General features: G+C 45.8%; 1 protein-coding gene across 1 annotated transcript; it reads left to right on the top strand.

Moving 5' to 3' along the window:
* The first annotated feature begins 24,630 nt into the window (after positions 1-24,630).
* Positions 24,631-47,133, top strand: LOC126986871 (early growth response protein 1-B-like). The gene is made up of 2 exons (XM_050843337.1): positions 24,631-25,431; positions 42,653-47,133. Exons 1-2 carry the CDS (start codon positions 25,197-25,199, stop codon positions 44,350-44,352), a joined length of 1,935 nt encoding a protein of 644 aa, XP_050699294.1. The 5' UTR covers positions 24,631-25,196; the 3' UTR covers positions 44,353-47,133.
* The last annotated feature ends 24,710 nt before the right edge of the window (positions 47,134-71,843 follow it).

Here is a 71,843-nt window from a genome sequence, read left to right as displayed (position 1 = left end):
CTGGAAGAAAAGAGATAAAGGAGTGGAGGAAAAGTGAAGAAAACAAGAAGAAATCAAAGGAAAGAAACAAGGAAAGCGAAAAGAAACAAAAGAAAAAAGAAAGATAAAAGAAAGCTTTCATAGAACACGTAACAAGAAAAAGAGGGAGTAAAAAAATAGAAAAGAAGGAAAAGGGGAAAGAAAGATACGACAGAAGTGAGTTAGAAGAGATAGAGTGAGAGAGAGAGAAAAAAAAGCCACTCAAGAACGTTACAAAAAAAAGAGAGTGTGAAGAAGAAATAAAATAGGAAGAAAGAGGAAAAAAAGACTTGTAAGAAAAAAAATAAATAAAGAAAGAGATAAAGAAAAAAAACACTCTGAACATTACATAAAAAAGTGAGAAGGAAGGAAGGAACGAAAATAGAAGTGAAACAGCTGGGAATGAAAAAAAGTAGAGAGAGGGAGGAAAGATAGATAGAAAAAAAAGGGAGAGAGAGAGAGACACACTCACACACCCACACACCCGTAGACGAAAAAAAAAAAAAGTTAGCGAGTCTGAAGATAGAAAAAAAAGACACGCACACACACATAGACGGAAAAAAAAAGGGGTTAGCGAGTCTGAAGATAGAAAAAAAAGACACGCACACACACACGTAGACGAAAAAAAAAAAAGAAGTTAGCGAGTCTGAAGATAGAAAAAAAAAGACACGCACACACACACACAGCCGAAAAAAAAAAAGAAGTTAGCGAGTCTGAAGATAGAAAAAAAAAGACACGCACACACACAGCCGAAAAAAAAGAAGTTAGCGAGTCTGAAGATAGAAAAAAAAAGACACGCACACACACACGTAGACGAAAAAAAAAAATAAGTTAGCGAGTCTGAAGATAGAAAAAAAAGACACGCACACACACACATAGCCGAAAAAAAAAAAGAAGTGAGATTAAGAAAAAGTCTCGATCTCGCATCGCAAGGTGTCGAGTCGGTGTAACAGACTGTAAAAAGAAAGAGAAAAAAAAAGACCTGTATAAAGAAACACCTGTTGGTCATCGCTCTTCTCTGCACCCCCTCCACCTTCCTCATCCCCCCCCCCCTCTACCTACCCCCTCCTTGCTGCCACCCCTTCCCCCCTCCTTCCTCCTTCCTCTACCTCCCTTCCCTTGCTCCTCACCCCCCTCCCCCCTCTCCCTCCTCGTCCCCATGGATATTGAAATGCTGTGGGGTGGACGCCAGTGTTCAGTAAGTCAGAGAGAGAGAGAGAGAGAGAGAGAGAGAGAGCACGTGACTTTAGCGATGTTATCCTGCGAACCCAAAACATACTTATTGCTGTTTCTCTTCGTTCTTTCCTCCTCCTCTTCCTTCTCCTCCTCCTCCTCTTCCTCCTCCTCCTCCTCCTCCTTCTCCTCCTCTCAGATAATTTTTCCTCATCAAACCCTTTTCTTCTCTCCTTTTGTTAACTTTTGTCTTTTCCATCTACCTTTTTTTTTTTGCTATATTCCTTTTCCATCTCCCTCTTAATTGCCTCATCTTTTTTTCCTATTTTTCCCTTTTTTTTTTTTAGTTTCATCTTTTCACCATCCCTTAAATTTTTCCTTTTCTTTCTGTTTTTCTCTTTCGTCCCTTTCTAGTTCCATCTTCCGATTTTCCCTTCTTTTCCCTGATTTTCCTTTGCGTCTCTTCCTTTTTCTCTTTCTCCCACTTTTATTTTCGTTTTTTTTCTTTTCCTATCCTTTCTTATCTGTATCTGACCTTGCTCTTTTTTTTCCTTGCTTTTCTCCTTTCCTTTCCTTTCCTTTTTTTCCTTCTCTAATTTCTTCCAACTTTTTCCTGTTATTCTTTTCTCTGTTTTTTTCCTCCCCACCTCTCTCTCTCTCTCTCTCTCTCTCTCTCTCTCTCTCTCTCTCTCTCTCTCTCTCTCTCTCTCTCTCTCTCTCTCTCTCTCTCTCTCTCTCTCTCTCTCTCTCTCTCTGAACTTTTCCTTATTTTCCCTGTTATTCATCTCCTCTTCCTTTTTCCCGCTAAATTTTCCTTCCTCCTGTTGTTTTCCTTCTCTTTCTTTACTTAACCTTCTCAGCAATTTCCCTCTTTTCTGGTCATTTCCTTTCCATTCTTATCTTTTCCTTCTTTCTTTCCTTCTTTTACCTGTTATTCTCCATTTCTTTTCCTCCATTTCTTTCTACTTTTACACCTTATTTCCTGTTCCTTCTCCTCCATCTTTTTCTTCTACCCTTGCTATCTTTTTTTACATCTATTTCTCCTTTTCTATCTTTCTTATTCCTCCTCTTTATTGCAGTTTCTTGTCGTTCTTTCCTTCTTCTTTCTGAGTTTCTTTCTTTACCCTCATTTGCTTTCTTCTCTTTCATGTCTCTCTTTTATCCTTCATCTCTATTTTCTTATTCTATACTTCTATTTTTTTTACGTCTAACTTATATATATCATTATCTATTCCTCTCCCTTCTTTATTATCTAGTTCTCTCTTCTTCACCTTTCCTCATTTTCTTCTTATTTTCCTTCCCTGTCATACATTTCTATTTTATCCATCTATGGTTTTTACGTCTTAACACCTGTCATCATTTTTGCCTCTTCCTTCTATATCATTTATTTCCATTCATCTTTTCACCTCTGCATTTTCTACTTCTTATCTTTCTTTCTCACATATCTTCTTCATTCATCTATTTTTTCTACTCTTTACATTTATCTATCCTCATTTCTCACTCTCCCTTCTTTATCACATCTTTCCACTATCTTCTTCATCTCCCTCCATTTTCTTCATATCCTCTTTCTCTATCATACATTTCTTTTTTCATCCATCTACAGTTTTTACCTCTTAACGTCTACTATATATCACCATCATCTTTCCCTCTTCCTTCTTTATCATCTCTTTCCACTATCTTCTTCATCTCCCTCCATTCTCTTCACATCCTCTTTCTCTATCATACATTTCTTTTTTCATCCATCTACAGTTTATACCTCTTAACATCTACTATATATCACCATCATCTTTCCCTCTTCCTTCTTTATCATCTCTTTCTACTATCTTCTTCATCTCCCTCCATTCTCTTCATATCCTCTTTCTCTGTCATACATTTCTCTTTCATCCATCTACAGTTTTTACCTCTTAACGTTTACTATATATCACCATCATCTTTCCCTCTTCCTTCTTTATCATCTCTTTCTACTATCTTCTTCATCTCCCTCCATTCTCTTTCTCTGTCATACATTTCTCTTTCATCCATCTACAGTTTTTACCTTTTAACATCTTCTATATATCATCATCATCTTTCCCTCTTCCTTCTTTATCATCTCTTTCTACTCCTCTCCTTACCTCCCGTCATTCTCTTCCTATCATCTTTCCTTCTCGTACAGTCTTTCCCAGTTCCCTTCCTCCCACTCTCTTCCCCTCACTCTTACCCTTTGCACACTTCGCTATCCCTATCTTGCCTCCCCTTCTCCCCTTCACCACCTCCCTACCACAGCCTCCCCAACCTCTTCATCTCATCCCTTGCTCTTTACATTCTGATCTCTTCCTCCCCTGCCATCCCCTACCCTCCCTTTGCACAGTGACCTCCCTACTTTGCCTCCTACCCCGTTTACCTTACCCCCTACCCTTGCCTGCCTATCTCCTTCTTACCCCTGCTCCTCCCCTGCCATCCCTTCCCCTTCCTCTTAGCTGTTACCCTTTGCACAGTGAGCTCCCCTACTCTGCCTCCTACTCCGTTAATTTACCCCCTACCCTTGCCTGCCTATCTTACCCCTGCTCCTCCCCTGCTCCATTCCCCTTCTTCTTAGCCTTACCCTTTGCACAGTGACCTCCCTCTTGCCTTGTCTTCTTCCCCGCCTCTTTACCCCTACCACCTCCCCTGTAGCCCCCCCTTCCCCCACTGCCTTTCTTAACCTCGTGAAATTACGTAACCCACATGTTTTCGCCTCCTCACTTTATATTTTCTTATTTGTTCACCTCTCTCCTTCCTCTTCCCCTCACAAGCCATTCTTTTCATTTACTGTAATCGCACCTCGCCCCTCATCGCTTCATCACCCCCCCCCCTCCCCCGCCACAGCCATCATCCATATCATTTAGTATCCTTTCTCCTCCTCTTTTCCCCTCTACACACACTACCCCTTCCCCTCACAATCGCGTCCCCTCGTATTCACCAGACAGATTTCTCCCCTTGGCTTCAACTCCCCACCCCCCCCTCCAAAAAAAATAAATAAATAAATAAAAAATAAAACACCTCCCTCTGTCCCCCACTGTCAAGCGTCCCCGCCACCAGCAAGGTCACTTGATACTCCACACAGCACAAACATGTACAAACAAAGTTAATATCTAACAATATTATTTTAGCATTACCAGAGAAATATGTGAAAAAAACTAGAAAAAAAGACTAAAGCACTACAGCTTGTTCCCAAACTCCTACTGGTTCTATTATTACGATTACCACTATTATCACTACTGCTACTACTACTACCACTGCAACTACTACCACTGCAACTACTACTACTACTACTACAAGATATTATTAATATTAATAATAATATTATAATAATAATTAATAATAGTAATAATAATAATAATAATAATAATAATAATAATAATAATAATAATAATAATAATAATAATGATTTTAATAATAATAATGATAATACTAATAATCATCATCATCATCATCATCATCATCATCCTCACCATAATTACCATTACAAACAATATAATTCTTTTTATTGCCATTATGATTATTATCGTTGGTATCAGTATACAAATATTAATTGGTATTATAGACTATATGAATAATATTATAACCATTATCATTATTATTATTATTATTATCATTATTATTATTATTATTATTCTTATTGTGTGTGTGTGTATTATTATTATTATTATCATTATCATAATGATAACGATAATGAAAAAAAATGCTAATAATGATGAATGATATGATAACAATAAATGTATCAACAACAGTAATATTGGTAACAAAAAGGAAAAGAGTGAGTAACGCCAATAAGCGGTGACATAATCGGGGACTCACACAACACATAGCCGCCGCACACACACACTTAAGCGGTCATACAGCAGTTCGGAGAGGCGCGCGGGAGTGTTCCTGCGTGCATGTGTAAACGAGAGGATTACTTTTCCTCCAAGGCGACGGTGACATCACCACAACAAACAGTGACGTCATGGATGGCGTCATGGGTGATTCTCTAACCGCGGGGCAGGACGCTGGACAGAGGAAGCCCAGGGGGGTGAAAGATGATGATGAGCGGAAACGGAAAGATGGGGCTGGGAGGGCAGGGGGGTGTTACTGTCATAAACGGATATAATAACTACGCCATGTGTGTGTGTGTGTGTGTGTGTGTGTGTGTGTGTGTGTGTGTGTGTGTGTGTGTGTTGAAACTGTTATAGCTGTCTGCCTCTTTCTGTCTGTTTCTGTCCGTTATTTTTCTCAATTCTGAATCTAATTTCTCTCTCTCTCTCTCTCTCTCTCTCTCTCTCTCTCTCTCTCTCTCTCTCTCTCTCTCTCTCTCTCTCTCTCTCTCTCTCTCTCTCTCTCTCTCTCTCTCTCTCTCTCTCTTCTGTCTATAAACAATCGTAAAACCTTAAACAGAGAGAGAGAGAGAATCGATTATAACTGACCGCATTTCCTGTGTGTTTGTTTATTTGTGTGTCTCCATTACATCACCTGAATCTTGTGTGTGTGTGTGTGTGTGTGTGTGTGTGTGTGTGTGTGTGTGTGTGTGTGTGTGTGTGTGTAAACAAAAGCCATGTGAATTAAAAAAAAGGTTTACTCTCTCTCTCTCTCTCTCTCTCTCTCTCTCTCTCTCTCTCTCTCTCTCTCTCTCTCTCTCTCTCTCTCTCTCTCTCTCTCTATCTATCTATCTATCTATCTATCTATCTATCTACCTGTCTCTCTGTCTCTATGTATCTATCTATATATCTCTATTTATCTATCTGTCAATCTATCTATCTATCTATAGCAATACCTAACCTAACTACAATATAATGATACTTACACTAAACTATCATGATTCTGTTTGTGTCAATGCTAAGGAAAAAAAATTATAAGTCTTCGTAACTCACTATTGACATTCTTCGTTATTTCTTGCCATTGTCGGATTCTTTCGTGTTATTTTGAAGGAGTGACGTGACGTGACTAAGCATTGTGCAGTGTGTGACTCTCTCTGCTCTTCCCTTCCCTTCCCTTCCCTTCCCTTTCCTTTCCTTCACTTCCTTGGGTTTCACGGCAAAAGTCCCTCGTAATTATACAAACTCATTCTTTGCATCCGTATCCGCATCTGCTTCACCCTTTTCCTTCGTCCTTTTTTTATATTTTTTCTACTTCTCTTTCTCCTCCTCGTTTGTCTCCTCCTCCTTCGCCTTCTCCGGATGTTTGTCCCTATCCTTCTACATATCTATCTCCATCTCCTTCTTCGTCTTCTTTTTCTCTTCCTCTTCCTCCTCCTCCTCCTCCTCCTCCTCCTCCTCCTCCTAAAGTAATAATTCACAGTCCTTTTTTTTTCGTTGTTTATTTTGGGTTAAGTTTTAGGGAAAGACCTTTGAGATTATTTTTTCGTGTTTTTGTTTCTCTCTCTCTCTCTCTCTCTCTCTCTCTCTCTCTCTCTCTCTCTCTCTCTCTCTCTCTCTCTCTCTCTCTCTCTCTCTCTCTCTCTCTCTCTCTCTCTCTCTCTCTCTCTCTCTCTCTCTCTCTCTCTCTCTCTCTCTCTCTCTCTCTCTCTCTCTCTCTCTCTCTCTCTCTCTCTCTCTCATCCTGGTCGTGGGAGAGGAGAGAAGAAAGGGAGATGAAAGACGTGAGAGAAGGAAACGGGGTAAAGAAGGTGATGTCACTTCATGAGAGAGAGAGAGAGAGTTGTCTGTAATTTCCGGAATAGTATTGTAATGAAGCTTAATTCTAGAACGAAAATTACATCACAGTGAAGCGTTATGGAAGTGATGATGTAACTCCCTAAATAATATCGTACTGAAAACAACAAAATCTACTAAACCGACAAGAACATGAAATCGAGGAAAAAATAGCGTAATTAAACCACCATGACGAAACCAAGAGAGGAAATAAATCACAACTTTTTTTTTTTTTTTTTTTTTACAGCAAAGGAGACAGCACAAGGGCAGATAAAAAGGAAACAATAAAAAAAAGCCCGCTACTCGCTGCTCCTGTAAAGAATCCAAAGAGGCGGCCGAAAGAGCAGTCAATTACGTGAGAAAGTAAAGCAAACAAAGTAAACGAAGCTACAGAGAAACAAATGAAATCTCAAAACAACAATAACAACAATATGAAATGAAGGAAAAAAAAAAAACGAAACTAAGCCGCCAATACGTAACCAATGAAATTAAATAGAAGTTACATGAAAAGAATAGAATAATAAAAAAAATATCTGACCAGGTTTTGGGAAAATAGAATTGTAAAGAAATATGAAATGAAAAATGAAAATAATAATGATGATGATGATGATGATGATGATGATAAAAAACGAAGTGGGGGTCATTAGGAGAAGGGGAAAAAGAGGGCTTAAAAAGATCGCGGCAACATAAATGATCAAGTGGCGAAGAGAAACGAAAATTAGGAAAAAAAAACTATGCAAAAAGGAATGAAAAAATAAAGGGTAGAAAATCAAGACAAAAGAGGAATAGTGAAAACAGAACACAGTGTAGAAAGAAAGTAGAGGGAGAAGAAAGAAAATGGTAAAGCTATATATCCAAGTTCCCCGAAAAGCAGTAGAAGAGGAAGAAGAGATGGAAGAAAAGAAACCAGGAAGAAAAGGAGGAGTAAAGAAAGGAGGATAAGGATAAGAAGAGGGAGAACATAGAAGAAAATTTGACACAAAGCAGGAAGAAGGAAAAAAGTAGAAGACTGAAAGGAGAAAGACGGAGAGGAAGAGAAGGAGGAAGAGGAGAAGTAGGAGGAGGAGGAGAAAGAGGAGGAGAAAGAGCAAGAGTAGGAGAAGGAGGAAAAGGAGGAGAAACATGGAAACAAGGAAATGCAGGCAACAGAAAACCTATTGGCTCATTACGAGGTTGCCCGCTTTGGTGATTTTATTTGCTCGACAGTCGCTTGGGGCCTGGGAAGCAGATGAAAGCACCTCGATATTCAGTTTACTCATGACGCAACGAAATGACGGTCGATTAGATTTTTTGAAGGAGTTGATAGTATTCTCATTTACTACATCTGACGGAATATTGTTCAGTGGCGGATGACTCGGTTTGAAAAGAAACTCCTTCCAATGTCTGTGTTACATCGACTCGACTGAATGGGTAAACCGTTATTTCTAGTTCTTGAGTTGGTTTGCAGTTCAAAGAATTTGGAATAATCGACGTTATTGAACTTTTTCAGGTACTTGAAGACTGAAACCATATCCCCTCGTAGGCGTCTTTTCTCCAATGTAAAGAGATTGAGTCGCTTGATTCATTCCTCGTACGGTTGGGCCCTTAAGGTTGGAATCATCTTCGTGGCGCGTCGTTGAATTCTTTCCAGTAAATCAATGTCCTTTCTGTAATTTGGAGACCAGAACTGTACTGCATACTCGAGGTGCGGTCTTACCATGGAATTATACAAGGATGGCATCAAGTCTGGCGTTTGTGTCAAGGAGAAGTAAAAGAAGGAGGAATAGGAGGAGGAGGAGGAGGAGGAGGAGGAGGAGGAGGAGGAGGAGGAGGCGAAGGAGGAGGAGGAGGAGAACAAGGAGGAGGAGGAGGAGTAACAGTTAGAGAGAAGAGCGTAGGAGGAGAAGAGAAGAGAGGACCAGCTTATTGAAGGAGAAAAGAAGAAGCAGGAGGACGAGGAGGAGTAGGAGGAGGGGGAGGAGGAGGTGGAGGAGGAGGTGGAAGAGGAGAAACAGTTAGAAAGAAGAGCGTAGGAGAACAAGTGAACACCTTATTGGAGGAAGAAAGAAGGACTTGAGAGAGAGAGAGAGAGAGAGAGGGGAAGACGGAAGAGATCAAATTTGCGTGGGATTTTGACCTGTAATATTTTTTCATTTTTGCTTGTTGTGCTACAAGAGAGAGAGAGAGTGTGTGTGTGTGTGTGTGTGTGTGTGTGTGTGTGTGTGTGTGTGTGTGTGTGTGTGTGTGTGTGTGTGTGTTTGGCGACAAGAAGAGTCCTTGATGCAGTGTGTGGGGGGTCAGGTTGAATCAGGAAGAGGAGTTAACGACGTTTAATATATGGATGCAAACATACACACACACACACACACACACACACACACACACACACACTGGAAACACTGAAAGGGTGATGAAGCATGTACGTCCACACATCTGTTTATATAATGTTTACAAAAGAAAAAAAACATTTAAACAAAAATAAAAAAGCAAGTAAACAAGCGCTAATTAACTTAGACCCACACACACACACACACACACACACACACACACACACACACACACACACACACCCACACACACACACACACACACACACATGTAGGTGTTCCAGACAGGCCAGAGGACACCCCACCTCGCTGTCTTTAAGAAGGACATTGAACCCTCTACACCCACGTGCCCTGTGTGTGTGTGTGTGTGTGTGTGTGTGTGCATGTGTGTGTGTTTTTTTGTCTTTCTTTTCTGTGTTTTGACCTTTTCAGTGTTGGGTTTTTGTGTGTGTGTTTGATTTGTTTGACGGTAACTGAATGCCTTAACACCTATTTGATTCCTTTACGATCTCTCTCTCTCTCTCTCTCTCTCTCTCTCTCTCTCTCTCTCTCTCTCTCTCTCTCTCTCTCTCTCTCTCTCTCTCTCTCTCTCTCTCTCTCTCTCTCTCTCTCTCTCTCTCTCTCTCTCTCTCTCTCTCTCTCTCTCTCTTCTTTGTATATGTATGTGTGTATGTATAAATATATGTATGTGTGTAAGTTTGTATGTACGACGGTATTCGTGTATGGGTAAATGTGTGGATGTGTGTATCATATCTGCTTGTCTGTCTGTCTGTCTGTGTCTGTCTGTCTGTATCTGTTTGTCTGTCTGTCTATATGTAAGTAACCATCAAGGAAGTCATTTCCATAAAGTGTAGGTATCAAAGTGAACGATCATGACTTTTTGCCGAGGTGCTGTGTGTGTGTGTGTGTGTGTGTGTGTGTGTGTGTGTGTGTGTGTGTGTGTGTGTGTGTGTTTATTTTTTTTTGTGTGTGTGTATGTGTGTGTCTGTGTGTGCGCGCGTGTGTGACCCTTACCTGTGTTCACCCGTGGGAGAGGCGGAAGAAGGCACCCGGCAAGGACGATCCAGTAATGACCAGGTGTAGGAGTCTGCGTGCACACACCTGGCCAACGGGAGAAGAAGGAAGGCAGAAGAAGGAAGAAGAAAGGGAACGTGTGAATATGAGTACAGAAATGGGGAAGGGGAAAAAGAAATAGGAAGAAAAAAATGGAGTTGTATGATAATAAGTGAATGAAAGAGAAGGGGAATGGAAAAGGGCGACATAAATAAGAAAGGGGGAGGTAGAGAAATGAAGAAAGAAATGGAAGGATGGAAGGGAAAGGAATAAATAATGGATTAATATGAAAATAGATAAAGGAAACAGTGAGGAGAAAGAGCAAAGGGAATACAAAGAAAAAAGAAGATAGGAAAATGGGAAAAAAGAGGAAATAAAGGGAGTGGCTTGGATAAGGTGAAGAGGGAAAAGGAACGTAAATGGGAAGAGGAAAACGAAGGGTAAAGAAGAAAGGGAAACTCAAGAAGGAATGTGAAGAGGAAGGGGAGAGGAATATAAAAAAAGTGAAGGGTAGCGAACATTCGGGGTTGTTTAGGTTGACAAGAGGATAAAAAAAATAAAAAAAAATTGGTGAGGGGGACACTGAAGGTAAAAAGGAAGGTAAGGTGAAGGGAACTGATTAAGAGATCAAGACAAGGTAGAAGGGAAGGTGAGCACGGTAGTAGTTAGCGGTTAATTAGAGGACAGGTAAAGGTGTGGAATGAAAGATCAAGCGATAAGAGGTAAAGGGAGGTAGTTGGAGGTAAAGAGGAGGAGGAGAAGAAAGAGGAGCTGTGTACAAAGATCAAGCAATAGGAGGTAAAGAGGAGGTAGTTGGAGGTAAAGAGGAGGTTGTAGAAGAAAGAGGAGGTCTGTACAAAGGGTAAAAGGGAGAACGAAGATAATGATATACTGCATTTAAGGAGTAATTAGAAAAGGGAAAGTTGACTGTGATTGAAGGTAAGGGGGGAGGAATTAAAGGAAGGTATAAGGTATAAGGATGAGGTAGAGGAGAATGGTAACTGGGAAGCTTGAGAGTATGGAGAGAGGAAGAGGATAGAGAGGCAATGATAGAGATGAGGGAAAGACAGAGAAGGGAAGGGGGAGGTCACTGTGTAAAGGGCATGGAGGTAGGAAACATGGAGGGGAGGGTATGGCAGCGGGGAGAATGGGTAAGAGAAAGGGGGATAGGGAGGCAGTGGTAGGGATGGGGGGGAAGGGGGAGGTCACTGTGCAAAGGGTAACCGTTAAGAGGAAGGGGAGGAGAGGCAAGGGAGGAGAAGGTCAGTATGCAAAGAGGAAGGGGTTGGGGAGGCTGTGGCAGGGGGGGAAGGTCGAGGAAGAGAGAGAGGAAGGGGGATAACAAGGAGATGGGGGCGGGGTAGGGGGGAGGTCACAACAAAGGGTAAGATGATAGGGGAGAAAGGCAGGGAAGGGGAGGTCAGGGGAAGGGGAGGATGAGGCCAGGAAAGGGGAGGGATGTAGGAAGGGGATGGAAGTCAGGGGAAGAGGAAAGGGAGGTAGGAAGGAGAAGGGGGGTTAGCGAGGTAAGAGGAAGGAGATGGGGGGGATGCAGGGTAAAGGGAGGTCAGTAGAAGGGGGGAATGGGAGGGGGTGGGGGAAAGGGTAAGGGGTAGGGGTAGGGGGATATAACAGGGACGATATGTGGTCAGGGGGTGGAGGAGAGGTCAGTGGAAGGAGGGGAAGGGGAGGGGAGGAAGGGGGGAGGGGTGAAGGGGGAGGAAGGCGAACCTGGGCAGACGGAGTGGCGGCGACCTGGTGGTGGTGGTGGTGGTGGTGGTGGTGCGGGGAGAGGGGGGGGGGGGGGCAAGTCACCTGGACGCGGGGTACGAGAGGCGGGGCACATCTGAGTACACGCCTTCACCTGACATGCCATCTCTCTCTCTCTCTCTCTCTCTCTCTCTCTCTCTCTCTCTCTCTCTCTCTCTCTCTCTCTCTCTCTCTCTCTCTCTCTCTCTCTCTCTCTCTCTCTCTCTCTCTCTCTCTCTCTCTCTCTCTCTCTCTCTCTCTCTCTCTCTCTCTCTCTCTCTCTCTCTCTCTCTCTCTCTCTCTCTCTCTCTCTCTCTCTCTCTCTCTCTCTCTCTCTCTCTCTCTCTCTCTCTCTCTCTCTATCTCTCTCTCTCTCTCTCTCTCTCTCTCTCTCTCTCTCTCTCTCTCTCTCTCTCTCTCTCTCTCTCTCTCTCTCTCTCTCTCTCTCTCTCTCTCTCTCTCTCTCGCTTCTTTCTCTTCTTTTTTCTTTCCGTATCTTTTTCTTCATTATTTTTTTTTATTCTTCTTCCTTCGCTTCTCTGTTATTATATTTCTCTCTTTCTCTTTTCCTTTTCTCTTCTGTTTTCCTTTTCTCTTTCCTTCTCTTCTTTTTTCCATGTTTATCTCTTTTATCTTGCTTCGTCTTCCTTTGAGTCTCCCCTTTCTCTTTTCCTTTGATTCTCCTTTCTTCTCTTCTCCTTCCTCTTCTTATTCATTTTCCTTTCCCCCATTTTCTACTTTTCCTTTGTTTTCATCTTCGTTTTCCTCCACTTTCTTCGAGTATATGATTCTTCTCTTTCTCTTTCTCCCTGTAGTTATTTCTCTTCCTTTCTCCTCCTCCTCCTCCTCCTCCTCCTCCTCCTTATCCTCTTTCACCATGTCATCTTTTTTTTCTCTCTCCTTTCTCCTTGTCCTCCTTTCTCTCTCTGTCCCAGCTTTTGATATTGTTGTTGTTGATTTCTTCTCCTCCTCCTCCTCCTTCTCCTCCTCCTCCTCGATTCTCTTCTCTATTTTCCTCTCCTTGCTCTCATTCTTCTCTATCTTCTCCTTCTATTTAGTATATTTTCTTCCTTCTTACCTCTTCTCTTCCTGTTTACTCATTCTCATTTCCTCGTCTATACCTTTTATTCTCATCTCCGTTCCTCCTCCTCCTCCTCCTCCTTATTATCATCATCATCACTGAAAGCATGCAGTCTCGCAATGAGCCAATAGGTTTTCTGCTGCCTGCTTGTCCATGTTTCCTCCTCCCCCTCCTCAGTCTTCCCCTGTCTTTTTCCTTCCTCCTTCTCCTCCTCCTCTTCAGTCTTGCTCTGTATTCCTTCCTCTTTCTCCGCCTCCTCCTTCTTCTTCTTCTCTTAATAGACAGATTGGTCTTCTGGTGTCTGTTCTTCCTATGTATTCCTATGTATTTCTCCTCCTCTTCAATCTTGCTCTGTCTTCCTTCCTCTTTCTCCTCCTCCTCCTTCTTCTTCTTCTCCTCCTCTTCCTCCTCCTCCTCCTCCTCCTTCTCCTTCTCTTCAATCTTCCCCTGCCTTCCTTCCCCTTTCTCCTCCTCTTCCTCTTCAATCTTCCCCTAGTCTTCCTTCCTCTTCCTTCTCCTCCCTTTTCACGACCTTTCAATATGCACTCGGTCAATAAATTTTCTCTTTAACTTTATTTCTCCTCTTCTCCCTTCCTAATCCTCCTCCTCCTTCTCTGCCTCTTCCTCTTCAATCTTCCCCTTGTCTTCCTTACTCTTTCTCCTCCTCCCCTTCCCATGACCTTTCAAAATGCACTGTCAATAAATTTTCAACTCTTTCCTCTTCCTCTTTCTCCTCCTCCTCCTCCACCTCCTCCTCCCTCAATAGACTTTCACTCCTTACTCGGTCAATTCTTCCGCGTCTCAATATTCTGCTTTCTCTATTACCGGCCAGGTGTCAAGAGGTGTCCCGCCCACACACACATACACACACCTGGATAACCTGTGCCACTAATTGATTCCAGGTGTTTAATCGTTCGCGGCGGTCCTTATTTGGGGCTCACCTGTCCTATATGGCTCGTTAACCTGTTCGTCTTCGTTTAACACATATTACACCTGTCAGGGTGATGGTGATGAGGTTGTCCAGGTGTGGGGGGGCTAGGGTGAGAGGGGAATGTAGGGTATGTGTGAGATAGATAGATAGATAGATAGAGAACATGGATAAGAGAGAAAGGGAAGCGAACGCACGAATGAGAGATGAAAAGGAATGAAGGAAGAGAAAAAGAGAAAGAAAGAAAGAAAAGCGTAAGAGGAAAATGAAAAGAAGGAAGAAAAAACAGAGAAAGAGAAATTTGCAGGGTACATAAATATACATAGAAACCACAGAAACACCGTTAAACATCAAGTCATCATCACCATCATCATCAGGCAACATCCCTCATCGTCCGCCCCCCCCTCCCCCCAAAAAAAAGCACCACAAAACAGCCAACATCGGAACATCTAATCACTCACTACCTTGCTTTAATATCCCGGCAAAAGCAGCAAGCGATCGTAGTGGTCGTGGTGATGGTGTTACTGGTGGTGGTGGTGATGGTGGTGGTGGAGGTCGTGGTGGTGATGATGTTGGTGTTGGTGGTGGTCATGGTGGTGGTGGTGGAGGTCGTGGTGGTGATAGTCATGTTTGTCTCGAAGTGAATTCATCGTGTCGCAATGCCGCCCCGCCTATAAGGAAGGAAGAGAGCTGATACATTATACACTTACGGGGTTGCTAAAGAGGTATTTGGCGCTGGTCCTCTCCTCACCTGTCCACACCTTGTTTTTTCCTCGTTTTTTTTCCCTCGTTGATATTTGTTAAGCTTTTGAGGCGTATTGTAAAAGCAGTATATCAGAGAGAGAGAGAGAGAGAGAGAGAGACCTAAAGACAGACAGATAGAGACAGACAGACAGTCAGAGAAACAGACACACACACACACACACACACACACACACACACACACACACACACACACACACACACACACACACAGACAAACCCACACAAACAGACAGACACACAGACACACATACCGACAGACGGCCATCCAGCACACCTAGTGAAGGAAGAATCGTCACAATCTAATCAGACTACACCTGTTCACAGACTCCGGCGTATCAGGTAACATTGTCTAATCACCCCGAGTGCTCGTCATTCACTAAAGGTTATCGTCTTATCTCCACGCTATCTCTTTCATTTTTAGAGGGAGGAAGAGTGGCGCTGGGAGAGGGAGAGGAAACGGGCACTCGAGGCAACGTGAAATGCGTTGAGCGTGGTTAATTAAGTCGTGGTGGAATGTGGAGTCACAGGTGAAGGTGTTTGGGGAGCAGGATGCGACGAGACGTGCTTCTCTTATCAACACCAAGAAAAATATTATCAACAACAGCAAGAACTAAAAGAACAATATTACCAACAGCAGCAGGAGCATCATTATTAACATAAGAGTTAACCAGCATCTTCACTTTTTCATCCCTCACGCTGGTAAACTCTGGAACAATCTCCCTTCATCTGTATTTCCTCCTGCCTACGACTTGAACTCTTTCAAAAGGAGGGTATGCGGACACCTCTCCTCCCGAAATTGACCTCTCTTTCGGCCACCTCTTTTGATTTTTTTTTTTAGGAGCAGCGAGTACCGGGCTTTTTTTTTTTATTATTGTTTCCTTTTTTTGTGCCCTTGAGCTACATGTCTCCTTTATTGTAAAAAAAAAAAAAAAAATTATTATGAATCACATTAAGAGCAAAAAGAACAGTATTACCAACAGCACCAAGAACAATATTACCAACACCAAAACAATGTTGAGGACACCAAAAAAGAGTATTATTAACACCAACAACAGCAGTAAATAAAACATCAGTAACAACTTAAAAAAACACTAAATTCACTAATACAATAAATAAAACGCGACGAAGAACTAAAAAAACCCAACATCAATAGTAGTAATATAAAAAAAACAGAAACATGATCATCAACAACAACATAAACAACAGCAATTACTACTACTACTTCTACAACAACAACAACAACAACAACAACAACAACAACAACTACTACTACTACTACTACTACTACTACTACTACTACTACTACTACTACTACTACTACTACTACCACCACCACCACCACCACCATCCCCACCACAATCCCCCCTCACCACCCCTTCCCCACCTCACCGCTATTATTACCACTATAAGGTCATTCATATATATTACCGATAACTAAAGATAAACTGTACCGCGGAAGTGCTTATCTCTCCTATCTTGTTGTTTGTGAAGGATGCGAGGGAGATATCATTCACCAGCGCCCGAGTTCCTGTATATCAGTCAGGGAATGAGATAATCGGCCATGATATCAGCCAGTCGCGTCACTTTTGTTTTTGGGGTTACTCTCAGCGTCCAGGGAAGAGCAACAACAACAACAACAACAACTACTACTACTACTACTACTACTACTACTACTACTGTTGCCGCGCCGAGTACCGCACGTCAAAAAGCGCCAAGTAGCACACCACCACCACCACCACCAAATCTTTCTTGTGGTGTACAGTAATAAATCGGACCACACGCACACACACACACACACACACACACACACACACACACACACACACACACATACACACAGTACCGTCCTCCCTCCGAATAACTTTCCCATTGGTTCTCGTCCTCGCCTCCGCCTCCCCATTGGCCGCCTCACCTGTCGCTTTTACCTGAGCCGCCCAATCAGCGCCCGCCATCCTTGGGGAGCAAAAAAAAGAGGTGAGATGGGCGGGGAGTTAACACTATCTCCCTCCCCTTCACCATGCCCCCTTCTCTTTATCTCCCCCTTCACTTCACCCTCCCACTCCCCCCCCTTCCTCCTCCTCCCCCTTTCCTCTTTTTCATCCTCTTTTTTCCTTTCTCAGTTAATTTTTCTTTATATTTTATCACTTTTTCACCGTTTGTTTTTTTTCCCTTCTACGTTTTTCTTCTCTCCCTCTTTCTTCTCCTCCTCCTCCTCCTTCTCCCTTACCTTCTGTGTCCTCTCCCTTCTCTCCCTTTCTCCTCCCTCATCCTTCACCCCTCACCTTTTCCCTTCTCCCCACGTCCCTCTTCTCTTCCTCCCCTATTTGTCACTTTCTTCCCCCCCCCCTCTTTATTCCCCATTCTTATGACCTTTGACCTTATCATTTCTAGTGTTATTTATTTATTTATTTATTCCTCTCCTCTTCCTGTTTTTTCCTACTCTTCTTTTCCTCCCTCCTACCACTTTTTTCCTCTTTTTTTTCCATTTTCCTCTTTTTCCACCGCACTTTTCTCCGTTCTGTTCCTTCTTTCCTTCTTCTCTTCTTTCTTTCTCTCTTTTTCCTTCATCTCCTTTCTTTCTTTTTCATTTTTCACATTTTCTTACTTCATTTTCGTTCTCTTTTCCCTTTCTTTTCCTCACATTTTTCCTCCCTATTTTCCCCTTTTTTTCTTTTCTTCTTTTCTTATCTATTTTTTTTAACTTTTTCTTTTCATTTCCTTTCCTCGTTCTATTGCTGTCACTCTCCCCCTTCACCTCTCTCTCTCTCTCTCTCTCTCTCTCTCTCTCTCTCTCTCTCTCTCTCTCTCTCTCTCTCTCTCTCTCTCTCTCTCTCTCTCTCTCTCTCTCTCTCTCTCTCTCTCTCTCTCTCTCTCTCTCTCTCTCTCTCTCTCTCTCTCTCTCTCTCTCTCTCTCTCCTCTTTATCTCATCCATCATCTTTACGTCCATCTTTTTCTCCCTCTACTTTCTTCCACACTCCACTCCTCCCTTCTCTTCTCTCCACCCTTTGTACTTTCTCTCCACACGTGTCTCCACCCCTTTTTCCACCTCCTTTCTTTCTCTCGCTCTTCGCTACCACTTCTGTCTCTTTCTCTCTCTCTTACTTTCTCTTCTGTCTTCTCTTCCTCTCTCCCTTCTGCCTCTGTTTCTTTGTCTTCAATTTTGTTTCTCTTCATCGTTCTTCTCTTACCTTTCTCTTCATTTTCTTCTTTCTATCATCTCTCTTAATTTTGTAGCTATATTTTTCCTCCTTATTAGCTCCATGGTCCAATTGTTTTCTTCTACAGTAAAGGAAACAGCTCAAAGGCGAAAATAAATACATCAAAAGCCCGCTAATCACTGCTCCTTTAATGAGAGTAGAAATGAGAGGCCAAAAGAGCGGTTGATTTCGGACAGAGAGGCGTCTTGACACTCCCCTATTGAAAGAAGTCGTCTCGCTCAGATGTTTACCTCGATTACCTGTGCTTCTAAATGATTCAGGTGTTGTCTCTCTATTCAGGTGTCTCTTGTATGTTTATCCTTCTCCTCCTCTTCCTTCGCCCCTTCTGTGTTTCGAAGTCAAGATGTGTGTGATGCAGTAATCGTATTTTGGTTATATTTTTTCTTCAGCTCATCTCTTTCCTTCCTTCTTTCTTTCCTCCTTCCACACCTGTTTTCCCCTTCTCTTCATCCTCCTCAGTTCTCCCTATTCTCCTTATTCTTCCTTCTCCCTTTTTGTCTCTCACACTCCTTGCAATCTCTTTAATTCATCTCTCTTATTTTTTTCCCCTATCAATCTTCCCTCTCACTCTTTCTCTTTCTCTCCTCTCTTCTCTACCTACACTCCCGTTTCTCCTTCTGTCTCTCTTCCCCCCTTCCTCTTCCCCTCCCCACTCCCTTCCCTCCCTCTCCCCCCCTCTCCCTCTCCCCTCCCTTGCTCCCTTCCTTGACCCCAATGTTTATAATGTATACGAGGGCGGCCGAAAGACGACCTGCAAAAACCATACTTGGCCCTCCCGTACATCTGCCCCGCACACCTGGGTACGCGGGGCGGTGCGGGGCTGGGCGGGGCAGGGAGGGGGTTGAAAGTGGGTGGGAGGGGGTTGGGATGGGGGGTAGTGTGTGTGGGGGTGGAGGTGGAGGGCAGGTGTTTGATGTGGGTGGGGGATGGGAAAGGGCAGGAGGAGTGCGGAGGTGGGCTGTGGGGGGGTTGGGAAGGGGGGGGTTGTGAAAGACTGGGTATGAAGAAGGGAGAGGGCGGGGAGGGTGGTTGGAAGGGGGGGGTGGGAGGGAGTTGAAGGGGTCAGGGAGAGGGGTGACTGCGTGTGTGGGGTGGGTGGTGAAAGACTGGGAGGGGGAAGGGAGGAGGGGGTGATTGAAGATGGTGGGGAGTGGGGAAGGAGGAGGAAGGGGTGGGGAGATGTAGTAGGTGGGGGGTTAAGGGAGTGGAATAGGGCAGGGAGGGGTATTGGGGTAGGTGTTTAAGGAAGGGAAGGGTGGGGGTGTTTGTGTAGGGGAGGGGGGGAAAGATGAAAGGAATGGGGAGTCAAAAGTAATGGTGGGGAAATGAACTGAAGGGGAGAGAATGGCAGGTGGGGGGAGAAGAGGGGAAAGGAGTGGGGAATGGAGGGGAGGGGACGAATATGGAGGGGAGGGGAAGGTGAAGTGCTTTATGGTTGAGGAAGGGAGGGGGGTCGTAAAAGCAAGGGAAGGGGAGGAGGAAGGGAGGTAAATAATGGGAGGGGAAACGGGAAGGGGAAGAATGAGGAAGATAAAGGAAAGGAAGGAGTTGGAATGGAAGGAGGAGGAGAGGGGAAATAAAGTAAAAGTATGGTTGAGGAAGGGGAGGGGTAGTAAAAGAAAGGGAAGGGGAAGAGAAAGGAAGGTAAATAATAGGAGGGGAAACGGGAAGGGGGATGGAAAGGAGAGGATGGTTGGAATGGAAAGAGGAGGTGAGGGGAGAGAAAGCAAAAGGGATGGGAAGCTAAGGGAAGGAATGGAAAGTAAGGGGAGAGGGGAAAACTTGAAGAAGAGATGAAGGGAAATTAAGGTAAGGAAAGGGAAGGAAAGAAAAGAAAACGAAGGGATGGGAGGAAAGGGTAAGGGAAAGTAAGGCAGGGGGAGAGAAAGAGGAAGAAAAGTAAATGAAAAGGGAGGAGAGGAGAAGGGAAGGAGAAGAGAAATAAGAGGGAAAGGAAAAGAAGAAACAAGATTGGAATGAAAAGGAGAGGAAGAAAAATAAGGGCGGAGAAAAGGAAGAAATAAAAAGACTGATGGGAAGGGGAAGGGAGAGGAAATGGGATGGGAAGGAAAAGGAGGGGACGAAAAATGGAGAAAATAGGAAGAGGGAAGTAAGGGGGAGGGAGAGGAGAGGAGAAAATTTGGAAAAGAAGACAACGAGAAATGAAATAGGAGGATGAAGGAAGGGAAGGGGAAGGGAAGTAGAGGGGAGAGGGGACGAGAGATGAAAAGCAGACAAGAAGGAAGAGGAGGGGAAGGGAGAGGAGAGGAAACAATTTGGAAAAGAAGACAACAAAAAATGGAGTAAATAGGAGGATGAAGGAAGGGAAGGGGAAGGGAAGTAGAGGGGAGAGGGAACGAGAGATGAAAAGCAGATGAGAAGAAGAGAGGGAAGGAGAGGAGACAATTTGGAAAAGAAGACAACGAAAAATGGAGTAAATAGGAGGATGAAGGAAGGGTAGAGGAAGGGAAGTAGAGGGGAGAGGGAACGAGAGATGTAAAGCAGACAAGAAGACGGAAGAGAAGGGGAAGGGAGAGGGGAAGATGGGAAGGGGAGGAGAGCAGGAAGGAGGAAGAGGGAAGAAAGGCCTTGCTCTGAACATTTAAATCACAGGAGGAGACACAAAGATGCACCTGACAAGAAGACTCATTAAGGTCACGTTTTGGGGTGGGCGACTGTGTGTGTGTAGGGGGAGGGAAGGGGGGGGGAGAGGGGAGGGTGTAGATGTATGGTTGGTGGTGTGTAGGTATGTAGGGGGACTTTGCTGCTGTTGTTGTTGTTGTTGTTGTTGTTGTTGTTGTTGTTTGGTGCTGATTGTATACTAATGTCATTCTTGGTCATATTTTTAGTCATACTGATTTTAGGATTGTTATCATCTTTACTACTACTACTACTACTACTACTACTACTACTACTACTGCAATTTATCTACCATTATTATCACCATTATTATTCTCTCTCTCTCTCTCTCTCTCTCTCTCTCTCTCTCTCTCTCTCTCTCTCTCTCTCTCTCTCTCTCTCTCTCTCTCTCTCTCTCTCTCTCTCTCTCTCTCTCTCTCTCTCTCTCTCTCTCTCTCTTATTTATGTCCCTACCTTCATTAAGTCGACATTCCGCCCTGCAAACATTAACTCTTCGACTTCCTATATTACTTCCTCGTACACACACACACACACACACACACACACACACACACACACACACACACACGCACACACACACACAAGCACACCAACTTCATAAACGTATATATATTTTTAGTTCCTTCCTTTTTTCCATGTTTTTTTCATATATATATTTTTTTTCAGATCAGTTGTTGAGTAGGTTTCAATGGACGTAGTGGGGTCTATTTTTAAAAGGCCGCGTTGAGTATTTTTAAAAGGACGCGTTTGATATTTTTAAAAGTTTGGTTCGGATAATTTGGTTTGAATCGTCTATTTAAAAAGTGGAAGATATAAGATTGATGATAAAAAAAGTTATTAATGGGAACCTAAGAATAACGTGGCTGAGAGAGAGAGAGATTTGTGACACATTTTCTTTCCATCTCCTCCTCCTCCACCTCCTTCTCCTCCTCCTCCTCCTCCTCCTCCTCCTCCTCCTGCTCCCCAGACCCACACTACGTTACGGTTGACAGGAGGAAGAGGGAGGGAGGGAGGGGAGGAGAAAGGGGGGGGGGGTGTACATGGATGGGATGATAGGTTGATGAGCGGCGCAGCATCTCACCTGTTGTCTCACCTGGGTACTGACATGATGCTTGTACAGGTAGCTCAGGTAACTCTCTCTCTCTCTCTCTCTCTCTCTCTCTCTCTCTCTCTCTCTCTCTCTCTCTCTCTCTCTCTCTCTCTCTCTCTCTCTCTCTCTCTCTCTCTCTCTTGCCTTGTTATTCTATTTTCTTTTCTTCCTTCTTTTTCTATATTATTTTTCTTTAATTCTTAATTTCCTAACATTATTCTTTTTTTTTCATTTCTTACTCGATTTTGTTCATTTTGGTTACTTTTTTTTTCTCTTCGTTAATTTCAGTTTATTTTTCTTTCTTTAAGTTTATTGTTTTTGAGTGTCTATTAATTTTCTCTTTATTTCTTATTCTTTCTGTTTTGCATATTTTTCTCTCTCCTTTTACACGTCCTCACTATCCTCCTCCTCCTCTTCGTCTATTCCCTTCTTTCTCCCTTGTTTATTTTCCTTCCTTTTTGCAGTCGTTTATTTTGTTTTGTCTTTCCCTTCCTTCTTCCTCCTTCTCTTAATTCCCTTCATTTCGTTTCTTCCCTCTTCTTTATTTACCTTCACTTCTCCTCCTCCTTTTCCCTTCCTGCTCTCTTTTATCGCACCTTCCTTGTTCCTCCTCTTCTTTATTCCCTTCGTTTATTCCCCTTTCCTCTCCTCCTTTGTTTTTCTCTCTCTCCTTATCTCCTCTTCTTCCCTCTCTGCATTATTTTTATCATATTCCTCTTATTCCTTCTCTTTCTATTTTTTTCTCTTCTTATCCCCTCTCCTTCCCTCCTTCCTACATCATTTTATCACGTTTCTCTTATTCCTTCTCTTTCTGTTTTTTTTCCATTCATATTCTTTCTTTTATTTTCCCGTATTTGCTTTTTTTTTTGCTTTTTTCTGTCTACTTTCTTCCTTTTTTTCTTGCCTTTTCTTAACTACTTATTCCTTCTCTTCCTCTTCCTTTTTTTCTCTCGTTTAGTTTCTCTTCTCTCCCCATCTCTGTTCTCTCTTCTCTCCGTCCCTCCTCTCTTCTTGTTTTTCTTTTACCCCTAATTCTGGTTAATTTTTGCATTCTCTCCCTTATCCTTATCCTTATTTTCTCTCTCTCTCTCTCTCTCTCTCTCTCTCTCTCTCTCTCTCTCTCTCTCTCTCTCTCTCTCTCTCTCTCTCTCTCTCTCTCTCTCTCTCATCATTTTATTTGTTTTACACCTTATTTTCTGTCGTAAGATCTTGTTTGTTTGTTTCTTTTTTGTTTGTTTGTTGGATTTTCTTTTCATGTCTTCCCTCATTCATCGGTTGCCGGATTGTTTTTCTCCTTCCGTGTTTCTTTCCTTTCTTATTCCGCCATTCATTCACTCATTTCTTGGGATACTCTTAAATGTTTATCTCTGTGATCGGCCGTGCGTCGGGGCTAGTGCCGGGAGACATTTCGCGGGGAAGGGAGAGGAAGGGAAGGGAGGAAAGAAGAATGAAGGAAGACAGGAAAAAATAGGGTAGGAAGGAAGGAAGTGAAGAAAGGAAGGAGGAAAAGAGAGGAAATAAGGAATGAAGGAAGAAAGGAAGGAAAGAAAGATGGATGGAACGAAAGAAATAAGAAAGGAAGGAAAGAAGGAAGGAAAAAGGAAGAAAGGGGGAGAGGAGCGGCCTTGTATTCCTATTGCTTGGGTCGTTGCCTTGGGTCTTGGGCTGGGTCATCGTTACTCTGTCAGTGTTGTTGTTTGTGTTCCCAGTGTTGTAATTATGTTGTTCCTCTCCTGATATTATTGATGTTCCTGTTACCGTTATGCTGTTAGGGTATTAAGAACATCATTACTCTGTCAGTGTTGTTGTTTGTGTTCCCAGTGTTGTAATTATGTTGTTCCTCTCCTGATATAATTGATGTTCATGTTACCGTTATGCTGTTAGGGTATTAAGAACATCATTTATATTAGTTATTTGTAGATCATTATTATGGCGCCTCTATAAACACTTATCTGCACCATAATCAAGAAAACCTACCGAAGCCGTGGGCGAAACGTTAAAAAAAATTATGAATTGTCAGCAATATACTTATCATGTGTGTGTGTGTGTGTGTGTGTGTGTGTGTGTGTGTGTGTGTGTGTGTGTGTGTGTGTGATACTGTTGCTTGAGGATTTTTTTCCTGGCGTCTTAAATGTCGGCTCGGTGACTCCCGTGGTATTATTACGCCATTGTGAGGAAGGAGGCGCCGCGGGCAAGGTGAACAGAAATATGCTTGACATTTTGCTTCGTCCCGTTCCCTTAAAGGCGTCATTACGCTGCACATTACCGGTGCTTTACGTTGCTCTGATTATTGTTGTCCAAAACTTGTTGCCGCCACCCACCCCTTCCCTCCCTTGCCGGGACTGTATCGGCGGGGCACACGCGACAACTGACCGCTGTGAGAATAACATGTATGACAGTGCCTATGATGGCAACAAAACTGTTACATCACTGGGTAGCTTGCAGTAGGGGATTATCTCTCTCTCTCTCTCTCTCTCTCTCTCTCTCTCTCTCTCTCTCTCTCTCTCTCTCTCTCTACCTGGCCGCCCCGTCGTGCGGCGCGGCGTCCCTCCTGCAGGCGGAGCAATGTTCTCGCTGTCAACGTTGCCGCACGCGGCTCGTGAGCACAAGACCTCTCGTGGGAACCAATGGCGGGGGAGGAACGTTTGCGGTGGGCGGAGGAAGAGTGGCGGGGTGGAAAGCGGGCACCCACGTGGCTCGTAAACACGCCCACCTGTGGGTCACGTGACTTGGTCAGGTATAAGGTGAGGGAGCAGTAGCCGCCGCGCCAGTGTTCCTCAGGGTCAGCCCACCGCCCACCGGGGACCATGTCGCCACGCCTGGCCAGGGCCGGCCCGTCTCCAGGCACCGTCTACTGCCGCTGCAGGTGAGCCCCGGCCCCCCCCCACCGTGCTGAGCTGCGGCGCTAAGCTCCTCTCCTCTCAAAGTAACGCGTCCGTGACGTCACACCCTCGGCCACGCTCGGTTCTGACTCGGTTACCAAATATGGTGTGGAGGCGGCGCCGCGGTGTGACGTAGCGTGCACACGGGCGGCTGTGGAGCTCGGCCTGCACGTGCGGCCCTAATGTGTTGCCGCCGCCGTGCCGGTCTGTGCTGCTGCTCAAGCTCCCGCCCGTTGTGTGCTGCCGTGCAAAATAAAGCCCTCGCGGTGCAGGGACGGGGCTGCGCACCGCCGCTTTGAATAACTTGCGACTTATCGACTTCTCTACCACTGAGTACGGAGAAGAGAGAGCATGACGTACACGGTGACGTCACGAGCTGCGCGCTGATTGGCTGGGGCTGATGCTCGAGTCCCATTCATAAAACTGGTGGGCCACACGCGCGGTGTGTTCAGTGAGTATCGTGGCAGTGTCGGGGAAGGAGGTGCTAGCCGCTCGCCGCCTTGGCTCCACTGGAAGACTTGTGGTCGCTGGGGGCCCGGCGTTGCCTCTCGCGCTTACCTTCCTACACCATATCAGGTTCGGGGGAGCCGCACCCCCAGCCTGAAGACTCTAGAGAATCCAGTGAAGAAGACCTTAACTTTTCCACCATGATTATGGACGGTATTGACCCGATGTCGGCTGCTGCCATAGCAGAACACTCTGCCATGTCGTTCAGTTTGGTGAGCTTTGACACGTTCGACAAGGGCGGGGATTGCCTGCAGTCTGCGTCCGTGTTTGATCGGCCGTCGGAGGACCTCAACACGCCCGTCACCACCTCGGAGATGCCCACCTTCTTCCACACGGTGGAGCCCCTCGAGGAGCCCGAGCCGCCGCCCATCACAGGTAAGATGCTGCCGCCCGCCACGCCCACCACGCCCGCTTTCACCCTGTTGTTGTGGTGCCCCTCGTGCCCCCTCCCAGTGCCTAGTGCCCGCTGCCCCCGCGGCCCGAACACACGTGCCCTCCCCTCCCATGACCCGTGAGTGATGGTGTGCTGTGATGGTGCCGGTGACACACACACACACACACACACACACAGACTCAGGGACACCAGAAACACGTACCCACCCTCCTTGACAGTGACACACACACACACACACACACACACACACACACACACACACACACATCCCTCACACACACATACACACACACGCACACACTTTGCAAGTCTATGGGAAATCAGTGAAAACATCCAACCACGCTGGCACACACACACACACACACACACACACACACACACACACACACACACACACACACACACACACACTCCCGCCCCTTATCGCCTTATCGCAGGTTCCGGTCTCAGCGTATCAGTGGAAGGAAGTTGTCGTGTGTTATCAGGCGGTCACGTCTTTTTTGGGACGCAGACGGAAGGAACGAGTTGAGCAATGTGTGTGTGTGTGTGTGTGTGTGTGTGTGTGTAAGATAGTCAAGCATATACTCCCTCAGCCACCTGTGATTGTGTGTACCTAGAGGTGAGAGAGAGAGAGAGAGAGAGAGAGAGAGAGAGAGAGAGAGAGAGAGAGAGAGAGAGTAAACAGCATACCTTTACCCAGCAAGACTGAGGATTAAACAGTGTATGTCAGTCACTATTTCCGGCCTATACTCTCTCTCTCTCTCTCTCTCTCTCTCTCTCTCTCTCTCTCTCTCTCTCTCTCTCTCTCTCTCTCTCTCTCTCTCTCACTTGGCAGCCACTCTCCTCTGCCTGCCAGCGCCCCCCGCCCCCCTCTTGCCGGGCTAAATCGGAACATGTAGAAAGCATTGAAATAGCAACTTTAGATCATTGGAGTTTGCGAGCGAAGTCTTGGCAGGGTAGGCGTTGAAGGCTTGCCAGATCTTTTACTTGCTTCCTGGATTCTCTCTCTCTCTCTCTCTCTCTCTCTCTCTCTCTCTCTCTCTCTCTCTCTCTCTCTCTCTCTCTCTCTCTCTCTCTCTCTCATTTGTTTGTTTCTTGGTGTGTGTGTGTGTGTGTGTTCCCTTCCACATATCCCCTTCAACAGACCCTGACCTAGAGAGACTTCAAGGGGGAAGGAAGGGAGAGAGGGAGAAGAGGGAGGCGAGGGTGAATATCTAGGAAAGGAAGGAAGTGAAGGTTGTTGCAGTGTCTCTCTCTCTCTCTCTCTCTCTCTCTCTCTCTCTCTCTCTCTCTCTCTCTCTCTCTCTCTCTCTCTCTCTCTCTCTCTCTCTCTCTCTCTCTCTCTCTCTCTCCTGCGTCTGGCACTACTAGACACACACACACACACACACACACACACACGGTATACACAGCTGAGACACATCACCAGAACATATATTACTCTCTCTCTCTCTCTCTCTCTCTCTCTCTCTCTCTCTCTCTCTCTCTCTCTCTCTCTCTGGCGTATGTTTTGTCAAGCCTCCTCCCTTTCTTTGTTGCCTAGATGTTTTTCCTTCCTTCCCTCCGTCCCTCCGTCCCTCCTTCCCGATGCAGTGCCACTCTCCTTCTGCCATTGACCCTCCTCCTCCTCTTCCTCCTCCTCCTCCTTTAGAATGATAATGAGAGGGCATGGGCATCAGAGAGAGAGAGAGAGAGGGAGTGTGACAGAGAGATAGGGAGGTGTGGTTGAGGGTGGAGGGGGAGAGAAAGGTGTGTAATCAGGACTAATTAAAACCTGCACGAAACACCTGAAGAAGAGTAAAACAATAAGAGAGAAATAAAAAAGATGGAGCAGAGATTTGGGGGTTGCCGGCTCAGCTTCTTTCTCCCTTCTAGACAACCATGACGTAATGTGATGTAGCTCAATGATGTCATCCTCTCTCCTCCTCCTCCTCCTCCTCCGTCTCCGGCTAAGCAATCTCCTCCCCTAGCGAACACTGGCAACTATCCCTTCTCTCCCTCGTGTATAGTTGCCATAACAACATTCTTTGATTCTTCTTCCTTTCCCATTTGTGTCTGGAGGAATGTTTGGTTTTGTTTCTTTGGTCTATTATTTGATCTTGTTGTTGTTATTGTTTTATGAGTTGTGCGGTAATTGCTACTCTGCGGTACGGGGTTAATTAGCGGTCATTATTTCTTTTGTGTTATCCTGAAGCAAATGGACCGGAAAATTTTTGACCTGATCCGTTCGTGATGTCATATGTAGGTGTGGACGTGATGGTATGTGTGTATGTGTACGTGAGGGTGTGTGTGTGTGTGTGTGTGTGTGAGTGTACGTGACTGTGTGTGTGTGTGTGTGTGTGTGTGTGTGTGTGTGTGTGTGTGTGTGTTCTGCAGTATTATCATCATTGGCAGGTTTAGTAACAAGGTGGCTGAACGAGGTGCCATCATGAGAGAGAGAGAGAGAGAGAGAGAGAGAGAGCCCAAACAGAACCAAAGCAAAAAAAAAAACAAACACAGACTCAACCCCCCTCAGGCAACACTTTATTAGAGAGAGAGAGAGAGAGAGAGAGAGAGAGAGAGAGAGAGAGAGAGAGAGAGAGACAACAAAAAAAACAAAAAAAAAAAAACAAAAAAACACAAACTCAAACCCCCCTCAACCAAAACTATATTAGAGAGAGAGAGAGAGAGAGACCCCAAACAAAACCAAATCAAAACAAAAAACAAACACTCAAACCCCCTTCAGGCAACACTTTATTAGGCGGTGAACAGCCCTCACTTTAATAATACAAAAAAGTAACACCCAAAAAACAGCACCCAAACTTGTAAGGGTCAACCGGAGAGGCAAGCGAGTTCCCCAGACCTGTTCCTCTGCCCACACGTCCAACCCCTACCCCTCACCCCACCCCCCCTTCGCCCCTCTTCAGGTAAACGTCACAGCTCATCAGTATTCCTCACGCCTTTGCCAGGTAGTGTAAGGCGCCCAAAAGTGACGTACACCTCCATTTTGGGCGATGACGTAGCATGACATAGGGTGACGTCGTGAGAGGAGGTTGCCCGCTACTCGCCTCTGGTTCTCCTCTCGTTTTCTTCATGTTCCCGGGGGGCCTGATCTGTTTTGAGGGTTTTTATCAATCCTACATCTCACTTACCGGGTTTTTGTTGCTTAGTGGGTTCAAGAAGGTAGTGGTTAGGTTTAGGGAGGGCCAGAAGGGTGAGATTAGGGCTGTGCTTGTGTGTACGTGCGTGTGTGAGTGATTGTGTGCGTGGAAGCCTGTGGCAGCTCTAGTGTTTGGCTGGTGAGGCTGCTCTGGCAAGTGTCCAACCCGCCTCGGAGACAGAAGTGACGTCATGTGGTACTTCGCTCCCTCCGCCTCCTCTTCTCGTGTTTACATTGCCGCCCCCCCACCCGACGGAGGCGCTGCTGGGGGTATCGGCGGGCGGGGGGGAGAGTTTCGTCCTTGCCCTTGCTGCTGGGGGCGGGTGGGGGCGGTGAGGGGTTGTGGGGGGCGGGGAGGAGGGGTTTAGCTGTCACGTGTGGGGTTCCTCGTGCCCTACCGGCGTGAGGGAATGTTTGGGTGGTTCCTTACGTGTTGCTCACCCCCCCCCCCTTACCTTAGTTACCCCCTTTACCCTCTCACCCTCACCCCCTTACTCTACCTCCTCCCTGCCTCTCTACTCCCGATGCTCTTATTCCTTAACCTTAAATTGAGCTTGTACTCCTCCGTATCCTTCCTCTTACGTCCTTTTTGTTTTAATTCTACGTCCTTTGCTTCTGTTTTCTTTTATCTTTACTTGGTCTTGATTTTCTTGCTCTTCGTCCCTCCCCCTCCTCCTCCTCCTCCTCTTCCTCCTCCGCCTTTTCCTCCTTTCGTATCCTTCCTCTTACGTGTTTTTTTTCCCTCCACGTCCTTTGCTTCTCTGTTTTCTTTTATCTATACTTGCTCTTGATTTTCTCTTTCTTTTCTTCGTCCCTTCCCCTCCTCCTCCTCCTCCTCTCCTCTTCACTTCAAAGGGAGTTTAGTTCGTTCATTTGTTTCTAATTTAATCTGCCACCTTTTCTCTTTTCTCGTCCTCATCGCCCTCCTCCCTCTCCCTCCTACCCCCCCTCCTGGTGCCAGGCTAACGAAGCACACCTGTGGCTCGCCAGGTAAAGGTTACAGGTATAATGAGGGTTAGAAACACACACACACACACACACACACACACACACACACACACACACACACACACACACACACATCAGTACAGTTGCACCTCTCTCTCTCTCTCTCTCTCTCTCTCTCTCTCTCTCTCTCTCTCTCTCTCTCTCTCTCTCTCTCTCTCTCTCTCACACACACACACACACACACACACACACACACACACACACACACACATCAGTACGGTTGCACCTCTCTCTCTCTCTCTCTCTCTCTCTCTCTCTCTCTCTCTCTCTCTCTCTCTCTCTCTCTCTCTCTCTCTCTCTCTCTCTCTCTCACACACACACACACACACACACACACACACGCACACATGCCAGCGGACGTCATACTTCTCACATACCAAGTGTACAAATTACTTTAATTGCTACGTACCGACACACACACACACACACACACACACCAGTACATTTGCACGCAACACACACACACACACACACACACACACACACACACACACACACACACACACACATCTACACATAAACCAATTTCCTTACATCAATTAATAGATCTATTCCTACCTGGCCTCCACTTATGGTAATTGGAGAGTATTTGAATGAAAAATTATCCAGGGGGCCGCACGTCACCTGAGCTACTGAGAGGGGAGGGAGCGAGGGAAGGGGGCAGGTATTAAGAGTTTATTTTGGGGGGCTATCACGCAAGTCGCTCTATCTATGACGTATATGCGACGTCTCGCCCCCCTCCCCCTCCTTCCCCCTCTTCTTTCCCCTCTCCTCTCCTTCCTTCCTCCCCCTACACAGCCATTACATATTGACGTGTCTCACAGTCATTATTATCGTTGCTTAGAAATTAATCTTGAAGTTGACGTGTGTGTGTGTGTGTGTGTGTGTGTGCGTGCTTGGACATCCGGCAACTTGTCACGATTTTCATGTTTTTTTTTTGTGGTTTGGGAAGTTGAGGAATGAAGAGGAGGAAAAGGAGGAGGAGGAGGAATGAAAGAGGAGGAGGAGAAGAAGGAGGAAAAGAGAAAGAAAAATTAAGGAAAGGTCACTGTGAACACCTTTCGACACCAACGTCACCACAACCACCACCACCAACAACAGCAAATACCAAAAAAAAAAAAAAAAAAAAACCGCATTCACTTACAAAACAAACAAACAAAAAAAGAAAGCAACAGATAACCGAAATACACACACACACACACACACACACACACACACACACACACACACACACACACACACACACACACACACAGGTAAGCTTCGGTGCTCGTGTCCGCTGTCCGCAGGTGTGCCCCCGATGCCTGCCTCTAATTAACCTGCCTAACGTGGCCACCTCCGCATGAATGGCGTACGGGGGGGGGAGGGGGGGAGGGGCATGGGGTAGGGAAGGAATGGAAGGAATAGTAGTAGTAGTAGTAGTAGTAGTAGTAGTAGTAGTAGTAGTAGTAGTAGTAGTCCTAACGTAAGAATATGAATGAAGAGTAAATGAAGGAGGAAGAGGAGGAGGAGGAAGGTAAAGAAGGAAGATTAGGAGTTTTAGTTGACAGAAATGAAAGGGGGAGTAGATTACGAAGCAGAGAAAGGAGGAAGAGGAGAAGAAGAGGAAGCAATGATTTTAATATGAATGAAAAAAAAAGCAGAAAAGTAAATGGAGAGAAAAAAAGAAAAAGGAGAAAGGAGAAAGAGGAGGAGAACTTAATGATTTTAATATGAATGAAGGGAAGAAAAAAACATGTTGTTAAGGAGGAGGAGGAGGAGGAGGAGGAGGTTGTTGTTGTTGAAGAAGCGGCGGTAAAGCAAAAGAAAGGTCAAAGAAGAAGTAATAGGAGGAGGAGGAGGAGGAGGAGGAGGAGGAGTATTTATGCCAGGCGGGAAGGAGATGAAAAAGTAGAGAAAGGAGCAGTGAAGGACGGATCAATTTCATTTGTTTTCTTTTACGCATATTTCTCCATTTCCCGTCATTTCCTTTTTCCTCCTTGCTCTTCCTCCCTCCTCCTCCTCCTCCTTCCTTCCCTCAACTCCCCCGTTTCCTCCGTCTCCATCTTCCTTTCCTCCTTTCCTTCCTGTTAATTTTCTCTCACTTTGTCTCGAGTATTGCATGAGAGAGAGAGAGAGAGAGAGAGAGAGAGTGAGAAGCGGAGAGATTCAGAACTTAACAAGGTATAGTTTAAGATGAGGGAGGGAGGGAGGGAGGAGGAGGGGGAGAGGGAGAAGGGGAAGCCAGACTGTAAGGCGGTTGAATGAAGGGGTGAGGGGAAGAGGAAGGGGAGGAGGAGGGGAGGAAGTGACACTGCTAAAGAGAGGCACGTGGGGAGGATAAGAGGAGGAGGAGGAGGAGGAGGAGGAGGAGGAGGTTGCTATGGGAGATGGTGACACTCTTTTGGGAGATGAATGGCAGTGAGTGAATGTATGGCACTGTGGGGAAGGGAAGGGAAGGGGAGGAAGGGGGATAAAGGGAAGGGGGAGAGTGTGAGGTTTTCAGAGAGAGAGAGAGAGAGAGAGGGGGGGGTAGCTCTCTCTGTGCCCCTCGTATAGTTATTATGTCGCTTCCTGCCTCCCCACCCTGGCGAGGCACCACCTGCGAGGCACGAGGCTGGCTGGCACACTCTCTCTCTCTCTCTCTCTCTCTCTCTCTCTCTCTCTCTCTCTCTCTCTCTCTCTCTCTCTCTCTCTCTTACCTGCATTTACCTGATCGCATCCTCTTTAACTGATCCTTTTTTGTTAACTCTTTTATTATAGTCACGAATCTTTATCTGTCTTTATCTATTGCTATCTTCATCTGTTGTTCTCTGTCTATCTTTATCTATCATTTTCTATTGTGATCTTTATTTCTATCTGTCTGTCTCCATCAATTTGCTATCTCTTTATCATTACCAATCTCTCTATTGCTTTGTTTATCTTTTGTTGCCTTTGTTTTTTTTGTCTCTATCTTTATTTATTTATCTATTGCTATCTTGATCCCTCGCTATCAGTCTATCTTTATCAAACTGTCTTTATGTACTGGGCGTGACCTTTGGTGTGCCTACGACCTATTGTGTGTGATGAGTGTGTGTGTGTGTGTGAGAGAGAGAGAGAGAGAGAGAGAGAGAGAGAGAGAGAGAGAGAGAGAGAGAGACAGAGAGATTGAACGATTGAATGTCTGTTGCAGCCATCCCTGACCTGACCTAACATGACCTACAAAATGTTTACCTATGACCTACGCGGCGGCGGTGGGGGGGAGGAGGGGGCCAGAGAGAGAGAGAGAGAGAGAGAGAGAGAGAGAGAGAGAGAGAGAGAACACGCTCGATGTAACTTAATTAAAATGAAAAAAGTGAATAAGCCTTGTGAATATTAGAAAATAACACACACACACACACACACACACACACACACACACACACACACACACACACACACACACACACACACACACACACACACACACATGCAAAGGCACCGGCTGTCACGACTACATGATGTGTGTGCGTGACAACATAATACGTACATACAGAAGTGCACATGCGGAGAAAACAGACACAAAATGTTCTCAATGGATGGAAGGATGAACGGGAGGGAGGAAGGGAGGGAGGGGAGGAGGGAGGGAGGAAGGGAGGAAGTATCGACCAGCCTCACCAGCCTCTTAGCGCCTGCGTCAACTCTCTCCCTCCTTCCCTCCCTCCTTCCCTCCTTCCCTCCCTGGTCAACTCCATTCATGCCTGCCTCAGCCTGCAACTTTAGTCTCTCTCTCTCTCTCTCTCTCTCTCTCTCTCTCTCTCTCTTAATTACATAAAATTCCCAAATAAAGAGAATGGCCTCTTACACATTAATGCTGACGGACCTGCTGGCACAAGTACGGTATACATATACACACACACACACACACACACACACACACACACATACATAAACCTACATTCATACATACATGTTTACACACTAACATTTGTATACACGGTCATTAGCTGATGCTAATGTATGTAAGTTTTTATGTATTTATACGTGTGTATGTATGTATAAATGTATGTATGTATGTATTTATTTATGTATGTATTTATGTATGAATGTATGTATGTATGTATAAATGTGTGGATCCACATACACCACATAGCCACATACCTAGTACATTTGTTCAGACATACATACATTTCAATACTAGCACATGCATACATACATACATATATTCCTATTTGTATACATAGTCATATCTAAATACATACATACACACATATTTGAGTACATGCGTACATTCATGCTTGTAAGCATACATGCAAACAGACAAGCATATATATATATATATATATATATATATATATATATATATATATATATATATATATATATATATATATATATATATATATATATATATATATATATATATATATATATATATACACGTGCGCAAGTACTTATACATATACGTACATTTATAACAATTGCTTCTCATAAACATAAATTTACATATGAATTAGTATTCATTTTCTCTCTCTCTCTCTCTCTCTCTCTCTCTCTCTCTCTCTCTCTCTCTCTCTCTCTCTCTCTCTCTCAGACAATTGCTAGTAGTGGTTCTAAAATACCCCAGGACTGCCCAGGGGGAGCTAGTGACGTCACGACCCTTGCCTCCCCTCACCCCCCCGTCCCGGTGCAAGTGCCGCCCCTCCTGGTGCCAGAGAGGGAGTGCAGCCCCCGCCCCCTCTAGCGTCAGGGTGCCAGAGTTTTAAATCATTGACGCTATATTGGGCTTTGGATGACGTCATGTGGTATTAGAGAGAGAGAGAGAGAGAGAGAGAGAGAGAGAGAGAGAGAGATTATAAATGGTCAGGGTGTTTTAAAATGGACGCGACGTAAATAGAGGAATAGACTAAAAATAGACAGGTAATAAGAGTAATGGACCTGCTCACGTTGCTTTATTACCGACAGTGTGCGTGCGTGTGTGTGTGTGTGTGTGTGTGTGTGTGTGTGTGTGTGTGTTGTCGATAATACATGCATACTTAATCTACGTGACGCATGACACTAGACACACACACACACACACACACACACACACACACACCTGAACGTTCGTCTTGGTAATTGCTTTATTTATATGTTCCTGTTCTTGTTGCTGTGTAGGTGTTGTTATTATCGTTATTACTGTCAGCCCTGTTATTATCATTGTTATTATCGCCCTCATCATCATTGTTATTTCTCTTATTTCAATTTTCGTTCGCTAGAAAAAAAATACATTCAAGGGATTACACAAAGAGTCGCCTGGTTAAAAATACAACTCCTGTGTATTAATGTTTAAGATTCACACACATTTTTATTTATCATCTCATTATTTTTAGCTCATGTTTATTTTCAATTTCCTTTGATCTCTGTATTGACAAGCGCTATCCTATTTATAACTGCATTGTAGCGTCGCTCCTTCATCACAAGGCTTTCTCTCTTTTCTTCTTTTTTTTCTTGCATTTCTATCATCTTGCAGTCAACGTCAGAGGGCGGCCTGCAGTAACTTTGCGATAAGAGCGATAAAAACCACGATAACAGCTGCGTTGATTCCTTTGGTGTATCTAGCAGCGTTCCTCTTGGTCCTGGTACTGATGGAATGCCTTTGACCCTTTTCTTATGTGCCTGTTGTTTTGACTCCTCACACTGCAATTGTTTTTCCGAAGCTGATATCCCGAAGTGTTCTCGCCGGGGGGTTTGTTGTGTTGTCTCAGGCTACACCGCTTTTGTTTTCTCTTTCTTAACCTTTAGTTTTTACATAGTGTCATATATATTTTGCTCTCTTCACTTAGCTTCAATTTCTACATAGGTTCAGATTCCCTTTTTTCTCTCTCTACTTAGCTTCAGTTTTTACATAGGTTCAGATTCCCTTTTTCTGTCTCTTTCGTAACCTTTAGTTTTTACATAGTTTCACATATCTTTTGCTTTCTTTACTTAGCTTCAGTTTCTACATAGGTTCAGATTCATTTTGCTCTTTTTATTTAGGTTCAATTTTTACTTGGTGTCATATCCTTTTATTTGGTTATCCTCTTTATCTAGCTTGTTTTTCCATCGTGTCATATCCCTTTTTATCTCTATTCAGTTAGGTCCAGTTGTTGCAAAGTGTCAGAACCCTTTTGCTCTTTATTTTGCTGCAGTTTTTACACAGTGTCGGATCCCCTTTCCTTCTTGCAGACTCTAGTTCAAACACAGACTAATAAATTGCAACCTCTAGTCTCCTCACCCTAACAACAGTGTCACTCTAAACTTGAAGACGTCATATTATTAACTCATTCCACAGAAGCACACTCGTTCGTCCCTTCTGTTTTTAGCGCCGCGCTCTTGTTATCCCGTCGACTTGGTTCCCTGAGAGTACACAGAGAGACCTTCTTTTACGCTGTGCTGCCTTAGACTCCTTCAGTACATACGCAGACGTCACTGAGGGGGGAGAGGGTGGAGGGGAAGGGTTGTTGGATCAATCCTTGGCCATCATTACCAGTGTGTGTGTGTGTGTGTGTGTGTGTGTGTGTTCTCCCTCTCGTTCCTGTCCTCATCCTTCAGGCCCTCCCCGCGTGTGTATGTGTATGTGTGTGTCCTCCCTTCCCTTCCCGCCCCCATCCCTCACCCCCTTCCCCCGTTTTTTGCCTTGGTAGTGATGAGATAGTCAGCTGTGGAGTGACGTCACCAACTCTGCTCCGCTAGTCACCAGAGACACTCGAGACACCATCACCAGTACCGCCTCCCTGTCCCTACCCACGACCTTGGCTTCACCTCCTTCACCCCGCACCTTGCACCCTCACCTCACCCCTGCACCCCTTCACCAACACCTTCACAAGAGGATCTGAGGCTTTAGAATAACCTTAAAGTCGGTTCCGGTGTGCGTGAAGGCGTGTTTTGGTGTTTGGACGAGTGTTTGTGGGGCTCCCGGAGTGTTTGTTTTCGTCTGGCGTCCCGCTGGGCTAGGGTCCCGCGCGCCATCTTCCGTGACGGGGCTCGACATCCGGGTCACACGCCAGCCAGCCAGCCAGCCAGAGGGTCCCGCTTACGGTGCCACGGATTTCAAATGTCACATGCAAATTAGGATTATCTGTGCTCCTCCTCTTGTTCCTCCTCCTCCTCCTCCTCCCCTTCTCCTCTTCCTCTTCCTTCTGCTCGTCTTCCTGTTGTTTATCTTCCTCATGCTCCTGCCCCTCCTCCTCCTCCTCCTCCTCCTCCTCTTCCTTATTCAGCTGTTGCTTCTGTTATTCTCGTTCCTTCACTCATTTTCTTGTCCTCCTTATCTGTTTCTCTGTTTATTTATATATCATCTTTCTAGCTTTCTCTCTCTCTCTCTCTCTCTCTCTCTCTCTCTCTCTCTCTCTCTCTCCAACGTTGTAGTGCGAGAATGGAATAAGCTTCCACCATCAGTGGTCCAGTGTAACGCGATTGACTCCTTCAAAAATAAGCTCGACCGTCACTTCCTTCAACTTAATATCAACTAGAGTAGAAATGCATCGTTTTGGAGCCTTCTGATTAATGTAAAATCACTTAGGTTTAAGGACAGACCACCTAGTCTGGACCATGGGGTCTGTGTGGTCTGATTTTCTATGTAAATCTATGTAAATCTCTCTCTCTCTCTCTCTCTCTCTCTCTCTCTCTCTCTCTCTCTCTCTCTCTCTCTCTCTCTCTCTCTCTCTCTCTCTCTCTCTCTCTCTCTCTCACACGCACACACACACACACACACACAAAGAGACCAGAAGAAAAAAGTCACGTGGGATGATCATTGACAGTCCTCCTCCTCCTCCTTCTCCTCCTCCTCCTCCCTGTAGTATATATTAATAACCATCTTCCTGGTACAGTTTCCATCCGAGCACTGTCAAGATGAGGAGTTATTGTTGTTGTTGTTGTTGTTGTTGTTGTCGGCGATCGTGGTGGTGGTGAAAGTTACAAGGAAAAGTGGGATGTTATTTTTTTGTTGTTGTTGTTCTCTTCACAAATAAAGTTAGACCAGATATTGAGTACACACACACACTCACACACACACACACACACACACACACACACACACACACACACACACACACACACACACACACACACACACACACACACACACACACACACACACACACACACACACACACACACACACACACACTTCTGCTGCATGAAAGTTTGTAAAAAGAAAAAGAAAATAAGTGTAAAGTTTGCGGTGAGAAAAAAATGTAAAAATAATCTCTTGTGGAAATTAGAATTAACGTAACTTTTGGACATAACACGGTACTCGTTTTTTTTAATTGTCAAAGTCTGGGAAAGATGAAAGGCAGAGAGAGAGAGAGAGAGAGAGAGAGAGAGAGAGAGAGAGAGAGAAGATATGTGTTTATAACAAAAATATGTTCTCTCCTCCTCTTCCTCCTTCTCCTCCTTCCTTCCACATTCACTACCTCCCACCGCACTACCGCAGCCACCCCCATCTCCTCCTCCTTCTCCTCCTCCTCCTCCTCCTCCTCTTCCTCTTGCACCCTTGAAAGCTATTTTTGGACCTAAAGTTGCAATGATTCCAGGGAAAGATCAGAAGCGTTCCTCTCTTGGGGGAGGAAGAGGAGGAGGAGGAGGAGGAGGAGGAGGAGGATGAGGAGGAGAAAGAAGAGGAGGAGGAGGCATAATGAAGGGGAGAAATAGGAAAACTGAGAATGGTAGGATGTAACATTGAAATAAAAAGTGAAGAAAATGTAAATAAAGAGAAGAGAAAGAGGAATAAAGATGGAAGAAGAATGCCGTATACGATAATGAAGACAGATGATGGAGATAAAGAAAACGATAATATGGGAAGATTTATTGCGGTTTAAAACATGAGAAAGTGAATGAGGAGAAGGAGGAGGAGGAGGAGGAGAAAATATATAAAGAATGTGACTTATGACTCCTAAGAAAGAAAAGTAGAGAAAATATTTTACTAGGAACCAAAAAAAAAAAAAAAAGGAATGACAAAAAGGGTAAGAAAATAGAAGTGAAAAAAAAAAGAATAGAGAAGCCAAGAAAATTAACCATATCGTCAACCACACACACACACACACACACACACACACACACACACACACACACACACACACACATCATTCGTACATTCACATTTTTTTTTCAGCCACTCAACTAGTCGGTAACTCTCATGCCCTTCCTCACTCACTCACTCACTCACTCACTCCGCCAGCCCATCAGCAAAACATATGGCCATTCATTCAGTCAGCCACTCCGCCAAATAGTTCACTCTCCTCGTCATTCATTCTTGCTTTCATTCACTCATTCACTCATTCATTCATTCTCTCTCTTTTCTTCTTTCATTCATTCTCATTCATTCATTCATTCGTTCAGTGATTCCTTCCTTCCTTCTTTTCTTTCACTCAGTTATTCATTCATTCAGACTCATTCATTCATCCAAACTCTCATTCATTCCTTCATTCATTCATTCAAACTCTCATTCATTCATCCATTCAAACTCTCATTCATGCATTCATCCAAACTCTCATTCATTCATTCAAGCTCTCATTCATTCCTTCATTCATTCAAGCTCTCATTCATTCCTTCATTCATTCAAACTCTCATTCCTTCCTTCATTCATTCAAACTCTCATTCATTCATTCATTCATTCATTCAAACTCTCATTCATTCCTTCATTCATTCAAACTCTCATTCCTTCCTTCATTCATTCAAGCTCTCATTCATTCCTTCATTCCTTCAAACTCTCATTCATTCATTCTGCCACTCATATTCCATCCCATCCATTAGTAAACTTCTTCCTCCGGTTACCATCCACCCGTTCATTCAGCTCATCACTCCACACGCAAACCACCCACCCCTAAAAATCCACCCATCCACCCACGCATCCACCCAACCCAGCATCCATGAACTACCAACCCACTAACCCACTCAACCACCCAGCCATCCACTTCACCCACCCACCCAAGCATCCACACACTAGTAACATCCACTCACCCAACATCCACTCCCCCGCCCCGCCACCCACTCCCCCGCCGCCTTTGAGCCCCCTTCACAGCGTTACTACCTAATGACATGCGACCACGTGCCTCCGCGGTCAGGCTGAGACAATGAACATGATGGGCTGAATGGCCTCAAGTGTGGAGGAGACGGCGGAGGCACGGAGGGAGGGAGGGAGGAAAGGAGGGAGGGAATAAAGGAGGCGTCTTACGGAAATGCGAAAATTAAGATACGAGAGGAAGAAAGGGAGAGAAAAAGTATAATCCAGTCCTTGTTTTTATCTGTACTACTTGTCCTTGTCCTTCCCTTCTTCCTCCTCCTCCTCCTTCTTCTTCTTCTTCTTCTTCTTCTTTTCCTCCTCCTCCTCCCCCCTCGAGGCTAGCAACACACGAGGCTCCCTGTTATTATTATCATCATTATTTAAACAAGTGAAACGCTCGGGTGCGCCACGACGGGTACAGATATAAAGGAAAGATAAACAAATGAAGGTGATGAAATAAGTAAGATTGGAATGATTGCCGGAACGAGAAAGACGGCGACGAAAAAGAATAACGCTGGTGAGAATAATGAAAACAAACAGTGGTGATGATAATGACGATGATGATGGTGATGATAACAAGGATAATAACAACAAAGCGACAATTCCACTCGTCAAGTTCGACATTCCTAGACAAGCGCTTAAATGAGGCGTGGCGCTGAGCCGGGAGAGAGAGAGAGAGAGAGAGAGAGAGACTTCAGGCGACAACCACTTTCAGGGACACATGCAAATCGTGGTGTCTGGGCGTGTGTGTGTGTGTGTGTGTGTGTGTGTGCTTTAGGTGAAGTGGCAGCCCCCATGTGCTTGATTCTTTACACCTCAGACAACCACCACCACCACCACCACCTCCACCACCACCATACACAACAATCAACATAACACATGGACAAGTACCCCTCCCCCCCTCCCTCCCCCTCTCCCTCCCCCCTCCCTCTCCGCCCTCAACTCCCCACTCCCCTACATCATCCCTTATCTTTCCCCTGTCCACCTCTCACCACCTCCCTTCCCTCTCCCCATCTCCCCACCCCTGCCTGCCCCTGCCATCTTTCACTCTGTCACTCTCACTCCACGCACTAAAACCTAATCTTACGCCATGTTTTCCGTTGGTGAGACAGACAGACAGAGAGACCTGGACATAAAAACAGCAGGAGGGGAACACGAAGAAGATTCCTCCACGTTGTCGCGTCATAAAAGGGAAATAAAAGTAGAAGGGAAACACGGAAGGAATCTCTCACGTCTGCGTTTTGTAAAGTGAAAAGAGGAGAGAAAAAAAAAGAGGGAGGGGTAAAAGAGAAAAGAAGAAAGGGAGAGGGAGAGAAAAGTAGAGGAAAGGGAACAAAAGAGGAAAGAGGAGTAAACAGAGGAAAGGGAAAAAAGGAGGAAGGAAAGGAGAATAAAACAGGTGCTTGGGGCACTCGAGAGACTGCATGGCTTGTCGTGTGTCGGACTTAATCACACACACACACACACACACACACACACACACACACACACACACACACACACACACACACACACACACACACACACACACACACACACACACACACACACACATACTTACCTTTCACCTGAGTGGGTCATACCTGCGCCGGAAAAGCCAATGACACAATCTTTCCTTCCCAGCTCCTGACCTCATCCCCGACCTCCCCCTAAACGTCTGGAGGCACAACCGTCACCCCATTACTTGCACCTCTTCACCCCCGGTCACCCAAACCCCCGGCGTGACTCTCCTTCCTCCCATGTGGCACCCTTTACCTCCCCTGATCATTTCTTTCACCCCCTTTTTCATTCCTCTTTTCTCCCCATTTTATTATTTTTAGGGCACTCTTTCCTCTCCCCTCTAATCATTCTTCATATCTTTTTTTATTCCTCTTTTTTTCTTCTTTTTCCACTTCTCTTCTATCCACCACTTCTACTTCACTTCACTCTTCTTCCATTCACCGCCTTCGCAAGTACACCAGGTCACCTAAGATCTCCTCTATCTCTTCTTTACTCCTCTTCTCCCATTCACCATCCCCACCTAGAAGAACCCAGTCCCCCACTGTCTCCTCTAGCATCCCCTCCCCTCTCCCTCCTCCCCCGAGCACCCCGCCACACCCGGTGCCACGCCAGACACAACTAGAGGAGGAGTTTGACGCGGACTGTAAAACTTGATGATGTCGAAAAATGAGAAGGATAAGCATGACCGTCGCGCGATGCTTTGTGCTCCCTTGCGCTCACTCCCGCACGCCCCGGCACACGGCAGACTCGCCCTTGTGCCCTGCGTGTCAAGGGTGTCTGTCCCCCGCTGCGTCCTGGGCACAGCGGGGTGGAAAGCGTCTGAAGGCTGGCGAGGAAGGTGCTGGGGAGAGCGGCGGAGAGGGCGAGGCAGCGGCGTGGAAGAGGTGCCAGGGTGGGGGAGGAAGGGCAGGGTGCAGACATACCATGAGGGTGGCTGGGTGCTTACTGTGAGGGTGAGGGCAAGAGGGGAGATGGGGAAAGGGGGAGAGGGGGGAGGTTGGTATAGAGGTAGGGTAAAGGAGGGGGAAGGGGCGTCGGTTGAGGCAAGGGAGCTTGCCAACACGTGGACTGGTTAATCCAATTGAAAGCGGTAATAAAATATGGTTTGGAGCAACAGGATAATCACACGTTTCCACCACACACCACGATCAGGCTGGCGGCGCAGCGCCACCTGATCAACGCGGGGCGGCCGTCGGGCAGGCCATTGTAAACAGAGCCGCGCCGTGTTGGCTTGTGGTGATTAGATGACAGGCAAGCACCGCGGCCCCGGGCGTCGGCCAGGGCACGGCGTCGGGGCGGAGGTCATGGCGGCGAGGAGGAAAGAAAGAGAAAATGTCTGAATGCAGTCATGCACGACAACGGTGCCTGTCATTCATGGCTGCCATGCTGGCCTCTCATGCCCTCCTCCCCCTCCCTCCCCGCCCTGCCCTGTCCCCCGCTCGGTTGTTTTGGGGAGGGTATCAAAAAGCCACGTGCGCCACAAGGTGCACCAGCTGTGGGGTGCCCCCCCCCCCGCAGCGTGTTGCTATGATTACATGTGTGCCGCCTTGTGAAGTGTCGCCTCGTGTCTCATGTTGTGTTTCTTGTGTTGCAGCGTCGGTGGGGAGCGTGGAGGAGCAGCCCAGCCCGGCGAGTGTGGCGGACCCGTCCTCCCCCGCCGCCCTCCCGCAGCAGGTCACCCACCACCACCTCCACCCCACCCCGGCCTCCACCCCGGTGCAGCACGAGGCCGTCAAACAAGAGATTCAGGAGGTCGCCGCCAGCCCCAGAATACCTTCTCCCGTGGGACTGGGTAGCCCCTGCCAGTCCCCGGGGGAGAGTGTAGGCGGCGACGCAACCATGTTCCCCCACCAGGCTGCCGCGCCCGCTCCGCCCGCTTCGGCGACGAGCAGCGGCGCGCAGGCGGGCGAGGGCCAGAAGCTGCAGTACCGCGGCTCCTTCACCACGGGGCCGCCCTCGACGGGCCTCGGAGGGCCGCAGGTTACTACGCCCTCGCCCACCACCCTCAACGCCTGGCTGTTCCCCAACCCCCCGCACGAGAAGACCGTCTTCACGCCCTTCCTTGGCTTCCTGCCGCAGCCGGTGAGCAGCAGCCAGCAGGTGCTGCCTGACCCCCCCGTCACCCTGGCGCCCTCCTTCTCCGGCTATGACGACCGGCTGCCGGCCATCAACATCTCCACCGCGGACCTGCTGCCGCCCTTCGATGCACAGCCGGCGGCGGCGCTGAAGCAGCCGCTTACGTACCCTCCGTGTTCCTCGACGGCCGTCGTCACCTCGACGTCGGTGGTTGCCGGACAGCTGCAGCAGCCCCCTCAGCTGTCCCTCCCGGGTGCGCCGCAGCAGCCCCCTCCGCCACAGCCGCCTCAGCCACAGCAGCAGCAGCAGGCGCAACAGCAGGCACAACAAGTACAGCAACAAGCACAACAACAAGCACAACAACAACAGCAGCAACAACAGCAGCAACAGCAACAACAGCTGGCCGGAGTGGGCCAGGCGGGGGCGTCTCAGGTGGACTTCGGGCGGGGCGGCATGGTGGGCAGCACCAAGTTCCAGTACCCGACACAGTTCACGCAAGTGTTCAGCGTCGGGGGCGTGGCGGAGCCTGTCGCGGGGCCCTCGGGCGTTGTGGTGCCCAAGCAGGAACCGGTGTACTCCGACGCCGCCAACCTGGCCGAGTACAACCAGTCTACCAGCAAGGGCCACGAAATCCTGACGCAGGTGTACCAGTCCACGCAGGTGCCTCTCAAGCTGATCCCCGTCAAGCCGCGCAAGTACCCCAATCGGCCCAGCAAGACGCCGGTGCACGAGCGGCCCTACGCCTGCCCCGTCGAGAACTGCGACCGTCGGTTCTCTCGTTCCGACGAGCTGACTCGACATATCCGTATCCACACTGGTCAGAAGCCCTTCCAGTGTCGGATATGTATGCGGTCTTTCTCGCGCTCCGACCACCTCACCACACACATTCGCACACACACGGGCGAGAAGCCCTTCTGCTGCGACATCTGCTCCCGGAAGTTCGCACGCTCCGACGAGAAGAAGCGGCACGCCAAGGTGCACCTCAAGCAGAAACTAAAAAAAGTGAGTGGCAGTTCGCCCGGAGCAGCGCCGCCACCGCCGAGCAGCAGCAGCACCGCCCAGCCTCCGCAGCACCCACCCCAGCACCTGCAGCAGCAGCAGCAGCAGCCCCAGCCGCAGGCGCAGCAGTCAACACAGCAGCAGCAGCAGCAACAACAACAGCAGCAGCAGCAGCAGCAGCAGCAGCACGTGGTGGGCGCGGTGGTGACGACGGTGTGAACAGCTCGCCACACATTCTCACCTCATAAGACATTTTTTACAAGCTTTAACTAAGCTTTATGGGCGGGTCGTGGCGGCGGGCATGGCGGGCGTGGTTGGCCTCCCCCCGCGCCCCCTGTAACTCCTTCATTAACCAGTAACCCGTCGGCCGCCCGTGAGCCCCGCCCCACCCATCCACTATATTTGTATATTGAAGTGTGGGTGAGCGTGGGTATGGACTCCCCGCCCCCCCTGACCCAGCGGCCCAACCTTGACCCCGGTGCCCCGTGACCCCCTGTGCCACTCTTGCCGTGCCATATCCTCACCTGTGTCAAGTGTCAGTGCCATCCCCCCCTCCCCCCCGGAGCAGCGGGGCCCGTGCAGCACGGGTCTCCTCGCCCACGCCCCGACCAGGCGAAGGCGTCCTGGGCCCGGCAGCAGAAGAGACAACACTGAGTCGTCGCCTCCGCCGCCAGGGATCGGTGGCATCGCCGGCGGGAACGCCTGGGACTGGTCACGGCCTTTGACGTCCCTGATCTGGCTGTGAGGTCATTGGTCAAGCTGCATGTGACGTCACTGACCCGGCTGTGCTCCTCACTCGTTATTTTCTAATATTCGGATGCCGTGTGGTGTTAGGATGTGATTTGTGTTCCTCGTCTTTACTGTGTCTTTAGCTGTCAACTTTAATTTATATTTTTCTACGTGAGAGTAAACGTGCGAAAGCTAGAGAATTACTGTTCTACTGAGTCCCTGAGCTGGCTATTGCCTTCTCTGTCTCTCTGTCTGTCTGTCTCTCTCTCTATCTATCTATCTATCTATCTCTCCCCCCGGGGTCCTCTTCTCTCACTTGTCCTCTTTCCCCCTCTCGGTCGCGGGTGGCCCCCTGGCTGTTACTGCCTCCCCATGGTGGACGCCTCCCCCGGGGTTGTAGCCCGGCGGGTGGGGGGTCCCCGGGGATGGAAGCCCCACAGGGCAATGGTTGGTGCCTTTGGAGGGACGCTCCTCAGGGTGACACTCCCCCAGGTGGTATCCGCCCCGGCAGTGCCCCGTGACAGGCGTGACCGCCGGAGCACTGGCCGCCAGGACCTCACCGCCACGGCGATCGCTGCCGTGGCGGCGGCGGCCTCGTGGCGGCGGTGCTCTGGCCAGCGTCTCCTTCACGGCCCTGCGAGTGGAGCCCCTGAGAGGAAGGCCCCAGGGAGAGGTCCCAGGGCGGCCCCCAGAGGGAGGTCCTCACGCCCGTCGTGTCGACGGTCCAGGGTGGCGCAAAGATGGTGACGAGCCTGCCTGCAGCATCCCGCTCCTGCCCCTCCCGGCCCCGCCCCGCCCCGCCCCACCCCGCCCCGCCCCGCCCCCTCAGGCCGCTATATTCCCAATACTCGCCAAAGATCTCATTTAAGCATTTCCTCGTAACCAAGTCCCTGATGGCAGCCTCCCCGGGCCGGGGGGTGCCGGGGACCCGCCGCGGGGCTCGTTGCCAATCTTTGGACTTAACGGTACAAAATCGCCTTATGACTCTATATGCCTGTGAGTTCTTGATTCTGTGTACAAATTTCCGTGGGTGTGACGCGAGGCTGTCGGAGAGAGTAACTCCTTGTCCAGGGAAGCCGTGTGGACCCCGTGTTGTGGCATCTGGCAATCGGTCATCTTTGTTGTTGTTGTTGTTGTTGTTCTTGTTGTTGTTGTCTTTCTGCAGGGAACGTTTTTCCAGTGTGTATATTCAACTTTTAAGCGTTTAAATGCCTATTAATCAGATTTTTTAATTGTGAACCTCGAGGTCTGTGTATCCTCTCCGTTCCTCGATATCAAGCACAAATAAAATACATATAGAAATATAAATAAAAAAATATATATATCTAATCATTTAAGTATATATAGAAAAAAATATAAATCATTGCCACATCTCACGCATTAATTTTTGTCATTGGTCGCAGCTGAACATCACCATCATCACCATCATCATCATCACCACCACCACCACCACTATCACCATCACCATCACCATCACCTTCACCATCACCATCCCATCACCATCACCACCACCACACACTAAGCCTGCAATATAGTGTTTCATTGGACAATCTATGTTTCAATGTTCACCTGTGTATAGGAAGAAAGAAAGGTCTATAAATATACTACAAACTACAAACAAAACAAAAAAATCACCAAAAAAACATAACCAGTGTCATTGTCATTTTCGTCAGTGATATGTGAGAGAAAGTGAGAATCCGCCTCAACAGTGACGAGACGGTGAACGTGATAAAGAGAGAGAGATACAACCATAGACTCCAGAACCGTTGCCAGCGTGTGTTTTCGTGCCCTTTTATTCTGTACCCTGAGCGAGTGACGTGAATGTGATCCTTCCCTCTAGTGGCCGAACCCTCTTCACGCAGCCGGACGGGGGATCCAACACGACGTAAAGGGAATCCGATCCTCTGTGCAGATCCTAATTAAAGAGAATCCAATCCTTTATACCACCCTAAAAAACAGATTCAGATCGTATTATTCAGACTTGTATTTGTTGTTTTTGGACCTTAATTCTCGAGTGACTCCAAACTTTTTTATGAATGGTCTTCGATCCCTTTCCCCTCCCCCCCTCCGGCTTGCCCAAGAGGGTCCGCGCCGCCCTTATATATATTACATACGTATAAACAAAAAAGGTTGTCAGAACTTAAAAAAAGAAGCATCGTGAAATATTGTTAATTGAGAGAATGTTATTTATTTACCAAAAAATTTTAAATGTTATAAAGTGTGTATAATATCCGTGTAAAATACTAATATAATTTTATGCTGAAATATGAACTCTTTGTTTGTCCTTCCCTGAGAGAGAGAGAGAGAGAAGAGAAGCGAAGAAAATAAAGAAAATAAAGGAAATAAAGGAAAAAGGAAAGGAAATAGAAGGAACAGAAAACAAACAGAGCAAGAAAGGAAAAGAGAAAAAAAAAAGATTAAAAGAGAAGAAACAAAATAGAATAAAACAAAGATAAGAAAAAACATGAAACATAACAGAAGGGAGAAAAAGGAGAGAAGAAACGGAGCCAATCTTTCAACGCAATAACAACAAGTGATCCAAAACAGAGCAACAATTCTTCCTCTTTTTCTCCTCTTTCCCTCCCTTTCACGCTTAAAAACCTCCCTTCTGCCTGTCCTTCCTGACCCTTCATCTCTACCTTCCTCTCTCTCATCTTCCTTTCACGCTTAAAAACCTCCCTTCTACCTACCCTTCCTGACCCTCCATCTCTACCTTCCTCTCTCTCATCTCCCTTTCACTCTTAAAAATCTCCCTTCTACCTGCCCTTCCTAGCCCTCCATCTCTACCTTCCTCTCTCTCATCCTCCATCTCTACCTTCCTCTCTCTCATCTTCCTTTCACGCTTAAAAACCTCCCTTCTGCTTACCTTACCTTACCTGCTCCACTCCTTTCAATTCCTATCCTCCAGCATCCTCCCTTCCTCTTTCTATCACCTCCCTGTCACGCTTAAAAACCTCCCTTCTACCCGCCCTTCCTAACCCTCCATCTCTACCCGCTCCACTCCTTTCAATTTCTATCCTCCAGCACCTTTCCCTTTCTCTTTCTCACCTCCCTCTCATGCTTAAAAACCTCTCCTCGCTGCCCTTCCTTACCCTTCATCTCTATCTGTTCCACTTCTTTCAACTCCTATCCTCCAGCATCCTCACTTCCTCTCTCTCATCTCTCTTTCACTCTTAAAAACCTCCCTTCTCCCTGCCCTTCCTAACCCTTCATCTCTACCTGTTCCATTCCTTTCAATTCCTATTTTCCAGCATCCTCACTTCCTCTCTCTCATCTCCCTTTCACGCTTAAAAACCTCCTTCTCCCTGCCCTTCCTTACCCCCATCTCTACCTGTTCCATTCCTTTCAATTCCTATCTTCCAGCATCCTCCCTTCCTCTCTCTCATCTCCCTTTCACGCTTAAAAACCTCCTTCTCCCTGCCCTTCCTTACCCTCCATCTCTACCTGTTCCACTCCTTTCAATTTCTATCCTCCAGCATCCTCCCTTCCTCTCTCTCATCTCCCTTTCACGCTTAAAAACCTCCCTTCTCCCTGCCCTTCCTTACCCTCCATCTCTACCTGTTCCACTCCTTTCAATTCCTATCCTCCAGCATCCTCCCTTCCTCTCTCTCACCTCCCTTTCACGCTTAAAAACCTCCCTTCTCCTTGCCCTTCTGTACCCTCCATCTCTACCTGTTCCACTCCTTTCAATTCCTATCCTCCAGCATCCTCGCTTCCTCTTTCTCTCACCTCCCTTTCATGCTTAAAAACCTCTCCTCGCTGCCCATCCTTACCCTCCATCTCTACCTGTTCCACTCCTTTCAATTCCTATCCTCCAGCATCCTCGCTTCCTCTCTCTCATCTCTCTTTCATGCTTAAAAACCTCCCTTCTCCTTGCCCTTCCTTACCCTCCATCTCTACCTTTTACACTTCTTTCAATTCCTATCCTCCAGCATCCTCCCTTCCTCTCTCTCTTACCTCTCTTTCAAGCTCAAAAACCTCCCTTCCTCCTTTCCTTCAGTACCTTACCTTCCATTTATCTTACTCCCTCCTTTTAGCATTCCCCTTTTTCCTTCCTCTTGCCTTCATTTCACTTTTAAATTCCTCCCTTTTCCCTACCCTTTGTTTTTTTTTACAGCAAGGGAGGCAGCTTATGGACAAAAAACAAAAAAAACAACAAAAAAGCCCGCTACCCGCTGCCCCGAAAAAAGAAAGCAGAATAAGAGGCCACAAGAGAGGTCACTTTCGGGAGAGGGGTCACGATACTCACCTCCAGAAAGAGTTTAAGTCGTAGGCGATTGGAAATGCAGACCTCCTCCCTACTCCCTTCCATCGTGCCTCCCTCCCATTCTTAAAACCTCCCTCCTCCCTTCTTCCTTTCCTTACACTGTTTAACTCCCTCCCTTTCATTCCTAAAAGCTCCTCTCTTCTCCCTTTCTTACCCTTCCTCCCTCCTTCCCTCCTCCCTTCCATCGTGCCCTCCTCTCATTCTTAAAAACCTCCCTCCTCCCTTCTCCCTTTCCTTACACCGTTTAACTCCCTCCCTTTCATTCCTAAAAGCTCCTCTCTTCTCCCTTTCTTACCCTTCCTCCCTTCCATCGTGCCTCCCTCCCATTCTTAAAAATCTCCTTTGTCCCTTCTTCCTTTCCTTACACTGTTTAACTCCCTCACTCCCTTCCTCTTACCTCCCTTTCATTCCTAAAAGCTCCTCACTTCTCCCTCTCTTACCCTCATTCCCTCCCTCCCTCCTCCCTTTCATTCTTAAAAATCTCCCTTGTCCCTTCTTCCTTTCCTTACACTGTTTAACTCCCTCACTCCCTTCCTCTTACCTCCCTTTCATTCCTAAAAGCTCCTCACTTCTCCCTTTCTTACCCTCATTCCCTCCCTTCCTCCTCCCTTTCATTCTTAAAAATCTCCCTTGTTCCTTCTTCCTTTCCTTACACTGTTTAACTCCCTCACTCCCTTCCTCTTACCTCCCTTTCATTCCTAAAAGCTCCTCTCCTCTCCCTTTCTTACCCTTCCTCCCTCCCTCCTCCCTTCTCTCCCTCATCCGTCTTTGTCTAACTCACTGCTAGCACACTTCCTTAAGGGGGAAAACACACACACTCCCCTTCCTTAAGTCCTTCCTTTAGGGGTGACTTTAGCTCTCTTGTCTCTCGCTAAAGGAAAGAAGAACATTGATTGGCTCAGGCTAAAGGAACGACGCAGATGCAAACTGGGGAGATTTATTGATTTTTTTTGTCTTTTTTTTGTTCCCTCTTGTTTCCATCTACATCTTCTTCATTATCTTTTTCTTCTTTCATCTTCTTCCAAGCATCACGGTCTTCTATTCTTTCTTTGTTGCTTTCTTCTTTGTTTTTATCATTATCGTCAAGGTCTTCTGTTCCTCCTCCTTCGTTTCGTCTGAGTCTTCTCCTTGTTCTATTCTGGTTTTCTTATTGTTTTTTTTTTGTACTTGTGCTTCTTATTCTTGTTCTCTTTCCTTTTGTTTTCGTTCTTGTTCTTCCTCCTCTTCTTCCTTCGTCTTCTTCTTCCTCCTCCTCCTCCTCCTCCTCCTCCTCCTCCTCCTCCTCCTCCCTGTCACAGCCAGTATATCAGCCACGACACTTTGGAACAATCTTTCCTTTTTTGATGCTCAGGGAGGGAGGAGGAGGAGGAGGAGGTCATTGGGGGAGAGGAAGGAGAGGACATAGTGGAGGAGGAGGAGGAGGAGGAGGAGGAGGAGGAGGAGGAGAGAGAAGCAAGGTGGCAATAACCTCAGCTGTTTCTCTCTCCTCTTGTCCCCCTCCCCTTCCTCCCCTCCTCTTCCTCCTCTTCATTCAACATCCTCTCCTCTCTTCCTCTTTGTCTTTCCTTCTTCCTTCTCAGCCTTCCTCGCCTCTAAAGGTCTTCCGTGTCCTTCCTGTTTTCTGATCCTTTCCTCATATCCACCTCCTCCTCCTCCTCCTCCACCCCGTCCTCCACCTCCTCCTCCTCCTATCCCAGTCCCAGCCCGCCTCTATCCCCCTAGCGTGCGGCAGGAATACTAACCACTAACCAGTCCTCTGTCCTCTGGTGCTGCGTCTCTATCTATTCATCCATCTATGCACCCTCGTATCTATATTTACCTAAAGCCATCCAGCCGTCTATCCCTCCCTGATCTCCTCACCCACACAGTAAGAGATACCAAGGAGAGATTCACCCCTCACCATCACGACCACCACTCAAACGAAGAGGAGGGAGGAGATGCAACAAAGAAAGAGGACGTAAGGAGCTCAAACAAACAAGAATGCTAAATGGATGGAGATGCTTTGGTTCTGAGTGAGTGTGCGTGCGTGCGGGGGGAGTGGAGGGAGGGAGGGAGTGGGCGGGTGGGCTGGCTGGCAGGAGGGCATAGTTTCTCCTTATTAAGAGCGTCTGCCAAAGCACTGTTAAATTCCACGTGTCGTTTTACCATAAGGACTTAGCCAGCGAGGACATGTTTGGAGGTGGGTGGGTGATGGGTGGGAGGTGGAGCAGGACAGGTGGAGGTGGTGGAGTGCTGGGTAGGTGGTGGTGGTGCTGGCAGTTGGGTGGTAAGGTGGGGAAGTAGCAGTGGTGGGTGGAAGAGGTGAGGGGGGGGGTGGAAGTGGTCGTTAGGTGGTGATGTGGACAAGTAATGGTAGGGTAGTGTGATGGGGATGGATTGGGTGTGGAGGAGGAGTAATGGGGAGGACAGGTAGTGGGGAATGGGTGGGGAACACAGGTTTGCAGGTGGAGAAGTGGTGGGGAGGAATATGAAAATAGTGGTGGTGGTGGTGGTAGTGGAGGGATGGTGGTTGAGTGGTCGAGGGAAGGGGTATGAGGTGGTTTAAGGGGGAATATAAGAATGGATGGCAGTGGTGGTGATAGAGGTGGTGGTGGTGGTGTTGATAGTGGTGGTGGTGGTGGTGTTGATAGTGGTGGTGGGATGGGTGTGGTTGAATGGTCGGGGGAAGGAGTATAAGGATGGGTGGCTGTGATGGTGGTGGTGGTGGTGATAATGATGGTGGTGGTGGTGGTGATAGTGATGGCGGTGTTGTTGGTGGTAGTGGTGGTTATGGTGGTGGCGTTCTAGGGAGGATGAGTTAGCTGTGGTGGTAATGATGGCGGTGGTGGTCGTGGTGGTGGTGGTGATAGTGATGGTGGTGGTGGTGGTGATAGTGATGGTGGTGGTGGTGGTTATGGTGGTGGCGTTCTAGGGAGGATGAGTTAGCTGTGGTGGTGGTGGTGGTGATAATGATGGCGGTGTTGGTGTTGGTGGTAGTGGTGGCGTTCTAGGGAGGATGAGTTAGCTGTGGTGGTAATGGTGGTGGTGGTCGTGGTGGTGGTGGTCGTGGTGGTGGTGGTGTCGCGACTGGTGGACACAGACGCATTAAGGGGACCGTCTGAGGCGCAGTGATGAGCGTTGTCTGGAGGGACGAAGCAGGAGCACGCGGCCTTACGTAAGTACCTCATCTTCTGCTTTCTGAGGGACTTGTCATGAAAGACCAACACCACACACACACACACACACACACACTCCTACCCAACCCCTACCATCACCCTATCCTTATCCTTCTCTCCTCTACCCCACCCATATCCAGCCATCCACAACCACCACCATCCCATCCACATCCCTTTACCTTCCTCCCCACCCTCCCCCTCTCCCCTCTCACCCACCTTCCCATCCACATCCCTTTACCTTCCTCCCCACCCTCCCCCTCTCCCCTCTCACCCACCTTCCCATCCACATCCCTTTGCCTTCCTTCCTTCCCTCCCCCTCTCCCCTCTCACCCACCTACCTATCCACCACTACCTCTTCCCTATCCATGTCTCTCCCTCCCTTACCCCATCCATACCCACCTATCCAATTCCCTCTGTCTTCCTTTCCTCTTACACCCCTCCCCCCCCCCTTCCCCCCCACACACACGTACTCACATTTTATTTACTGAAGGAACATTAACTCAAAAGGTCCCGAGAATATTAGTTTACCCTCGGCTCTCGTAATGGACGTTAGGAAGATGAATTTTACATGATGACATTGCAGACCCACTGAGCTAACGTAGACTCACTAAAGGGACGTTGAAGGGAAGACGCGGAGCCATAGAATAGAAGTGCTTTACAACCCTCATCGTAGGCGCCATGTTGTTACGAGAAGAGCCGCGCGAAATTCAAATTGGTACTGATATAATAGATTTTTTTTGTGCTCTAGGTAATGTCAGAATCTCGAGGAAACTAGAGCACAAAGAAACACTATATTGTCAGCATCAGTTTACCAGTCTCATATTCTATTGCTCTGGTTCTTCCCGTCAAGTTCCCTTTAGTCTATGAGCCGATTTCACAGTCCAACACAGTGTCTTCGTAACAGCCCGAAGCAAACTATAGAATCCCATACAATCCAAAACGGTGAGGTCTTCGATGCCACACTAAATACACAAGACTTTTCCTGTATAGTTTCATCAAATTTGTGAACTTAAATATAAACACCAGACATTATACAAGGAAATTTCGAAGGCTCTGGTATTGGTTTGGGAGCTTACTAAACCCGTCATGGGGAACTGTGAAACTGCCCTTAAGTCTACGTCAGGATCTCAAAAAAGAAGCCTAACTGGAGCATTAAAAAAAAACTATGGCATCAGCTTCTAAACATGGCATCATTTCCGGCTCGGCTCGTCCCACCGTTGCTCCTGTAAACAATATAGCCAGACGTCCAGCCAACAGTCGCGCGGGTTTCCTAGTAGCAACATGGCGGTGTAATGAGGGTCGCCAAACTCTATTCTGTGGCTCTAGGAAGACAAACGGACAGACTTGCTTCGTCTACTGGCTTACGTGACTGTTGGGTGGACGTCTGGTTATTGTTTACAGTAGCAATGGTGGAACAACTCAGAAATGGTGCCATGTTTACCGTCTGTATCGTCTGCTTATTGGATTAGCGCCGGCATGGGTCAGGGGCAGTGCGGGTGTCAGGTGTTCCGGCAGTGTTTACCGGGGACATGATCAGCGGGAGGCGTTGCGGAGCGAGTTACGTAAAGGGTGAAGAGGTTGACATCCGCTTAAGGAGGGGTATTAGCCCGGTAGCCGCAGGGATCATGTTTCTTAAAGGCTCCTCTAAGCGAGAAAAATGAGACAAAATCATCACTCACGCAAACCATTTCATAATATATATCAACGCATTTGTGATCAGTTTATGCATCATCTATTTTTGGGGGTTTATATCATGGCAAAAATGTGGCCTGTTACTGGTACACGGTAAAGCCACACATTTGTCCCGTCGCTGCTACTGGGTTAGTACGTTTCACTAGTTCGGTGTTGACTCCTTCTAGTGTGTTAAGTAAGGGCCTTAAAGTGAGCATACAAGTGAGTGTTTAGTGTGTTTAGTGTAAGAGAACCGCCACGATGCGTTGTTTGTTGTTACGTGGATTGTGTTAAGTAAGGGATTTAAAGTGAGCATACAAGTGAATGTTTAGTGTAAGAGAACAGCCACGATTCGTTGTTTGTTGCTACGTGTTTTTTTTTGTGTGTGGAGCAGCCTTTAAATTTTTTCTTGATGTGGCCTTGATTGGGTTAGGCCTTACCCTTACCACCTTACTGCGAATAGAGTGTAGCAGAGTAGATAGAGTAAGTAGAATAAGTAGATTAAGTAGAGTAAATAGAGTCCATTGTAAGTGGTGTAAGTAGAGTAAATATAAGTTGAGTCCATCGTAAGTAGAGTCAGTCGTAAGTTGAGTCCATCGTAAGTAGAGTCAGTCGTAAGTTGAGTCCGTCGTAAGTAGAGTCAGTCGTAAGTTGAGTCCGTCGTAAGTAGAGTCAGTCGTAAGTTGAGTCCGTCGTAAGTAGAGTCAGTCGTAAGTTGAGTCCGTCGTAAGTAGAGTCAGTCGTCAGTTGAGTCCGTCGTAAGTAGAGTCAGTCGTAAGTTGAGTCCATCGTAAGTAGAGTCAGTCGTAAGTTGAGTCCATCGTAAGTAGAGTCAGTCGTAAGTTGAGTCCATCGTAAGTAGAGTCAGTCGTAAGTTGAGTCAGTCGTAAGCTGAGTCCATCGTAAGTAGAGTCAGTCGTAAGATGAGTCCGTCGCAAGTAGAGTCAGTCGTAAGTTGAGTCCGTCGTAAGTACAGTAAGTATAGTAAACAGAGTCCATCGTAAGTAAACTAAGTAACCAATCATAAATAGAGTACCATCGTGTGTAGTGTGTTGTATCCCTCCAGAATTCAATTATCAACCCTTTTGAGGCGGCGACCCAGAAGTTAATAACGTCCTGTAACCCATTTAGCGTTTCACGACCTACGCTTAACCCGGTAGCAGCGAGGGGCCGTATTTGTGGCTTTACCGTGTAGCAGCGACGGGCCGAATTTGTGGCTTTACCGTGTAGCAGCGACGGGCCGAATTTGTGGCTTTACTGTGTAGCAGCGACGGGCCGAATTTGTGGCTTTACCGTGTAGCAGCGACGGGCCGAATTTGTGGCTTTACCGTGTAGCAGCGACGGGCCGAATTTGTGGCTTTACCGTGTAGCAGCGACGGGCCGAATTTGTGGCTTTACCGTGTAGCAGCGACGGGCCGAATTTGTGGCTTTACCGTGTAGCAGCGACGGGACAAATTTGTGGCTTTACTGTGTAGCAGCGACGGGCCGAATTTGTGGCTTTACCGTGTAGCAGCGACGGGACAAATTTGTGGCTTCACTATGTGCAGCGACGGGCCGAATTTGTGGCTTTACCGTGTAGCAGCGACGGGACAAATTTGTGGCTTCACTATGTGCAGCGACGGGCCGAATCTGTGGCTTTACCGTGTAGCAGCGACGGGACAAATTTGTGGCATTACCGTGTAGCAGCGACGGGCCGAATTTGTGGCTTTACCGTGTAGCAGCGACGGGACAAATTTGTGGCTTTACTGTGTAGCAGCGACGGGACAAATTTGTGGCTTTACCGTGTAGCAGCGACGGGCCGAATTTGTGGCTTTACCGTGTAGCAGCGACGGGTCGAATTTGTGGCTTTACCGTGTAGCAGCGACGGGTCGAATTTGTGGCTTTACCGTGTAGCAGCGACGGGCCGAATTTGTGGCTTTACCGTGTAGCAGCGACGGGTCGAATTTGTGGCTTTACCGTGTAGCAGCGACGGGCCGAATTTGTGGCTTTACCGTGTAGCAGCGACGGGCCGAATTTGTGGCTTTAATGTATCCTGTTCTCGGCGGCCGCGTGTGTCCAAGCTGGGGGGCCTGTGAGGGGGGGGGGTGAGACGGGGTTACGTGTAAGGTATGTCTGTCAGTCTCGTGGCCCAGCAGGAGAGGTCAAGGTTACGGGGATGAGTACCGAGGCGAGGCGCAGCTTGTTGTATGCCCCTCAACCTCACACATCAATCTTCCACGCCTCTCTACCCGTCTCCCTTTCTCCCTTTCGTTCCACCTCCTTCACATGGCTCTACCTTCCCTTCCATACACCTCCCTCCACCCCCACCTAGCCTTCCTTACCCCTCCGCCCCCACCCAGCCTCCCAACCACCCCTCCTACCACCACCTCCTCCTCCTCCCCATACCTATCCTTCCTTCACCACACTCATACCCAGGCTCCCACCCACCACAACTACCATCTCATTCACATTCTTCCCCCCTCACCTCCTACAATATCCAAGATCCCACCCATTCCTACCACCCTACCCTACCCTACCCATATCCATACCCCCATCACCACCACTACCACCTCATCCACATCTCTCTACCTTCCTTCCCTCCCCAGTCCCTTCCACCACGCACCCCATACAACCCCACCACCCTCCCCCCACGCACCACCACCGACATCACCTCTCCATCCCCATTCACCCTTTCCTTTCCTCACCCCCTCCACCCACGCACCACCACACCATACAAACCCTTCCCTCACCCCCCCTCTCCCTCCGTCTCCCACCCCCCACCACACCAAAAAGGCGCCACACACCGTCTCATCGCAAACATGTCCGGACAGGTCAAAGCCGCTAAAGGAGTGTGTGGCGCACGCATAAGGGCCGCGCCTCACCTGTCCGCGGCGCTGCAGGTACGGAGGGCGGCGTGTTGGTCCTGTGAGGGAGGGAGTGTAAGGAGTGTCTTCGCGAGGGACGTGTGCCTCGCTGAGAATTAAGCCGTGTCCTTGAGTGTTCTTTTTTTGCCTTGTGTGTTTTCGGCTTTTTTTCCTTTTTTTCCTTCATTTCTTTCTTTGTTTCTTTTGTTTCTTTCTTTGTTTATTATTTTCCTTCCTTTCTTTTTTTCTTTTGCTCAATTCTTTCTCTTTTCTTTCCCTTCTTTCTCTGTTTCTTTGTTTCTTTCCTTTTTTTATCAAACACTCACACACACACACACACACACACACACACACACACACACACACACACACACACACACACACACACACACACACACACTTAGTAAGCTAAGTCACTATGGCGTTAGAGGTAGTCCCTTAAAACTATTTGAAAGTTATTTAACCAATAGGTCACAAGCTGTATATTGCAACGCCACGTATTCTTCTTTTAGGGCAATCAACAAGGGTGTACCGCAGGGGTCAATATTAGGACCGATACTCTTTCTCATCTACATAAACGACATTGCTAATGTAAGTTCTAAATTCAAATATACGATTTATGCTGACGATACAAATCTTTTATTAAATAATGTAAACATTAACGATCTTCATGTAAATTTAGTTACAGAACTAGAAAAAAATAATTATTGGACTAAAATTAATGAATTGAGTCTGAATATTGCAAAAACTAATTACATATTTTTTCAAAATCGTTCATTACAATATAACATTCCTCCTATAACCATAGAGGGAAACACATTAGACAGAGTAAATTTCACAAAATTTTTGGGTGTTTACATAGATGAGAATATGAATTGGAATCAACATATTTCATTTGTCACAAATAAATTAGCAAGGATGTGCGGTATGTTATACAGAGTCCGCAATAATCTCACACCTGAATCCCTCACTAGTATTTATTACACACTTTGTTATCCCCATCTCACCTATTGTGTATCAGTCTGGGCCTGTACTTGGCAGTCCTTCATTAAGAAAATATCAGTAGCTCAAAATAAAAATTTTAGGTGTATATTCTATATGAGTAGGTTTGAGTCAACACGAAATATAATTAATACACAAAATTTTCTTAGTTTTCCAAATATTCATAAATATTTTTTATTGTTAAGCATTTACAAGTGCCTTACACAGTATTGTGGAGGTCAGCCTTTCAGACTGGTACACACATCATACAACATTCGAGGTAATGATATCAATCTCATATGTCCACAGTTCAGAACTTCTCTCTTTAAGCACAGTATATTATACTCAGGTCCCCAAATGTGGAATTCATTGCCTCTACATATTAAGACTCTTCTCAATCATATAAATTTATCCATTTTTAAAAAATCTGTGAAAACTTATTTATATAATTGTCAAAGTAGTAATCAAATGTAGTGTGTGATATGAACTTAGTTTCACAAGTGTAATGTTCATTATTATTATTATTATTATTATTATTATTATTATTATTATTATTATTATTATTATTATTATTATTATTATTATTATTATTATTATTATTATTATTATTATTATTATTATTATTATTATTATTATTATAATTGATATTGTTATTGTTATTCTCAGCAACATATTATTATAATTATTCTTATTGTTCTATACGTTAGTTAATAATATATTAGGTACCAATTTTGTGCCAATGTAAACATTAAATAAAATAATATAATTCCATGTCTGTCGGGAAGCTTCGGCTTGACAGGCTGTGCCATTGCCATGTTTTATGTTATGTTTATATATAACAATATTCTTATATTTTAAAGGCAATAAATATTTACTTACTTACTTACTTACTTACACACACACACACACACACACACACACACACACACACACACACACACACACACACACACACACACCGGAAAAAAAATACACATTAGTTACATACTTGTTAAAAGAAGTTCCAGGAAAGGAGAATAAGTCATACCGGATATCATATCACACACACACACACACACACACACACACACACACACACACACACACACACATAATTAGGTGCGCAAAAACTCGCTGATAATGATAACGATGATAATAAGAATAAGAATAAGCATAAGAATAAGGATAGCACTAGCAGCATTAGTAGTAGTAGTAGTAGTAGTTGTAGTAGTAGTAGTAGTAGTAGTAGTAGTAGTAGTAGTAGTAGTAATAGTAAAGAATAACAATAAAGACAATATTAATAATGATAACACCACACCAATATCTAAATAAAAAAAAGTCTTTATCCCTGGAGGTTACAGCGTCACGCATTACGTACTTTAAAACACGATTCGTAATGCCACGCGGTATGAGGAAGCATCGAATTCCACGCCAAAGTTTGATAAGTGGCTTCGATCGCATTCTCTCCCATCATCTTTTATTCTGATTCTCTTGGGATGGATATAGACTGGTGTGATTCATAGGTCTCGATCCTTTTTTCAGTGTTGCCTTAATCTTCAAAAGTATAGATGTCTGGTGTGTGTGTTTCGACCTTTCTATAGTGTTGTGCTAAGCAAGGACGCGAGGAGAAGGAAGAGGGGAAGGAGGAGGAAATGGAGGAGAGGAAAAGCGGTAGAGGAATGAATGAGATTGTAGGTAAAGAGAAGAGAATGGGAGAAGTTGGTTGGAGGATGGAGGAGAGGTTACAAGGTGATATTAATTAAAGACACGAGGAGAAGGATGAGGGGAAGGAGGAGGAAATGGAGGAGAGGAAAAGGGGTCGAGGAAGAATTGAGGTTGTAGGTAAAGAGAAGAGAATGGGAGAAGTTAAACGGTTGGAGGATGGAGGAGAGGAGGAAAAGGAGGAAGAAAAGGAGGAGGAGGAGGGTGGGAAAGGGGTGTAGATAGCCGTGGAGTTGTAGATAAAGACGTTTGTTATGTATATGTGTTTCGATTTTCCCTCTGTTTTGTGTATATCTTCATAAGCATTGATGTATTGTATGTTTATCCCTATCCTTCTCCAGTGCTGTGTAAATATTCTGAAGCGTGGACTTGTCTGGTACGTGTGTTTTGATCATCTTTCAATGTTGCGTAAGTCTTTATGAGTTTTTTTATTTTTTATTTTTCTTACAGCAGAGGATGGGTGTTGATCCTTTACCAGCGTTGCGGAAGTCTTTACAAGTGTAGGTGCTTGGTAAGTATATTCCGATCCTTTTCCAGTGTTGCGTAAATCTCCATAAGTAACAGATGTCCGATATATGTAGGTTTTGATCCCTTACCAGCGTTGCGGAAGTGTTTACAAGTGTAGGTGTTTGGTAAGTATATTCCGATCCTTTTCCAGTGTTGCGTAAATCTCCATATGTACAGATGTCCGATATGTATGTTTCGATCCATTCACAGTGAGGCGTAAATCTTCATCAGTATTTTTTCATTGTTGCTTCTTTGGCGTATATTGACAAGGGTTATATTTTCTGATTTCACGCGCGTCCGTTAAAAGGAGGAATAAGAATAACAAGAGCGGGTGACGAGATGAACTTTGGCGGGAGTTGACGTTTGGACAGGACGTAAAAAAGGGAGAGTCCATTAAAGTCCATTATGAAACCCGTTTGTAGCCTGATATAAACCTTTGTACATGGCGTGTGTGTGTGTGTGTGTGTGTGTGTGTGTGTGTGTGTGTGTGTGTGTGTGTTGAAGTTACCTCCATTTGCTCACAGATTTTCGGAGCAAGGACACGAGGAGAAGGAAGAGGGGAAGGAAGAGGAAATGGGGGAGAGAAAAAGGGGTAGAGGAAGGAATGAGGTTGTAGATAAAGAGAAGAGAATGGGAGAAGTTAAACGGTTGGAGGATGGAGGAGAGGTTACAAGGTGAAGGAGAGGAGGAGGAAGAGGAAGAGGAGGAGGAGGAGGGTGGGAAAGGGGTATAGACAGCAGTGGGGTTGTAGGTAAAGAAAATGGGAGAAATCAAACAGGTGGAGGAGAGGGGTGGAGGTTACAAGGTGAAGGGGAGGAGGAGGAAGAGGAGGAAAGAGAGGAGGAAGAGGAAAAGTTGTTAGGTAGGCAAATAGAGAACATGAAGTTGGAACTCTCTCTTAATAGGATACTTAATAAGGGTGAATGTACAAAGAGGAGAGGAGGGAATATGATTAGGAGGGAGCGACGAATATAGAGACGGAGGAAGGGAAACAGAGAAAGAGATAAATGGAAAACACTTACGATAACGATAAACATACCTTCGCTAACATTCCCATTAGCTCTTTTTTTTTTCTTTTTTTTTTTACAACAAAGGAGACGGCTCAAGGACAACAAAAAGAGTGTAGGAAGAAAAAAGCCCGCTACTTGCCGCTCCCACAACAGACAAAAGTAAAGAGTGCCCAAAAGAGAGGTCAATTTCGGGTGGAGAGTAAGATAAATACGTTTTTAAGAGGGCCCAATAACTTAGTATCAGAGTCGGCATATCATGAACAATCCGCACAGTGATATTTGAGATCGTGGAGGAAGGAGGGATGAAAAGATGGAGTAGGAGGAAGAAGAAAAAAAATCAATAATATTAGTGGAAGAAAAAAAGGAGAACAAGAACAGAAAAAAAGGAGCAAATGCTAAAATATAGAAAAAAACAAGTGGAAGAAGAAGAAGAAGAAGAAGAAGAAGAGAGAGAGAGAGAGAGAGAGAGAGAGAGAGAGAGAGAGAGAGAGAGAGAGAGAGAGAGAGAGAGAGAGAGAGAGAGAGAGAGAGAGAGAGAATGAGAAGGAGATGCGCCAGAAGGAGGAGGAGGAGGAAGAAGAGGGGAAGGGGGGAGGCACATTATACAGGGGTCGGTGGTTAATGAGGAGGTGGCAACAGTGGGCCAGTTTTGGGGGATTTTTGTGAAAGAAGAAAAAAATATAGTAAAAACAAGTCATCTATTAAGCAAATAAAATCAATAAGGACGCGTTTATCCATTATGTCCTTATGTGGCTCGTTGAAGGTGTGTGCGTGTGTGTATGTGTGTGTGTGTGTGTGTGTGTGTGTGTGTGTGTGTGTGTGACACACACACACACACACACACACACACACACACACACACACACACACACACTCACACACACACACACCACTACTAAGAGTACACACTTAAACACGTACCCACTTACTTAAACTCTTTCTTCCACCCACTTAGCAACACAAAACATTCATTCAGCAACTTTAAGCAACACATATTAAAGGCTTTGCAACAATGACCATCGCTTGTTAACTCTAAATAGTCTGAAATTAAACACTTAATATTTGCACAACACTTAGGAGGAAAGGGAGGAGAAGGGAAGTGGAGGAGAGGAAAAGAAAGTGGAGAAAAGTAGCAAGGAAGAAGAGGTGACGAAGTAAATAAAGTGGAGAGTGAATGTGGAGGAAAGGATGATGAAAGGTGGAAGCGGAGGAGAGGAAAAGAAAGTGGAGGACGGTAGCAAATAAGGAGAGACGGGAAAATAAGAGAACAAAGTGGAAGGGAAGGAAAATAAAGTGGAAGAAAATCAAAAGTAAGAAGAGATAATTAAGTAAATAATGTAGAGGAATGAGAACAAAAAGGAATAAAGTTGGAAAATAAATTGAGCGATAATGTAGTAAATGATGTGGAGGAGAAGGAAATAAAGTGGAAGAAAGTGGAGTAAGGAAGGGAAGCTAAGTGGATAAATGAAGTGGTGGAGAAGGAAATAAAGTGGAAAGTGGGAAGTAAGGAGGGGAAGTTAAATAGATAAATGAAGTGGTGGAGAAAGAAGTAAAGTGGAAGAAGGTGGGAAGTAAGGAAGGGGAGCTAAGTGGATAAATGAAGTGGAGGAGAAGGAAATAAAGTGGAAGAAGGTGGGAAGTAAGGAGGGGGAGCTAAGTGGATAAATGAAGTGGAGGAGAAGGAAATAAAGTGGAAGAAGGTGGGAAGTAAGGAGTGGGAGATAAGTGGATAAATAAAGTGGAAGGAGATGAAGAGTAAGGAGAGTTGGTTAAGTAAGAAAATGAAGTGGTGGAAAATAAAGTGGAAACAAATGGAAAGTAAGGAGAGGGGGATGCGGAAGTAGATGAAGTGGATGAGAGGGAAAAAAAAGTGGAGGAAGATTGGAAGTAAGGAGAGAGCTAAGAGGGACGTTGAAGGAGGAGAGGAGAGGAAAAACAAAAGAGGGAGAAGAACATTAATACACCCGTAGCAACATGAGAGAGAGAGAGAGAGAGAGAGAGAGAGAGATCCGGGATCGCCGCGGAAGGCAGAGCAAGTAGGATATGGAAGGTAAATTATCTGTGGTATTACTCTCTCTCTCTCTCTCTCTCTCTCTCTCTCCTCTATTTTTGCACATCTATAATTATTCTCCTTCTTCTCTCCCTCATTCTCATCTACCTCGCATTTCCATATTCCTTTTCCTCTTCCTTTCTCCCTTTCACTTGTTCCTTCTTTATTCCTGTTCCCCTTTGCCTCTTGCCCTCCCATGCCTTTTCTATCTTTCTTTCCCTCTTCATGTTTCTGCTTCCTTTATTCTTATTTTTCTTTTTCTCTTCCTTTCTCTCTTACTCTCCCCTTATCCTCCTTTCTCTTCGTCTTCTTCCTGCACTTCTTACGCATCTTCTATTCTTCTTTCCTTGCTCCTCTGCTTCATTATCATCTCCCAGTGTTGTCTGTTCTCTTCTTTCCCTCCTCCTCTCTTCCTCTTCCTCATGTTCTCTCTATACCGGCCTCCCCATCCCCTCCATCCCTGCCACCCCCTCCCAGCCCCCGTCACACGTAGGTGGGCACAGGGACACGCCACGCCCCTGAGCGACACCCCAAGACGCAGCCCTGGGCACAGTACCCTTTTGAATGCCCTGGGACTCCTATAAAAGGCGTGTGGCGTCCGCTAACCCACATCTGCCATCTCGCGGCGCGCGGCAACCCGGCGAGGCCCACGGGAGCGATTCCTCAGCTCCAGGTAAACTTGTCTCACCTGCCGCCGCCCTGTGGTGCCCCGGGGTGCGTGGGTTGCCTGCTGCAGGGGAGGTGGGAGAGAGGACGGGAAGGAAGAGCTACGAGGAAGGGAAAGGAAGAGGAGGAGGAGGAGGAGGGGAGTAAAACCTTCTGGCAACGACGGTAGCAGGTGACACACCACGCGTCTGCCAATACACAATGACAACTTTGCACCTTTATTCACGCACGGGGGCTTGTCGGGCGCGGGGTATGGCTGCCGCGGGTGTCTTACTGCCCCGGGGCCTCGGCTAGGGGGTCAGGGCATGGGGACGGCCCCGCGTGCCTGCGATAACAAGCACTTTTCCTCCACCTGTGACTCGGGGCACGGGCAGGCGGCGTCCAGATCCCGCGTCCGATTGTGTGCGCGCCGACCTCCACCCCGGCGCCAGACCCGTCCTCGGCGCTTAGACTCTCCTCCCGCGGCGCCCCGACCCTCCTGCCGCGGCGAGTGTTATAATTACTGGTGACGCGAGGCTTTGAGGGCTTGTTGACTTAGCCACGACGAGGATGACGAGGCAAGAGTGAAGGGCGACGATGACTGACGTGGGGTGTAATAATCTATGTGTGTGTGTGTGTGTGTGTGTGTGTGTGTGTGTGTGTGTGTGTGTGTGTACTCTTTATTTTTCTCTCTCCTTCCTTCCTTCCTTCCTTCCTTCCCATTTTCCCTAACCCGCCATTTACTCGGAAAAGATTAATAAGTAAGTAAAAATGTCATAATTATTCATCATCTTTTATTACTTCAAATGGACAAAAAGGTCATACTTAAAATCATAAAAAAAAGTGTGTGTGTGTGTGTGTGTGTGTGTGTGTGTGTGTGTGTGTGTGTGTGTGTGTGTGTGTGTGTGTGTGTGTGTGTGTGTGTGTGTGTGTGTGTGTGTGTGCAGTACCGCTACGCCTTACATGGTCAGCGCAGATCCATGACGTCACCGATAAGTGTTGACCTAAGGGGGGCGGGGGTTGACCTGCGTGAAGGGGGGGGTGTACCTATTGGGGAGGGGGGGGGGGTCAGCGAGGTCACGGTGTAGCTGCTCGGCAAGGTAAGGTCAGGTAAGTTAAAAATAATTAGTACAGGTGTTTTTGTTTATTTATTTATTTATTTATTTATCCTTTCTCTTTATTTTCTTTTTTCTCTTCTCTCTCTGCTTTCTCTCATTTTCTTTTTTTCATCTTTTTTTTCATTTTTCTTTTCATTCTTCCATTCTTTCATTTTTTCCTTTCTTTCATTTTTTCTTGCTTTCATTTTTGCTTTCATTCCTTCTCTCATTTTTTTCTCTTTTATTAATTCTTTCTTTCCTTCTCTTATTATGTATTTTCTTCATTCTGCATTTCTTTCTTTCCTTTCTCTCATTTTTTCTTTCTTTCATTCATTCTTTTTTTGTTTTCTCATATTTTTCATTCATTAATTCTTTCTTTCTTTTTCTTCTCTCATTTTGCATTAATTCATTCTTTCCTTTTCTCGTTTTTTTCTTTCTTTCATCCTTGCTTTCTTTCTTTCTGTCATTCTCTCTCTCTCTCTCTCTCTCTCTCTCTCTCTCTCTCTCTCTCTCTCTCTCTCTCTCTCTCTCTCTATCTTCCATATTTCTTCTTTATTTTTATTTGTTTGTTTCCTTCAGTGCAAAATATGTAGTGTTTTTTTTATATTTTTCTCTATCTATCTTTTGTTTTATTTATTTATTTTTATTTATTTCGTTTATTGGTCTGCGCGTTGTTGTTATTTCCTTTATTAATCAGTTTATTTCTCCTCCTCTCCGCGTCCTCCATTCTCCCTGATCCTCTCCATTGGCCTCGATTCCCTTCCCGTGGCATGTTCGATGCTCTCTTGTTTGACGGCTGAATTAGTTCCTGCTGCGTTTTTTTTTTCCTTATTTATTTCAGTTTCTGTTTTCTCTCTTTTTTTTTCCTTTCTTTCTCTGTTTTTTCTTTCTTTCTCTAATTTTCTTTCTTTCTTTCTGTTGCTTTTTCGGTCGTTCTGTCTTTTTTCTTCTGTAATTTTTTCTTTCTTTTTTCTTTCTTTTTTCTTTCTTTCCTCCATCATTTTTTGTTTTCATCTCCGTTTTTCTTTGTGTTTGTTTGTTTGTTTGTTTGTTTGTTTGTAATTGTGCTCTTCAGTGAAAAATATGTAGTTTTTTTTTTTTTTACTTTCCTTTGTTCAGCTTTTCAGTATGTTGTTGTTGTTGTTGTTGTTGTTGTAGTTGTTGTTGTTGTCAATCTTTCTCGTTAACGCCCTCCTCCTCCTCCTCCTCCTCCTCCTCCTCCTCCTCCTCCTCCTCCTCCATCAGAATCTGCCCTTTGAAAACATTCCTTCTTTCCGGAATGCATGACGGAAGAAAAGAACGGGTGGAGGAGAGAGGGGGGGGGGGCGAGGGGATGGAGGGAGCGAAGGAAAGAAGGAGAGAGGGAAGGAGGGAAGGAAGGAAGGACGGAAATGCTTAATATTTAACCTTCATAACTGCAAAGGGCAAGACAGAATTATGGAGAAGATGAAAAAATGTGTAGCGCTAGGAGGAGGAGGAGGAGGAGGAGGAGGAGGAAAGGGCGGCGGGGGAGGAGGAAAAGGAGGAGGAATACCAACAAAAGAATGATGGAAGAAGTTAATAGAGTGAAGAATGAAGAGGTCGAGAAGAGAAAGAGGAGGAGGAGGAGGAGGAGGAGTAGAATGATGATGGTGATGATGATGAGGAGGAGGAGAATGATGATGATGATGAGGAGGAGAAAGAGAATGATGATGAGGAGGAGGAGAATGATGATGATGATGAGGAGGAGAAAGAGAATGATGATGAGGAGGAGGAGAATGATGATGATGATGAGGAGGAGGAGAAGGAGAATGATGATGAGGAGGAGAATGATGATGATGAGGAGGAGGAGAATGATGATGATGATGAGGAGGAGGAGAAGGAGAATGATGATGGTGATGAGGAGATGGAGGAGAATGATGATTATGAGGATGAGGAGGAGGAGGAGAATGATGATGATGAGAAAGAAGGAGAAGGAGAAGAATGATGATGAGGAGGAGGAGGAGAAAGAGGAGGAGAATGATGATGATGATGATGATGATGAGTAATTAATCGAAAGTAAGGAAGATGCAGAAATTAAAATCTTTGCCTGAGAATTTAAGAGGCAGAAAAAAGTGTGCGAAAAACTTAGCTTGATAATAAAAAAAACACTAAAAAGTTAAGAAAATAGAAAAAACAACAACATTACATCTCTTAATCTGTCTATCTACCTATCTATTTATCTACCTACCTATCTTAAGTAATAACGATAGCAATAAAAAATAATGATGATAATAACAACAATAATAACAACAACAATAAAAACGACAAAAACAACACACAGGCAGAGAGAGAGAGAGAGAGAGAGAGAGAGAGAGAGAGAGAGAGAGAGAGAGAGAGAGAGAGAGAGAGAGAGAGACAGAGAGAGACCAAAACGCACACTTGCCAGTTTTCATTTAGCGGCTCGTGTTAATAGGAATGTCAGGCGGAGTTAAGGCAATGAGAGCTTGCAAATGTCACGCCGCGGCGGCCCGAAGGAAGGAGTGAGTGAGTAGAACTTGCTTAAAAGGCGAGGAATGAGGGAGGGAGAGGAGGAGATGAACATTTAAAGGAGGGAAGGAAGGGAGAAAGGGAGGGAAAAAGAGAGAGAGAAAGGAGGGAGGTAGGGAGGAAAGGGAGAAAGTGAGGAAATGAAAGGAAGAAGATATACCTATGGACTGGCCGATGGAAAGTGAGTGAGGGAGGTTAAGTGGAAAACGTCTGTGGCGAGGGAGGGAAAGAGGAATGAGATAGGGAGTATTTCTTTTCTTTCCTTGAGCGAGTAAGACATTATTATAAGGAGAGGAAAGAGGGAGAGGAAGGAGAGGTGAACATTTAGGTGACTGAAAGCGACTGAGACGAGGGAGGGAAAGAGGAATGCGATAGGGAGTACTTCTTTTCTTTCCCTGGGTGAGTGGGACATGCTTATAAGAAGAGGAATGAGGGAGAGGAAGGAGAGGTCAACATTTAGGTGATTGAAAGCGACTGAGACGAGGGAGGGAAAGAGGAATGAGATAGCGTGTATTTCTTTTCTTTCCCTGAGCGAGTGGGACATTATTATAAGGAGAGGAAAGAGGGAGAGGAAACGGAGGTGAACATTTAGGGCCGTATTTTAAGATTCCATCGCTTCTCACATCAACTATTTCTAAAGGTCAAAGAGGGGATCAATCTGTTTTTCATGAGTGTTGTTTAAGGTTCATGGCACAGAAGAAGGGTCAAACTACCCAGGGGGGTCAAAACCCCCCCCCCTGAAGGCACAGCTCCCACAAAAGCCATGTCAAATATGTGAACTTGGGCGACGAAATGTTTTAAAATACGACCCTTTGGTGACTGAAAGCGACTGAGGCGAGGGAGGGAAAGAGGAATGAGATAGGATGTACTTCTTTTCTTTCCCTGGGTGAGTTAGGCATCCTTATTAGGGGAAGAATGAGGCGAAGTGGAGATGATCAGTAAGGTGGTAAGTGACGGTTGTGAGGGAGGAAAGAGGAAGGAAGGAAGAGAGGAAAGTTTTCATAAGGTGCATATCACACTTCTTTTGTTTCTCTGAGTAGGACATGCTTATTAGGGGAGGAATGAGGGGGAGGAAGTGGAGATGATCAGGTGGTAAGCGGTGGCGGCGAGGGAGGAAAGAGGAAGGAAGGAAGAGAGGAAGGTTTTCATGAGGCGCATTTCACTCTTCTTTTCTTTCTCTGAGTAGGACATGCTTATAATACGAGGAATGAGGAAGGGGAGGCGTAGATGTACATTGAGGTGGTGATTCACACTTCTTTACCTCCTCGGCTTCCTAATTTAAGGGGCTATCACACTGGTCAAATTTTCCGTGGATCTTCCGTCAAACCACGATTTCCGCCGGCGTGGTTCTCCTATTTCCGTGGTTTTCTTACGTGTCCACGATCTTCCAAAGCTAAAGTAGATTTCACCGAAGGACGACGGTATTACTCACCATCATCATCATCAGCAATAACAAGAAACAAATGAGAACCACGCTAGCGGAAATCGTGGTTTGACTGAAGATCCACGAAAAAATTGCCCAGTGTAACAGCCCCTTTACTGTTAGCATTGAGAGGAGTAACTGGCAAGGAAGGAGGGAGGGATGACTATCAAGAAAGGATGGAAGAATGACTGCTGATATAGGAGGGATGACTTGCCTAGGATGAATGGGGGGAATGAGTCTAGATAGGAGGGAAGGAATGCCTGCTTGGGGGGGAAGGAAGGAATGACCACCAAGGAAAATGTGAAGGGATGTCAGTTAAGGAGAGAAGAGGTATGGCTGCCAAGAAAGGAGGGAAGAATAACTGCTAGGAAAGGAAAGGAGGAATGAATGCCAAGGAAGGAGTGAAGGAATGAGTGTCCAAGGAAGGAGGGAGGAATGAATGACTAGGAAGCATGAGTGTAAAAATGAATGAGCTACACTTGTTTTCTTTATTTATTCAGTTACTTTAAGCATTGTGTTGTTTTGAAGAAAGTTTGCAATACCATGAACTCCATTGGTTGTGTAGTGATTAGCGTAAAACGGAAAATAATAAGATATACTTGTTTCATTGTGTGTGTGTGTGTGTGTGTGTGTGTGTGTGTGTGTGTGTGTGTGTGTGTGTATCAAGTAACACCCATTATATCATCTGTTCACCATTCACCTCATTACCACTTCACTGCAGGCAATATTTCACACCAGGAAGGCATTGCTTCATCATCGCTTCATCGTACAAGCCAACACCAGTCTTACCACCACGGCACGAACGCCATCCAGTTCTATTCAGTTCAGTATAACCTTTGTAGCGGCACTTCTGTCATTCGTAATCACACGTAAACATTTGGAACTTATTCTATTCTCCGAAGGGAAGTTGTTGAAGAAGAGATTTTAAGGTAATTTTCGTCGTGAGGTCTGGGTTGGTGTTCTCAGGTACTTCCGCCTCTCACGTCACCTTTTTCATAAGGCCAAAAAGGAGATCAATTGGGTTTTCATGTGTGTGTTTTTCCCGTGTATGGTACAGCGGAAGGGTCATACTACCACCGGGGTCATAAAAGTACTACCTCTGGAAACGCACCAAACTCCTACGAAAGGCCTGTCAAATGTGAGTACCGAAGCGTTTGAGAATATAATCCCTAATCCTTTATTATGATTTGTCCTTTTTTTCAGATTTCATACGGCAGTTCTTTTTAGTCAATGTCTTTCCTGAATAAAAAAAACTTTCCCATGATATCATTTGGGTTTTCCTCATATGGCTGTTGTAGTTCTGTATCTTCCTTCCTTCGCGAAATGTAGGGGACTGGAGTAGAAAGTGAATGTTTTTGTCTGTACCGGTGGAAGATAAGGAAGGAAGGAAGGAAGATAAGATAAGCTTTGGTCTTGGTTTTAGGGTTGATTGAAAGTGATCAAAGCTGTAGAGGGGCGATTTGACCTTGAGTTGCTTCCTTTGATGTGAAAAAAATAATGGTTTTGTGTGCTTGAACATGACTAACCTAATCTACTCCTAACCAAACCTAAAATGCCTAATCAAATCTACTTCCAACCTAACCTAACCTAACCTAATCAACTAATCTACTCCCGACCTAACCTAAAATACCTAATCAAATCTACTTCCAACCTAACCTAACCTAACCTAATCAACTAATCTACTCCCGACCTAACCTAAAATACCTAATCAAATCTACTTCCAACCTATACTGACCTAACCTAATCTACTCCTAACCAAACCTAAAATGCCTAATCAAATCTACTTCCAACCTAACCTAACCTAACCTAATCAACTAATCTACTCCCGACCTAACCTAAAATACCTAATCAAATCTACTTCCAACCTAACCTAACCTAACCTAATCAACTAATCTACTCCCGACCTAACCTAAAATACCTAATCAAATCTACTTCCAACCTATACTAACCTAACTTAATCTACTCCCGAGCTAACCTAAAATACCTAATCAAATCTACTTCCAACCTAACCTAACCTAACCTAATCTACTCCCGACCTAACCTACAATACCTAATCAAATCTACTTCCAACCTAACCTAACCTAACCTAATCTACTAATCTACTACCTACCTAACCTACAACACCCAATCAAATCTACTTCCAGTTTAACCTAACCTAACCTAATCAACTAATTTACTCCCAACCTAACCTACAATACCTAATCAAATCTACTTCCAACCTAGCCTAACCTAACCTAATCTACTAATCTACTCCCAATCTAACCTACAATACCCAATCAAATTACTTCCAACCTAACCTAACCTAATCTACTAATCTACTCCCGACATAACCTACAATACTCAATCAAATCTACTTCCAGTCTAACCTAACCTAACCTAATCTACTAATCTACTCCCAACCTAACCTAAAATACCCAATCAAATCTACTTCCAACGTAACCTAACCTAACCTCATCTACTCCCGACCTAAACTAAAATACCTGATCAAATCTACTTCCAGTCTAACCTAACCTAACCTAATCAACTAATCTACTCCCAACCTAATCTACAATACCTAATCAAATCTACTTCTAACCTAACCTAACCTAACCTAATTTACTAAACTACTCCTTACCTAAAATAAATTACCTAATCAAATCTGTTTCCCTAACCTAACCTAACCTAACCTAATCTACTAATCTCCTCCCGACCTAACCCAAAAAATGGTATGTCTGAGCTTAAACATGACTTTGCATAACCTTAATAACCTACTCCCAAACTACGACCAAGACCAGGACCAAGCGTGTCGTCCCTCACTGTACCCATCCAAGCAGTGACCCCATACAACAATAGCAACACGATGTACCCAAAACCCCGAGAGCTAAACCAACTCCTCACCATATATGGACTCCATCACAAGCATCATTACAACATATAAGATCGCACTATAACAAGAACCTCAAGTGTCTATTTTGAGCAGCCAATGAGAAGCAACGAGACACCACAGGGGGACTAGCGGACCAATCAGCGCGTCGTCTGTCACATAGTTGTTTACATTCAGAGAGGCGATCGAGGAGGAGGAGGAGGAGGCAGCGCGCAAGCAGTCCATACTAATTGTCGTTTATCTCGTTAATCCTCCATCGC

The sequence above is a fragment of the Eriocheir sinensis genome, chromosome 63 (genome assembly GCF_024679095.1).
Source record: "Eriocheir sinensis breed Jianghai 21 chromosome 63, ASM2467909v1, whole genome shotgun sequence".
In the NCBI taxonomy this organism is placed as follows: Eukaryota; Metazoa; Arthropoda; class Malacostraca; order Decapoda; family Varunidae; genus Eriocheir; species Eriocheir sinensis.
This window is presented reverse-complemented; position numbering and strand designations above follow the sequence as displayed.

Bases quoted from the DNA above. Each gene is read 5' to 3' on its own strand.
- LOC126986871 (XM_050843337.1), top strand. From the start codon at position 25,197: ATGATTATGGACGGTATTGACCCGATGTCGGCTGCTGCCATAGCAGAA. The intron at 25,432-42,652 runs GTAAGATGCTGC...CTTGTGTTGCAG, and splicing joins CGAGCCGCCGCCCATCACAG to CGTCGGTGGGGAGCGTGGAG.